The 60,948-nt window shown below is 58.5% G+C and overlaps 1 protein-coding gene and 1 pseudogene across 1 annotated transcript; one reads left to right on the top strand and one right to left on the bottom strand.

The window, feature by feature from the left end:
• Positions 1 to 1,577: 1,577 nt before the first annotated feature.
• On the bottom strand, positions 1,578 to 27,993 carry LOC136127983 (SCO-spondin-like; annotated as a pseudogene).
• Positions 27,994 to 33,224: 5,231 nt separating this feature from the next.
• ZNF467 (zinc finger protein 467) lies at positions 33,225 to 38,750 on the top strand. Its single transcript, XM_065884371.1, has 4 exons — positions 33,225 to 33,258; positions 33,732 to 33,848; positions 34,659 to 34,772; positions 37,246 to 38,750. Exons 1-4 carry the CDS (start codon positions 33,225 to 33,227, stop codon positions 38,748 to 38,750), a joined length of 1,770 nt encoding a protein of 589 aa, XP_065740443.1.
• The last annotated feature ends 22,198 nt before the right edge of the window (positions 38,751 to 60,948 follow it).

Below are 60,948 nucleotides of genomic sequence, written 5' to 3'. Positions count from 1 at the left end.
CCTAGATACTCAAGATGCATAGCTAAGGAGTAATTTCAATGAGCCCAGACTCTTGCATCTTCCCATATATAGAAAAGCACTAAAATCATTAACTTGAGATCTCTGTATTTTGTGAGTAGCAGTAATCTTTTGATGCTCGACTGCATTTTTTTCCTCCGGCGCAAACTCCTATATGTCCCGGCTCCTCCACTACCTCTTCAGAACAGTTCCGCAAAGCTGTCTGAGAGGCTGTCTCTCGGGCCGTACTCCTCAGTAAGGTCGCCAAATAAAACATAACTTGCAGTTTTTAGGTGGTGTGTTTTTCTTCAGTTGACAGACCTTCTCTAAAACAACTCCTGATTCCTTACAGACAAATATTTTCTGACTCACATCAGAGTCAATCACGATTCTCTCCAGGCAACTTTTAACAACCTGGTGGCTCTTCGTCTTTATAAGCCCCTGACTCTTTCTCTCCTTCAGAGTTACCCAAATCTGTGTCTCCTGAATTGTAGTTTTTAAAACTCCAAATAAACTTATTTGCAGCTTCCTGCATTATTTACTTTGGTTGACCGATGAATCTCAAAATCACCATACTAATCCAAAAAGCCAGACATTTATAGGAAAATGTCCAGAAAAGGCAAGTCTACTGAGGTATGAAGCAGCTTAGTGATTGCCTGGGGCTGGGGGTGGGAAGGACTGATTGTAAATGGGCTTGAAATGATGGAAATGTTCTAAACCTGGAACGTGGTGATGTTTGTGCAACTTGTGTTTTCTATAAAAGTCACTGAAGTGTAAACTCAGAATGGATGAATTTCATTGGATATAACCGCAAGAATACTTTTTAAAAGGAGGAGGAGAAGCAGACCTCAGCATGAGATGAGTGTATCTTCCATGGAAATGGCCACCGCAGCTGCAGCTGGTATCAGATGGGGCGAGAGATGCAACCTGGGGCCCTAGAGATGTCTTATATCAGAGATCTTCAGATTTTACATCCAACCTGCTACAGATGAGGAACTGAGGCTCAGATATGGGAAGCGACTTGCCCAAGTTCACTAGCATGAGGGGTTCACAGAGGTTCCCCAGGTGACAGTCCTTGTGCTGGTCCAGGCCAGGGCTCAGAACCACCCCCCGCCCTTCCCCTCTGGGCCCAGGGATGCAGACTCCGCACACGGGCTTGCTGCCAATGCCACTTTATTTGGGATATGCTAGTACCAGTGCATGGATGGAGGGTAGGGTGGGCATGGGAGGAGGGCTCAATGCTGTTGACCACGTGAGAGGCAGTGGTCCTCTTCCAGTGGAGCCGTCAGCGCTTTGAGAAATCACCTCCTAGAGGACAAATGAGCGGGAGATGCGCTATCAAAAGAGGCAGAGTGTGGGGCCTCCCTGGTGGCGCAGTGGTTGAGAGTCCGCCTGCTGATGCAGGGGACACGGGTTCGTGCCCCGGTCCGGGAAGATCCCACACATCGCGGAGCGGCTGGGCCCGTGAGCCATGGCCGCTGAGCCTGCGCGTCCGGAGCCTGTGCTCCGCAACGGGAGAGGCCACAACAGTGAGAGGCCCGCGTGCCACAAAAAAGAAAAAAAAAAAAAAAAAAGAAGGGCTAGGGGGCGTGGAGGGCTGTGGTGTCACACCGGGTGGGGACGCCCGTGGTGCCACCACTCGCAGTGGTCTGCAGGCACGCAGGGGCCCCCGGGGCCTGCCCCGCACTGCAGCTGCCCTGAGTCTCCGTGGCGTTGGGCTCCCGGCACGTCTGCTCACAGGGCCCCAGCTCCCCGGGGGCCACCTGCTGCCACATTTCTCCGCGGGGGGGGGGGGGGCACTCTGCCAGGGAAGACCACGGAGCCCACCACTCGGGTAAGCCCTGGGTGCAGCCTCGATTCTCCCCCCTCCCACACTGGGCACCCTTGGGTCCCTGCTCCTGTCCCCAGCGCTGCCCACTTGGCTCCAGCAGCCTCCAGACTTCTGGGTTTCCGAATATACCTCTCTGCTCTATCCACCCTCCCAAATACTAGTGGGGCCCAGCTTGGTAAGTGGAGGTAGCACCGCCTAGGACATGCAGGCCCCTCTCCCCTTATCAGGGCCAGCCTGGCCTTGGCTTTGGAGGGACCAGCAGGGATGTGGGCAGCCCACATCTCACCCCGACAGCCAGCGACGGGGCAGCTGAAGGCTCCGCCTTGGCCGACACTGGGAAGAGACTGCTCTTGTTCAGATGCCTGCCACGCCTTCCTCCCCGCCCCCGTTCTCAGCAGCCCCGCCCTCCATCCCCACCCACGCCCCCAGCCCTCACCAGCGGGTGCAGTTCTGGGTGAGCAGAGTCCCTGGGGGCAGCTCCCGGCCCTGCTCTTCAGGGGTCAAGCTGAGGCCCCAGGGCAGAGCTGGGCGCACACACGTGCCGTAGCGTAGCAGCTGTCGGGGCGGGGCAGGCTCCGGTTACACTTGGACCATCCCCCCTTCCCCCCACCTGCCTGCTCCCTCACGGGAGAGTCAGGGCATGGTGCCCACACCCACCTGCCCTCCAGGGCAGTCACAGCCAAGCTGGCAGGGCTCCTGCATGCAGAGGGTGCCAGGCTGCAGGTGCGAGCACAGGCGCGGGCACGAGGTCGCACGGGGGCTGAGCACCTGGCCAGGTGGGCGCTCTGGGGGGAGCGCAGAGAGTGAGGTGGTGTCCCAGGGAGGGGGCTGCCTCGGGACCCTCCGCCGGCCGTGGCGATCAGCCGGGACGGGTCCTGGGCTCGGCAGCACGGCAGGGAACAGCAGGCACCCAGCGCCCTGGGTGCTCACCGGGGCAGGGCTGCAGGTTACGTTCCTGCCGCTGCTCCGTGTCCTGGGCCTGGCACGGTGCCCCCGCAGGACCTTCCTTGCAGCTGCTCCAGGCTGACCAAGGCCCGAGGGCTGGACGCTCATGGGGGCGGCACACCAGGGACCCGTTAACACAGGTGCTGTGGCAGCGGTGTGCAGAAAGGGCTCAAACCCTTGAGAGCCACGGTGAACAGAGCCTCTGCTCCCCAGCAAGGCCCATAACCCTGACCTGGCCCGAGCCTCCCACCCAGAGCTCCCCGTGTCCCTGCCTGGCCGCCGGCCGGCAGCCACACCAGCTTTTGCAGTCCAGCCACCCCCCTCGGCCGGAGCCAGCACCCATGAAGCACTGGGGCTGGGGAGGCCACAGCGGCAAGAAGACATGGGCACATGGCGCCCATCCTGTACCAGCTGGCCAGGGGGACAGCGGCAGCCTGGGAGAGCAGTCGGGGAGGACAAGCAGGGTTGGGGCTGGGGCGGGCGCACGTGACGGATCCCTCTGTTAGCCAGCTGGAGTCCAAAGCCTCAGGCAGCCCTGGAGCACCCTTCCTCCCGCCCCTCCCCCCACGTGACCTGTTCTCCACCTGCCCTGGGTGTGGGCACCACCCTGGGAAACTATTTTTTTTTTTTTTTTTTTTGCGGTACGCGGGCCTCTCACTGTTGTGGCCTCTCCCGTTGCGGAGCACAGGCTCTGGACGCGCAGGCTCAGTGGCCATGGCGGCATGTGGGATCTTCCCAGACCAGGGCACGAACCCGTGTCCCCTGCATCGGCAGGCAGACTCTCAACCACTGTGCCACCAGGGAAGACGCCCTGGGAAACTTTAAGGCTTCCTGAGAGCATCCTTAGGATGCAGCCTGTCTTGACTAAGGCTCACTCGGGCAGGACCCCCAGCTGGTTGCTGAAAGTGACTCAGAGATCCACTCAGCTGCCCTATAACTCATGGCCCAGCCGTCTGCCCGCCACCTGTGTGGCACCGTCCCTGCAGACACTGCACGCGGACCCAGAGGTCGGCACAGCTTCTCGGGCAGTGGTCGGCACGGTCCAGGGTGGGCACGGGGTCCCGGGCCTCGCAGCTCTCTCCTGCGGACCAGAAGGTAGGAGTCTGTGTCGGGACTTCGTGAGTCCCGAGCCTTCCCTGGGCACCTCCAGGGCCAGAGGCAGCATCCCCGTCAGGTGCCATACCCCTGGCCCCTTCTCCGATGCTGGAGCCGGCTACCTGGGCAAGGCCCCATGTTGCAGCTCTCAGTCTGAGCCCATGGCCCCTGGCAGCCTCCTCCAGCGCAGCTGGAACCCCCCACTGCAGGGTATCTGGCAGCGGCTCCAGGCCCCCCAAGGACTCCACTGGCATAAATCTGGGGAGAAGAAGCGGAAGTCGGTCCCAAGGCCTGCCTCCTGCCTCCAGCTGAGCCCCCTTCCTCACCTTCTAGCTGCTGGCCCTCCAGCCTCAAATCCAGCAGGCCCTGGGGACTAGCTGGAGGGCGAGCAGGCCAGCTAACTGCTGGGACGCTGACGTGAACAACGCGGCCCAGCCCTACCTGGCCAGGCCCCACTCCACCGCTTTCCAGGCCCCTCCCCCTGTGGCCTCCGCCCCTCCCATCACCTTGGCAGGCTCCAGGGTCTGGGCAGAGACGCTGCTGGCTGAGTGGCACAGTGCAGAGGTCTGGATCCCCGGCCCATGGCCTCCCCGTCTCGGGGTCCAAACAGGGGCGGCAGCGGTGCTGCTCTGAAGCCAGCGTGGGGACTGAGGTGGAGGAGAGGCCAGCTGGGTCCCCGGGCCAGTGCTCCTCTAGGGCAGTCCTGGAGGCAGGGCCCACAGGGTGACCACTCGGACCAGCGGCTCAGAGGCAGAAGACCTAGGAAGGGCGGCACGTGAGCATCCTTCCCGGGACCCTCCCCCAGACCCAGAGACCACAGTAGGTAGGGAGGGAGGGGCTCAGGTTGTGACCAGGAAGGTCTGGAAACAGGAGAGGCTGAGGGAGGTGTAGGGGGCCAGGGCAGGGTGACCAACCATCCTGGTTTGTCCGGGACCATACTTGTCCTAGAAACTAAAGTTCCAAGTCCCGGAAACCCACCCCTCCACCCTGGGCAAACGGGGCCAGTTGGTCCCCCTGGTCCCGAGTTACCTTGACAGCCCCGGCTGGTGCGCTGCAGCTCCCCACGCTGGTACTCACTGTGGGAGGGGGCAGTCAGGGTGGGCTCAGGAGGCAGGACCCAGCCCAGCGCCGTGGGCAGGGGGCTCACGTAGGGGTAACCTGGGCTCTGGGCTCAGTTGGAGCAAGAGGAAGCTGGGACCGGGCCCGTGGGGCTTAGCTTGGCCTTCTCCGCGCGGCTGCCCTGGGGAACCCCTCCCCCTCCCCGTTCCACTCTCTGGTCCCAGCGCTCTGGTGCCACCTTCCCTGCCCCCAACACTCACCACTCTTCGCAGCCCAGCTGCAGGTGGTCCCCGGGGGCCAGGGTCACCCCAGCTCCTTCTCCTGAGATGTGCCGGTAGTTACACAGCTCTGGCGGAACGCAGCCTCCAGCCTGCTGCAGCAGCCTCTGTGCAGAAGGGGACACAAGGACAGGGCTGTGTGGCAACCATTTCATCATCCTGGTGCCGGCGCCGTGCAGGGCCCACAGCAGCTGCACGTGTGCGCTTCTGAACCAAGGCATGGGTGAGCGGCCACGAGGCCGAACGTGAGAGCTGTCAAGGCCCCGAGTACCGCAGGTTTGCAGGAGAGGGGTTCATCTTGGACGTCACGGAGGGAAGGAGGCGTGGGGGTGGACAGGGTCCCCTCCTCCTGGGGCGTCTCCCCTAGCTGCATGCGTCACCTCGTCACCTCGGGGCAGTAGCAGCCAGGCTGGCAGGGTGGCAGGTGTGTGGCACAGAGGCCAGCGCGGAGGGGGCCGCAGGCCTGGAACTCAGAAGGAGGTGCGCAGCTGTCCTCCGCGGGGAGAGGCAGGCAGGCTGGTGGGGGGCAGCCCGGAGACACCCTCCGCTCCCCAAGCCCAGAGAGCACAGCGCATAGTCCCATCACATCCCCTTGAGGTGACCCAGGAAGAGTGCGAGATTGTCCCCCTGCTGCATGTAAGGACAGACCAGTGTCGCCCCATCCAGCACCCACTCAGCCCCTGTGGGTGCCTCCAGGGACGGGTGAGGACGGTTTGGACCGTGGAGAGCCAGGGAGCTGCATGGGGTTCGGGGCCTGGCACTGGCAGGTGCTCCAGGGATTGGCAGATGGGAGGCAGAGGGGCAGAGACAGAGGGCAGCTAGGGCAGGAGGTGGGCAAGACCCACTGTGCCTGGGGGCAGCTACAAGCGGACATAAAGCCACAACGGGGCCTGCGGCTGCCAAGTGGGAGAACTGTGACGGCTTGGGGGCGGGGGGCCGGGGAGGAGCCTCTGTGAGGAGGGGGCTGCTGAGGGCAAGGCCAGGGGTAACTGCGCTGCCGAGGGCGGGCTCAGTGCAGGCGCGGGCAACCGGTCTGAGGTCCTGGGGACGCTAAGCATCGCTCTAAGAGGAGCCGGGCGGCCGAGTGGGGAGCCCGGGAGGTCCCTGTCAGCGTTCAGCTCCCTGGCTTCTTGTTCCTGGGGCCTCACAGAGCAGCTGCTGACGAGGCAAGGCCGGAAGTGGCCGTCCAGTCGTGTGCGGGGGGGCCCTCCGGGCGCTGGGCCCTGGTGTCGGTAGCGCTGCTGGACCAGCACCTGGCATGAGCACCGCGTCCAGATGCTCCACACACACTCCTCTAGAGACCAAACTGGGGAGAAGGGGTCAGCCTGGGGCCACTCTGGGCTCCCCAGCCTCTCCCCTACCTGCTCGCCCCTCTTATCCCAGCCCCAGCCAACACCCCAAGCAGGAAAAGGGCGAAAGAAAGCCAAGGGTTCCGGGAGGTCCCAGCTGGCTGGCTTCCCTGTCACCCAGCAGCAAGGGTCACATCTCAAAGGGCTGTAAAGGATTGATGGTGGAAAGGGGAAAAAAACTAAAAAAAAAATTGGGATGCGATAGATACAGTACAGGTATATTTGGGGGAGATAATCTGGGATTTGGGAAAACACATGATCCCTGAATCTTCCCCAGGCAGGAAACAGGCTTCACTTCCCGTGCGCGCTAACCCAGGCAGGGCCCTGTGGAGCAGGCCTGGGTGACCAGGTGGAGGAAGGTCCCACTGCAGGTGGGGTCGGCCTCGGCCAGCGGGCAGGGGCAGGGCCCCCAAGGGCCCCAGGAGCAGCATCCAGCGGCCCCAGGCAAAGCTGCTGCCCACAGCGTCTGGGTGTTGAATGTGAGCGATGCAAGGCTATGGGCCTGATCGGAGGTGGCCAGGCACCTTCCCGTACAGAGCACTTAGCCAGGACACGGCAGGGTCAACAGAGGCCCTTCTAGGATGGGACGGGGGAGCGGGGAGCGAGGGAGGAGGAAAGGGCCTCAGCCAGGAACCAGGACACCTGAGTCTGAGTCTAACTCTGCCAGTAACTGTCTCCTGACTTGGTGTGTCCCTTCCCCTCCCTGGGGTTCAGTGTCACCAGCTCTAAGTCAGGAGGCTTAGAGGCTGCCAGAGGCCACAGGGTCTGCAGAGGTGAAAGCTGACAGGGAAGGGGAGAGGCGTGGGCTCCAGGCAGGGTGAGTTGTAACCGGGACACAGGCCAAACGGTGCAGGAAGGTGCCTTCGGGACAGTGACAGCCCTCCTCACAGCCAGCAGAGAAGCAGCCCACCTGCCGAGTGATGTGGGCGCAGGAGAAGGGGCAGCCCCCGCCGGGCTGGCACTCCCGGTACAGACGCCCGGCCGGGCAGCCTGCCTCTGAGGCAGCACCTGCGTCAGTGCCCAGCTCCAGCCCCGCTGCCCTCACTGCCTCCTGTGCCCACCCCGAGGCCTGCCTCTACTCACCCCGGCGCCCACCCCCAGACAGGCCAACAACACCCTCCCGAGCCTGCCCCTCGGGGCCTGTGCCACGCCTGCTCCTGCGTTCCCCCCACACCTCGGCACAGCCCCAGCCAGCCTCCTTCCTCCTTCACTTGCCCATCACTGGCCTGGGTAAGGGGCAGCCTGTGGGGATGGCACGGGAGAGGTCAAAAGGCACCTGTGAGTCAGGGTCCAAGGCCAGAGTGGGAATCAGCTCAGTCGGAGTGTCCAGGGCAGAGCCTGGGCTGGGACTCACCTCTGCAGGCCTGGGCGCAGCAGATGCGGCTCAGGCGGGCGGTCTGGGGCAGGGCGGCCGGGCGCAGCGCCGGGAGCACAGCTGCTCCCCTCCTCTACGCGAAACACTGCCGTCCTCCCAGGGGCCCCAGGAGCAGGGTGCATACCTGGGCAAGGCAGGTCTGTGCAGGTGAGCCTGCCCTCGGAGCAGGTGCTGGGCGGGGCACGCAGGCACAGGAGGGAGAGGGCAGCTCAGTCCCGCCGGGTCCTCCGCACACACCCCTCCCAATCGGCCCTGCCTTCCATCCGCCTGGCCCCATTTCCCTCTGAGGTCTCAGTCACCCTCCCCGTCCTCTAGCGCCTCCAGCCCCTGCTCCCTGACCCACTCAGGGCCCTCTCAGGTGTCCTGCGGACTCTGTCCTGTGGGGAAATGATCACAGGGCGCTGCTGCTGACAGGGGCCAGACAGTGGGAGGAAACACCACACCGCCGCCCCCTTCCCCCTCACAGCACACGCCCAGCCCTCCAAAGTCTCCCAGAACTGCGGAGCTGGCTGCCTCGGTTTCCCCACCTGTCAGACAAGGGGTTAGGGGGCCTGCCACATCTCCTCAGGGCTTGTGGGAGCCTAGCATGCATCCGCTGAGACCGGGAGAGCTCAGGTGTCCTCACCCCTGCACCTGTCCCTGCATCCTGCATCCTGCCCGCACACGCGCCTCACCGGCAGTTGCAGCCATCGGGCCTCACCAGCTGAGTGCCGGGACGGCGGGACGGTGCCGCCCCCGGGTCAGCAGGCCCGGCTGCAGTGGCTGGGCTGTACGCAGACAGCGCGTCGGCACTCAGCACCTGGCCCGGCGGGTAGTAACCCCTGGCTGGCAGTGCCAAACCCAGTGCTGGGGGACAGCAAGGGAGGGCCCCGGTCAGCGGAAAGCAGGGTCGAGGGGACCAGGAAGGGGCGCCCGGGAGGGAAGATGAAGTGGAGGGGGAGGGGGGCAGAGGGGAGAAGGTGCGAGACTCCAGTTCAGAACTGCTACGTTCTACACTCAGTTTATGCCACGCTTCCACCGGAGTTTCTCCTCCAGGGGAGGAGGGGGAGGGAGAGGAGAGCCTGAGAGGAGCTTCCCTGGGCGGAGTGGCCTCCAAACGTGAACCCCATGGAGGGATGAGTGGGGACCGAGGCATCTCCCAGACCTCCTAGAACGTAGGGAGCAGGCGACTAGAAAGCTGGGGGGGGGAGGGGGGCGTTTGGGAAGGCGCTGGGGCTCCCTGGGGGAGGCCGGGACCAGGCACCGCCTCCTCGTCCTGCCCTCGTGTGGGAGCCTCCCGGCCTCCCTGGACAGGTCCGAGCAGGGCCTCCAAGCGCGTCCCTTCTCCCCAGCCCTTCTCTCAGCATTTTTGATTCGGGTCGGCTTCCTCACCACCGCGCAGGCGCCGCTGGACAGAGACCCCAGCGGCCTGCCTGTGTCCCTCTCCATGGTCCTGGGCGGGCGCTCAGAGGATAGACCCACACCCCCGCAGACGCAGGCGCACACGCGCGCGCACGGAGGCAAGGCCTGTGCGCCGATACGCCCCTGGGGTTTACGATGATATAACGGGATGATTGCCCCTGCCTATGTGTTTATGCTGCTTCTGTCACAAAACGTTTAAACTGAGAAACGTTTGCGGTAAGGAAGGCAAGGGCTGCTGGGTGAGGCTCGCTCCCACTTCTCTCTGGAGCAAGTGGGACCCTGATGGGCGCTGACCCCGCCCCTTCTCACCACTGCGGGGCAATCCCAGGTCAGAGGGGCCACACCCTGCCGTCCCGCAAAGTGACCCTCAGGAACCCAGACTCACCACGAGGTCGTCACAGGAGCAAGGACAGGGAGGGCCACAGGGGCTGTACTCGGCCCCTTGGATGGCGGTGCAGTTGGTCACTGGGGGGAGGGGACAGGATAGGCAGAGAGCTGGGTGGGTCGCCCACCCCGGCCCACCCAGGCCCCTCTCCCCGTCATGCTCCCTACAGCTTTCCCACCTCTGCCCCCTGACCCAGCCCCGTCGCCAGCAGGTTCCTGGGCATGGCAGAGCCTGGCAGGCGGCCCCCTGGGCCCGAGGCCCCTCGCAGTAATCCCCCAGGCCCTGGGGTGGGGTCCGGCTCTGGAGGCCGCCCACACAGGAGTGGCAGGGGCTTGGCTGGTGCAAGGCGGCGGGCATCCACAGGGCGCAGAGGCCACATCCGGGCTCCACAGGACTCACCGGTCACACCCCAGCAGGAGGCAAGGCTCCTCCTCTGCCTCAGGGCCTGGGCAAGGAGGTGGGGCTGAAGCCAGTGGGGGCAGCAGTGCCAAGCTGGATGGAGCGGTGCCGGTGGCGTCGGGCAGGGCCACAGGAGGCCAAGCACTCGCTCCATGGGGTCCAGGGTGACCACAGGAGCCTGTGCTCCTCAACAAGAGAGGCCACGATAGTGAGAGGTCCGCGCACCGCGATTAAGAGTGGCCCCCGCTTGCCACAACTGGAGAAAGACCTCGCACAGAAACGAAGACCCAACACAGCCAAAAATAAATAAATAAAAATTAAAAAAAAAAAAAGAATTTCCAGACCAATCAACATTTTACAAACAGGAAAACAGAGGCCCATACTGAACGCCACTCGCCCGGGGTCATGTGCTGGTCACGGGGCTGGCAGAGCAAAGCCACGCGCCCTGAGTTCAGTGCTCTGCAGCAGCAGCCAGGGTGGGAGGGCTGGTCAGTCCCTCTCGGGGCAGGAAGCAGGGCCCTGTGCACTGTCCAGCCACTGCTTGCCCAGGGGACACAGAGATTGACAGCTCAGCCTAGGCACATTCATTTCTCCCCCGGGGTCCCACCTGGGAGAGGCATCAGCTCGGGGCGCGGCTGGGAAGATCGTGGGGCTGCAGAGGAGCTCAGGGAGCAGGGTCCCTGGGGTGACAGGGAGGGGTTGACAAGGCCGTGGGTGGTGTGGGGATAAGTGAGGGCAGGGCGTGGAGGAAGAGGTGGGTGCCTCATCTGTTCAGAAGGAGTAGACACTAGCTTGAGTCTCCTGGATCTTTCTCTTGAGTATTTCCTCCCTTTTAGTTTTCTCCAATAAAAATGTTTTAAAGCCCACTTGTCAAATTTGTGGACATTCCAGAAAAAAAAAATCTAAGAGAGAAAAGGCAAAAGAGAAAGGGGCAGGGGGAGAGGAAGAATGAAGGAGGGAACTGGGGGGAGGACCAGGGGACAGAAAATAAAATGAAAGAAGAAAATTAACTGAAAGGAAAGAAAAAAGAACGGAAAATTGAAAAAAAACAGAGGGAACGGGGTTAGCGCGCCCTCTACTGGCAGATCCTGGTATCAGTTTTGAGTGTTGGATGCTTCGAGGTTTCTGAGCAGAAAGCAAGTGCACCCCAGGAAGTGAATTACACTCAGGAAAGACAAAGAGGCAACTGGAAGGAGAACGTAGAACGCCCCCACTCCAGGCTCTAGTTCCATCATAAATCACCTCTCCCAGCTGAGCCTCAGTCTCCCCATCAGTCAAATGAGCACGATGCCTGGGGGGAGGGACAGGGGTCAGAGTGAACACTACCCCGGCCCACCAACCTCCAACGCCACCGCTACCTCCATCCACCGTCTGCCACCTCCTCCCCCAGCCCTTGCCCCCTCCCCACGCACCAGTGAGGTTCCAGGGCCATAGCAGGTCCAGCTGCAAGTAGGGGGGCTGGGCGTGCCACTGAGTATAAGCTTCCTCTACGGGGCTCCAGCCCTGCTGCCCAGGTGCCTCCGTGGGAGGCCTTAGGATGGCAGCCCAGGTGGGGCACTCCAGCTGCTGGGGCAAAGCATGCAGGCTCCCCTCGGGGAGTTGGGCCAGGCCCAGGGGAGAATAGCAGGGATCTGGGTGCATGAGAGAGGGGCTGGAGTTGGGGGAGGGCAGAGGCTGGCAGGAGCCTGCTAGGGGCATAGTTAGGAAGGCACGAGGGGAGTTGGGGGATTTGAAGGGCCCACACAGTTGACCTTGCGGTGTCAACAGGGACAGAAGGCTGGTTCAGGAAAGGCAGCGATGGAGAGGCAACTTAGGCCGGGATAACGTCTAGATGCTTAGGCAAACCATCCTCCCCATGGAGGCAAGAGGTATAGCCCAGGAATCCTGTTTGCCCTCCCAGGTTGGACAACCCTTGGGCAACATCCCCCCTCTGCCCTACGATAGCCCGTGGCTCTTACCTCTGGGGGGAGGCAGAATGTAGGTGATCAGAGGGGCCCCGATCTGGGGGCTTGGGGCTGGAGGGGCCATGTGGCGGACCGTGGGTTGTCTCCTGTGTGGGGAGACTCAGGCTCACACCAGCCCCTGGCCCAGCTCCCTGACCTCTCTCCACTTCCTGGGGCACTTTCTCGCCCACGACTTCCCAGGAGCTTTGGGAACAGCTCCCCAGCTGGAAAAGCCCATCCTCTTTCTCTTGTTGTGAGTTGGGGGTTTTCACTTCCACTGAATACTTAAGAGAACGTAGAATAAAACCACCAGTCCAAAGCCACTTCAGGGGCCAGGACCGAGCGGCTGCAGTTCCTAATCCAGGGCTGCTGTTGCTAATTGGGTACCCTTGTGGGCACGAGAAAAGGGCATCTCTGGATGGAAGCGGTCCTCCAGGCTAGAGCCTAGCCCCCACTCGCCACGTAACTTGTGCAGTGAACCACCTGTACAACTGTGCGTGCGGGCTCTCTCCTAACCTCAGCAGCCTATGGGTGCACTTTTAAGATATGGAATCTGGACCCAAAGGCACATCAGTTTCTGAGCCTTTGTATCTTCCTGTTTTATTTATAATTCAGTTTCCAAGTAAAGATGCTCTTGAAAAGCCCAACTTGGTCATGGCTGCTCTTAGTGGGAACAGGGAAGGAACCAGATCTAGCCCAGCAGAACCAGAGAAAAGAAAGCGTCCTCAAGGGTGACCTCACAGGGGACGCAAAACCCCAAAAAGGTCAGAGGAGGCGGGCAGAGATTGAGGCCTGGCCTTAGGAGAGCAGAGACAAGCGAGCGCTCTTCCCCCCAGCCCCACCCGAGGGCCCCTTCCTTCCCCAGCATCCAGGACCCAGGCTCCCATCACCCTGAGGCTGGGGTAGCCGGTGCCCCCAACTCTGCGCTGCCACCTGTGGCTCCCTCTGAGTCCTCACCACCCTCCTCCCCTTGGGGCCCCTCTGCTACCCCGCAGACCCACTCACCAGGCAGGACACAGTGGCAACATGACTCTCCCACTCCCTCCACCAGAACCCAGTCCTGGGGGCACAAGAGTCAGGCCAGACGTGCTGAACTGGCCACCTGCCTGGCCTGACCCGCGACCCTGGCCTCTACACACCTCGCCCCGCCCCCGCTGCCCTGGCCCCAGGGCCCCTGTTCCCCCCTCACCTGGGGGCAGCTGCCCAGCGGGCAGTAGTGGGAGCTGCGTGACGTGCTGCCGTGCAGACACTGGCAGCCCTGCAGGGGCCCTCTCGCCAGCGATCCCCGACTCGGCGGACCCTCGCCGGGCCTCTGCTGGACCGGGGGAGGGAGGACCGCCCCTCACCTGCTGAGTGGCTCAGCTAGGCAACCGCCCCATTCTGTTTTGCCCGGAGCGAGGGGTTTCCCAGGACTCAGGACTTTCAGTGATAGAACCTGGAAAGTCCTGGGCCAACGGGGACACTTGGTCACCCCGTCACCCCGACCCCACCCCGAACCCGAGAAACTGCAGCTGGCCCAAGCGAGGGGTATGGAAGCAAGCTGTGCCAGTGGAGCGGTCCCAGAGGGACCTACAAGCCTCACCCCAGGTACCTCCAGAGGCACAAGGTGCAAACCAGAGGGCCCATACCCGTCCTTGGACTTGTGGGCCCCTGCACCCCGTTTTTGGACCTCCAGGGCATAAAACTGATGCAGGAGAAGGCCAGGGGTCCCCAAAGATGCGCTGGGAGTCCTGGTGTTTAGACTAATAGGGCACAGAGTGTGGGGGTCCTTGTCTGGGGTCCGTGGTGCCCGTGGAAGCACCCTGAGCACAGGCGGCTTCCCAAGTGGGAGCTGGAGGTGAGGTCAAGGTCCCCGCAGGTCCCTGGCGGGTGCAGTAGCTGTGGGCCAGCGAGGCGGACATTGTTGGCGCTCTGGAAGGACCACTGAATGCTGCGGCTCCCACAGGGGCCCAGGCACTCGGTCCAGGGAGACCAGGATGACCAGCCACAGTTCACTGAGGGAGGGCCAAGAGTCAGGGCCGCAGCAGGGCTGGGTGCTCCGCTGGCTGGTCTGGGAGGAGACCAGAGACCCCTCAGGAAGGGCCGGGGGGGCCTCACCGGCACAGTCTGGGTTGGGCCGGCAGCGCCGGGGCCGTCCATCTCGGCAGATGCAGAGCCGGCAGTCGGCCTCGATGCGCTGCCCACGCCAGTAGTGAGTGCCGTCCACCAGGCAGGGGCACTGCCACGGCCACACACACCGCCCCTCGTCACCCAGCACCTGCCCTGTGGGGCGCCAGCAGCCTAGGGAAGGCCCAGGGTGAGGCTTCTCTGTGGAGAGCTCGGTTCCGGCAGACATGCCCGCTGTACCCCAGGCCCAGAGCTCCCTTACCTGGGCTGCTGCAGGGCGGTCAGGGGGGCACTCGGCCTGACCAGAGATGTCATCACAGATCAAAGGGCAAGGGGCACAGGGATGGAACACCAGCTCCCCGGAGCAGGTGACATTGGGGCAGCCATCCTGAGGGCAGGGTCCTGAGATGAAGCCGAACCAGAGGTCATCGAGGGTGGGTCCCCTTCAGGGATGAGCCGCCCACCAGCAGCCCCTCCACACTTCACCCACCTTGCCCTCCTCCTGTCCACTCACTGGTCTGGCGGGTGCTGGGAGGGTCCCCATGCAGCACGGCACAGGTGTGGCCCCCGTTCCGGGGTGGGCGGCACTGCCGCTGCCGGGCCATGGTGCCCCTGCATGGCTCAGAGCACGGGGACCAGGGAGACCAGGAGGTCCATTCACTGTCCACTGTGAGGAGAAAGGGCCGACCGGTGGGGAGGTGGGCCGTGAGGTTGGGCCGGGGACCAGCGCCTCCTCCCGCCGACTCTCTGTAGGCCCCGCCCACCCCACTGGCCTCCTGGTGCCCAGGACCCCGCACCTGGGCAGGCGGCCGTGACGCAGGCCTGAGTCTGGTGCTCGGGGCCCGGGCAGTGCCGCCGCACCGGGAGACTGGGCGGGGAGCAGCGGCGGCTGCAGCCCTGCACCCCGGGGCCGCACGTCTGGCTGCACGGCGCCCATGGGCTCCAAGGGCCCCAAGCCTCACAGCACTGCTCTTTCCAGGAGGGCCCTGCCTCCCCCGCCAATTCACCGTCAGGCTGCCCAGCGCACACCTGGGGAGGGAACGGGGTCAGGGCGACTTCCGCCTTGGGGGCACAGTGGCTCTACCTTCCGCACCACCCGTTCCCCACCCTCACCAGCTGGAAACCGAGGCAGAGGCCATCCGGGTAGGAGTATTCTGGGCCGGGAAGCCTTGTCCTGTTGGGGCCTCCTGGGACTGGCAGCCCCTCTGAAGGGAAGACGAAAGAAAACAGGTAGGTGGGAGTGAGAGTCACCTCCCAGGCCTCCGCCAGCTGTGGCCTCCATCAGGGGAACAGCGTGCCTACCACAGCCCAGCTCATCCTCGCCCTGTGGACAGTCGGGGAGCCCATCGCAGAGCCGCTCAGGGTTCAGGCACAGCTGGGGAGCCAAACCGCAGGGGAAGAGGCTGCCGCAGGGGGGCAGGAGGCTGCAGAGGAGGGCGGGGCAGCCGGAGGCACGGGCGGGGGGTATGAGGCAAAACCCTCAGGGGACACAGCCTGGCTCAGACACCTTTGTGAGGGGTCCAGTGGGGGCAGGCCACAGGGGAGGAGATGGGGCCTGTGGACAGCGCCCAGACGCCACCAGGTGGCCAGGCCGTGAAGGTCTGACTTGCGGGGACACAGAGGGGACCCCGAGGCCTGGTAGGGAGAAGCTGGGGGGAGCCCCCCCCAAACTGCCCCCCCACCCCCTGCGGCAGAGACACTCACTGCCCACCCTCTAATGCATCCAGCCCAAATGTGGGCAAAGACAAAAGCCCTTTCTTCTCTCCCCCGGGGCTGGGCGGGCAGGCAAGAGTGTTCAAAGAGAGTTTCCGGGAAAAGATTCAAGGAGGACAAAACTCGCTCAGATTCGGCGGCCCCCAGACCTGAGTCGCTCTCTAGCGAGCGCCACCCCGAACCGCAGGCGCCGGGGTCCCCGTCCGAGCCGTGGGGACAGTGTGCGGCGCCGTCGCACAGCTGCGCGGGGGCCACACAGAGCGGGCCGCGGGCGCAGGGCGGGAGGTGCGGCGCGCAGGGCCGGTGGCGGCCGTCTTCGCCGTCCTCGCCGTCGCAGCGCCAGCCCCGCGGGGCGCACTCGCCGCTGCCGCTGCCGCTCGCGAAGAGGCCGCAGGGCGGCGCTGCGGGGGCTTACGCGCTCCACCCCGGCGGGGCGCCCGGGGATGCCTGCAGGCCGCCGGGCCCTTCCACCGCCTCCGGCTCCGCTCCCCCTCCAGGCCCTTCCGGCCCCCTACCTGAGCCCGGCCCTCCCCAAGTCCAGCCGCTCCCGCTTTTTGCTGCCCTACGGATTTTCCAAAAGCTCTCCCGCCGCATCCAAGAATTCCCGTTAGACGCCAGTCGGTTTAGAGGGGGGCCTTGAACTTCTGGGAATAAAGTCTGGACTCTTTCAGTCCCCCGCAAACGCTCTTCACTTCCTTCATTCCGGTGTCTCCAGGAGGCTGAGTCTGGGCCCTGCTCCTTCCCACCCCCAGCATCTGCCCCAAGGCCTCCCTCTGAGGTGCTGTCCCCTCCCTTCCAGGCCTCCAGACCCCATTTTCTCACCCCCTTCCCTCCAGGAGACTCACCGGGGCTGACGCTGAATTGGGGAGTAGGTGCAGTCTCCCTGGAGACAGCAGAGGGGCCAGGCAAGGTACCAGCCGGGGGAGTGGGCAGAGAGGGGAGCGGGCAGTGCCCTGGCCCCTCGTTGGCTCCATCTGGGCAGTCCCAGATTCCATCACACAGGTGGATGGTCCCCACGCAGGCACCATCGATGCAGGACACCTCCCCAGGGGTGCGGTTCACTTGCCCTGTAGCCAGAGAAAGGCGCTGGTCCCAGGGCACAGCCCCTTTTCCTCACTGTTTGGGGTGCCCTCACTCACACACCCACAGGTGCCCATTTCTCAGCTGGAAGCTGGATTGGTGAGGGAGGGGAGGCAGACAGGTGGGGACCCACAAGATGGGTCTCTCGGAAGGGGACGCTTGGTGGACTGGAGTCCGGGGTAGGGACCGCTAACCCCAACAGGACTCCTCGTCAGCAGCGTCCGGACAGTCAGGGGGCCCATCGCAGAGCAGGGCAGGGGGCCAGGCAGTGCCCGTTAGCGCAGGCCAGCGAGTCCTGGGGGCACGGGCAGCCCTGCTCATCCGTCCCGTCTCCACAGTCGTCCTGCCCATCACAGATCAGGGCCAGGGGCAGGCAGTGGCCGGAGCTGCAAGACATCTGCCCCTCCCCACGGCCTGGGGTGGCACAGCCTGGTGTGGGGAGGGCAGGCAGGCTGAGGATGCCGACAAAGGGTCCCAGAGAAGCCCCCATACCCAGAAACCAGAACAGCCCTGCCCACAAGTCGCAGTTGCTGGTAACAGGAGCGGCAGCTTAGGAAGCCGCCCTGGGACGCATGCTTCCGTTACACTTTCAAGGACTAACCCGCCACTCGGCCACTGCCACCCGGGACGCTCACCCTCCTCGTCTGAGCCATCGCCACAGTCATCCTGGTGGTCACAAAGCCACCCGTGGGGCACACAGTGCCCGCCCTCCTGGCATGGGGCCTCTCCCTCCGCACAGCCAGGCACCGGCTCCTCCCCGCGGCTACCGTCATCCCCAGAAAGCCACTGACTTTGCTGGCAGGTGCTGAGGATAGTGTCCTGGGCTCAGCCAGCCCGGGGCACAGGGCTCCCCCCAGGCCCACCACTCACCAGTTGCCACAGTCTTTCTGCAGTACGGTGCCCGGGGAGGGGGAAGAAGCTGCCTCACCACTTGCAGGGGCAGGAAGCCGGCTCGAGGCGGACTCCTCCTGAGATCACAGAGGGCAGGGCTCTGGCAAAAGGGGCGCGGCAGGCCTCTGGGCCATCCCTGTCACCATGGCCTTGTGGGCCCCTCCCCTCTGCCCGCTCTGACCCTCCACACAGTGCGGCAGAGCCCCCTCAGGACAGAAGCAGCCCTCCACACGGGCAACGGCCTGGCAGTGCCACCCAGGCTCAGGACCGTGGTCATGGCAGGTTGGGGGGGGGACGCACGGGGCCACAGGCCTCATACCCCTGGCCCCCTTCACACTGCAGAGCTGGGTGGAGAGGAGAGAGGCTTGGGTCCCTGAGGTGCAAGGGCACCAGGATGCAAGAGCAGCAGGCGAGCCAGCCTGAGGCGACACTCAGGGAGGGCACGGGGGCGCGTGGCGTAGACTCTTGCCGAGCCCCTCCCGAGGCTCTTTGCAACGTGCACGCTCCACAGAGCCGCAATTTCACCGTGTTTGGTTCATCTAGGGAAGTGTCTGGCGCACGGTAAGTACCCCACACGTATTCGCCCTTGAATGGATGAATGGCTGGCTCTCAGCCTAGAAGTATTCTAGAAGGAGCTGAACGTGTGGTGGGATCGGGCAGCCGGGACCCAGGGTGGGGCACACTCACGGCAGAGCTCCTGGCTGCGCCAGCGCACGTGGATCCCGTGCCGTGCTGGGAACGCTCGTCTGTGTAGGCGGCGATGGCCGAGCAGAGACACTCACAGTCGCCCCCTGAATCACATCTGAGGGAGGGAGCGCTCGGGCCCAGCCCTTCCCCAGGCCTGCTCCTCTCGCCTGCGGGTGTCATGCACACACCACTCGAAGTGCTGCTCTGGGGGCTCCTCCGCATGGCACCGGGCAAAGAGCGGCTGCCGCATCACCCCGCAGCGGGCGCGGGCCCAGCCGGCCTGGGGGGTGTTCACCTGCGGGCACACCACGGTGGACCTCCTCCACAGCACCCAGCCTCTCGAACCCCCCACCTCGGGTTTCCGCAGCTGCCCCTCCTCCCTTCCCCCTTTCCTGCCCATCCTCACGGCGCAGGGGTGCCGCAGCTCCCCTGGCTCGGGGCAGAGAGGATTGAGGCACCAGGAGTGGGCAGCCAGTTCAGCCGTGGGCTCCAGGCAGGACTCCCTGGCGTCTCCGAAGGTCATTACTGGCGTCTCCATCAAAGTCTCCACACAGCCCCGCCACCCGGCCGCGGAACTCGGGGGACAGCTGCACCAGGACCCGGGTACCCGGACGGAGAGGGCAGCAGGGGGGAGGATTGTGGAGACAGGATCCCGGAGGCCTTCTTTAGGGCAGGGGGCTGGGAGAAGACCTAGGCACCTACTATGTGGGCCTGCTTGACCTTCCCAGGTAAGTACCACCATCCACCAGGGAGCGCTGGCTCCCTCTTTCGGGGGTGATGATTGGTGGGGATAGAAGAGACCTACGTTTGGGGGGCTAAGGGCAAGAAGTGAGAGCCTACTTTCCGAACTAAACCCAGGTTGGGGGGGGTGGGTAGGGAAATTCTCCAAAGGGCAGGATTCCAGACTCCAGGACGGCCTGTGACACCCACCTGCCCCAGAGGCCTCAGTGCAGGCGACTTTTTCCCACAATGGGGGTTATTTTGATCTCCTTTGATTTCTCAGTAACGGTTATTTCTAAATCGCCAACTGCTTGGGTTTGGGTGGTGGGATGTTAGGAACTTTATTTTTATTTCTTCTCTCTAAAACTTGGTATTTTTAAACTGTTTCTTTGGTGAGGAGGTATTGCTTTCATAATGAAGAAAAATATAATTATGAAAACATAATTTGGAGACTCTGACCACACACGAGAAGGAGTGAGAGCTTGTGGGGAGCTTCAGGGTGGGGGTCAGATGGCTGGGGGCGGGGGCTCGCCTCCATCCCAGAGCAGGGTGAGGCCCAGGCAGGTGGTGAGCTGCAGGAAGAGGCCAGCACGGCGCAGGCTCAGCCCGGAGCCCGTGTAGACCTTGGGGGGGCATTACACTCACCCCATTCACTGTCACTGCCTGGCCTGTGGAGGGAGAGAGACATTCCGACTCAGCCTTGGAATAAAGGGGCTCCAAGATCCCCACGAGGCCCTCCTAGCCTCCCCTCCAACCTTTCCTTTGCTTCTCTAGCTGTGTGACCTGGGGCTAGTCACTAGACCTCTCTGGGCTTTAATTTCATGGAGCCTTCCAGAATTATGATTCCCAGCCAAGAGAAAAGGCGCCAGCCCCACTGCACTGATGGCTAGCAGTGGGGAGACACGGGGAACCCCAGACCTCAGCTACCCATGCAGAGCTGTGATGCCACCTGGGGTGCCCCTCCCTGTCAACGTCACCCTTCAATGTCGCAGCCACCTCTCAGCATGTGCACAACGGTGCTCTGCAGCCGCACGGTCAGCGCCTTGGTGCAGGTGATGCCGCAGGCCCCGCAGGGCAGGTCCTAGGCAGAGACCGTGAAACGGCCGCTGGCCTCTCGCACCAGCAGATACTCGCAGGCCCCGGGGAAGGTGAGGGCCAGCCCATCAAATGTCACATAGTGGGGGGCACCTGATGCCTGGCACCATCCGTCGCACCACTGGCCCATGCAGCGCCACTGCCGACCCCGGCACACCCTGTGGGCAAAGGGGAGAGGGGAGACAGATTCACGAAGACAGGGACCTGGAACTGTATCCAGGGGAGGCAGCCGGTCCAGATTCCAAGCAACTCCAGACAGACCCTCAGTTTGGAGAGATGCTGAGGACTCCCATTGTCCAGGCCAGTCTGGATATCCCACCCACCATCACCCCAGCCCCTAGCCAGGGGTCACTAGGTCACAGGGTTACAGGTCACGGGCTGGGCATACCAAATGTTATAGTCCTCCTGGATTGCAGCGTTGGGCAGGTACCACTGCCCACTGTGACAGCAGGGACAGAGCTCGGGAGGTGTGCAGCCCTCACCCTGAGCAGAGGCCGGGGACAAAGGGCTCCTTGGAGGACTGCCTGATCCCCCACCACCACCAGTTACACACAGGCAGGGGTCAGGGCAGGGCTCTGGTTAGGGTAGCCCCCTCCAGGACTTACCAGCAGCACGGCTCCTGGGGGAGAGACACAGCCTCCCCATGCTGCCTGGGGGGCAGGAGCCATTGACACTGGGGCTGTCACAGGTGAGGAGGGAGGCACCAGGGACGCAGACGAGCCCACGGGGGCAGAATTCCCGCGGTGGGGCGCAGCGTTGAGCAGTGCAATTCCACAGGCCCCTCTCCTGGCAGATGCTGTCAGACGTGGGGAGGCAGGTAAGGGCCTGGCCCAAACCCAGACTCACTTCCAGGCCCCTGACCTGCCCTGGGAAAGGCTCAGGATCCCAGGGGTCTGGAGCCCCTAACGTTGAGGGAAAATCCAGCTCTGACACTGGAGAACCCGAACGTCTCACCCCCGACCCCAGTTGTCACAAGCACAGGAAGTGTTTCCAGCACCTGGCCATAACTGGGATAGACACTGTCACCCTTTCCTGCCCCAACTCCAATAGAGGCCATTCTCTGAGCTCTGGGGAGGGGCAGAGATATTGAACAACCCTACTCCCAGCACAGGCAGGAAAAGGATTTCACTGAAGTCTCACTCTCACCCACCAAAGCCCGAATCTGGCACAGCCCCTGTAGGTCTGTAACTTGCCTTTACTTCCTAACCCATTGAAGAGCCTCTGGACCCACACTCACCAGGAATTCAGAGATCTGGGTTCTTTCTAGCCCTTCATCATTAACAAGCTATGTGACTCTGCAGGCTATTTAGCCTATCCAAGCCTCAGTTTCCTCATCTGCAAAAGGGGAACAATTCTTCCTCTTCCTACTTTACTAGGTTATTGTAAGAATTAAGTAAGATTAAATAAGGTAATATACGTGAAAGTGCTTTATAGGCCCTAAAGTGCTCCACAACTGAGGGCAAGTTATCAGCATTTTGTCATTCTGACGTGCATGCCATCGGCCCGGAACCCACAGAGCTACATCCCTGGCCCCTTTTCTCTAAGCTCCACCTCTTCACCCCCAAGCTTTTTGCCTCCTCTCACAGGTGTGTGCTCTTACCAGCGGTTGCAGCCCTTCATGGTAGCACTGCCAGGGGCATAGCGATGGGCCCCAAGCTGGCAGGGGCATGAGCCGGGGGGCACACACTGGCCCTCAGGGTCCCAAAGCAGCCCCAGGGGGGCAATTACAACCGGCCACACAGCTGCCCAGCTCCCCACAGCCTTCAGTCTCCCCACAGTTCCAACCGCACACTGGGGCACACTCCTGGTACTCCTGGCCACCAGGACACAGGACAGCTGGGCACAGAGATGCATGCAGGTCGGGGCACTGCCACTGCTGCTCTGCCCACCCCTCCGGACCCGATAGTCCCTACGTCTCTGAAAGAAGGCAAACCCAGCAAACTGCCGAGGTCAGAGGTCCTTCTGGGGACCCTCCCCTGCTGCAAAGCCATTGGATCCCACTGAGCCATTCCTAGAAGGTGCTGGAAGAAAGAGCCTGGGGATGGGGCTGGCCGGCTGAGCAGACCCACGGCAGAGGGTCTGGTCTCTCCAGGAAAGCAGGGAACCCTCCTGGGCACAGTACCGAGCATAGGCAGCGAGCACGGGGCACGGGCAGTCCCCGCCGTGGGTGCAGCCACACACAGGTGCCGAGCGGCGCAGGTGGAACCGTGCCCCGTCCACCAGCCCGTGGCACTCCTTGGAGGGAGATGAGGAAGGGGGTCGGCTCCTCCCCCACGGATTCCCCTGTCTTCTCTGGTCCCCACTGCCACCTCCCAGTGCTCAGCAGTCCTGGCACGGCACCAGGGCCCTCCCGGTAGCCCAGGAGGAGGGCAGGGCAGGTACTGACCCCATTTTCCAGGTGCAAACAGGAGGAGTGCCCCCAAGCTGGCTACCTGGAAGACTGGGCCATGCAAGATGGCACAGGCTGCCTCCACGAAAATGTGACGCTGAGTGTGGGTGCTGCAGCGGGAAAGTGGGGCGCTGTCCTCCGAGGGGCACCTTCCCTCGCCTGCCACTTGGAACTTGCTAGCAAAGGCGGCAATGCTGGTCTCCATGTTGCCAGCAGGAGTCAGGAAGTCAGCCTGCTGGTTCCAGGCCCTCTGTGGCTTTGCCCAGCCACTCACCCGCCCTCTGGCACACCTGGAGGTCATGGCGGGTGTCCAGGGTGATGTAGGCTGCAGGGTCAGACGCTCCTCAGAGGATGCGGGCCCCAGGCCAGCGCAGCAGCAGGAAAGTGGAAGAGGCGCCGGGAGACGCTGAGGCCCCCAGGGCCGCTCCAGGGCAAGACCACATCCTGCCCGTCCACCAGTACTGCTCCTGCAACAGGGGGTCTGTGAGGGGGCCACCCCCAAAGGGCTGGGCTGGGCTGATGACGGTGGGGGGAGGGCACATTGCAAGATGGGGCTGTGAGAAGGGGAAGGACCTGGCGTAGGAGGGGGGAGGGCCTGTGTCATGGTGGGCTGCCTACCCTGAGCAAGGGGAACTGGAGTGACCCCTGGGAGGTCACGCATCCCACCTACAACCCCCACATGATCCTTCGCACCCACTTTGCCTTTGCCCTTGGAGTCAGTGTGCAGGAGGGGCTGGGACTGGGCCCTGGCTGTCCAGAGCTGGGAGGGGCCTGCCTGCCTTGGTCACCCCAAGAGGCCTTTCAGATCCCTCAGAACATTATGAATTATATTTTCCCCTCAGGGAAAATGGGGCAGAAGATGCCTTGGGAAATTTCCACAGGCCTTTATGTCTGCTTCAGAGATGGCAGAGTGAGGGGGAAGTTGAGGCAGTGATTTGGGCTGAGGGAGTCGCGGGAGAGTTGGGCTCAGGAACCACAGGGCAGTGTGGATGGAGGGTGCTGGACACAGCCCAAGTCCACAGGGAGAGGAGAGATGACAGGAGGCCCCTGGGGCCTGAGCCACACTCCAGAGGGCTGCTGGGAGCAGAAGGCCTGGTAGGTAGGTACCCTGAGAGCTGAGGCCACCTGAGTCCCTGAGCTGGACGTGGGTGTCCCCCAGGGAGACCTAGATGGCGTGGAGGCAGCTCCCAGCATTGCAGTCCCCGTGCTCCGGTACAGTCAGTAGCGGCCTCTTTACGAAGTCCTGGGGCTGATGGTGAGGAACATGGTGGCGGTGGGGCAGACCCTGAGAGCAGCTCCTGTTCTACTGGTCACCTACGGCACACACTGGGGCAGCTTCCACGCAGCATGTACGCTGACCGCCTGCCAGCCAGCCAGACTCTGTGAGGTAAGGGGCTTAACCCTCACCAAGGGCTGGCATATGTGACGTGTGTGTGTGTGTGCGCGTGTGTGTGCGCGTGCTTGCGTGCACCCACATGTGCAGGTGTGTGTGTGCCTTTTTGGGCAACACGTCTCCTCTCCCTCCTCCCTGTGGGTATGTATGCTCATCTCTATGTGTGCCCGTGCACACACACACGCTGAATCTATGTGCACACGTGTGAGCATGTCATGTGCGAGCTCCTGTTTGTGCCTATGTGTGTAAGAAGGTGGCCTGGGCCTGGAGCTGGGAAGTCACCTAACTTTATTGGGGGAGGGCTGGGAGGAAGGAGGACCCTCACTTCCCCTGGGGTTGTTTTACAGGAAGTAGCGTGTGACAAGCCCAGCCGTCCCGTGTGTGAGAAAGGACCGTGAGGTTGGCTTTTGTTTTGGGCCCCTGGGCTGGGGTGGCGATGACGGCGGGACTTTCACAGGAACCTAAGGAGGGGGCAAGAACCCAAAGGGCAGGCTTGTGGGTCTGCGGCTGCCATCTTCTCTCCAGAGTCGTTTCTCTCTCAGCTTTTCCCTGGACGACTGTGTGTGCTGTTTATTTAGTGGTTTGCTTACAGTCCCTTCTCCCCCATAGCACCCCTGCGAGGGCCCCCGCTCTGGCACGACACCCCGCTCCCGGACTTGGTCCTCTGCACACCTGCACCAGGCTGAAGCGGCGACCTGCGCGGCCGCGGAAGGAGAAGCTCCGCCCATCGAAGGTGAGGTAATGCCCGTCCCCGCCCACCGCGCCCTCGGCTGGGCACGGCGCCTGCGCGCAGAGCCAGCGGCCGTCCTGGCCAACGCTGTGGGCGCGAGGGACTGGAGAGCGCGCTCCGGATCGGCCCCACGGCGGAGGCGGGGGCTGGGGGGGGAGTTGAGGGGGGGTGGGGGTGGAGTGGAGGGGGGGTGGGGTGGAGTGGAGAGGGGGTGGGGGGTGGAGGGGGAGGGACCGAGCTAGAGACGCCCTCCTACCCCCCCAAACCCTGGTCCCTCCCTCCCCCAGCACCCCCTTCTCCCCGTTAGCACTAGAGGTCAACTGATGGAGGTCACCGGCTAGGTTTTAAAGCAGGGCCGTCACTTATGCCTTGAGAGGTCACAGGTCTCTTGTGAGGGAGGCCCCAGAAGGGAGGCAGGTTGAGGAGATAGCATAACGGAGGGATCAGAGGGGACCAGGGAGCCTCCAACCCGAGCGAAAAGGCCAGCAAGGCCCGTGGACCCACCGCGGGCTGCACAGCTGGCGCACGGTGTCACCGGGGTCGTAGCGCCGGCGTCGGTGGTAGCAGGGCCAGCGGGCGGCAGGCACACAGAGGGCGCGGTCCCAGAAGAGGCCGGGCGGGCACTCGCAGCCGCTCACGCACTCTTCCCTGCAGGACCCCTCGCCCCCCTCGCCCACTGCCGAGCAGCTGGGCGGGCAGGCCGAGGCGCAGTCCGAGCACAGCCGGCCCCCTAGGCACAGGCGCTCTGCGGGCACAGGAGTGGCTGTGAGGCCCAAGGAGCTTCCCTCCTCCCGCCAGATCCCGCTGCCGCTGGAGAGCCAGCAGGCCTTGGCAGCCCCCGAGAGGGGCGCTCAGGGGGTGGCGGACCCCCTCAGGAAACAGGAGCCACGTGACGGCCCTCGGTCAGTTCCCAGTTCCACAGGGTGGGGAGGCCAGAGGCTGTGCACAGAGGGACAGGCGGGAGCCCTACCGCAGAAGCCGGGCTTCCTCCAGCGCACGTGGATGCGCCGCGCCGCACGATCCTGGGCGTAGCTGGCCAAGGTGGAGCACGCGGCCTCCAGCCGCTCCTCCCGCCCACTGCCCGCTGGGGCCCCAGCACAGTAGGCAAAGAGACAGGCCTCGTGGTACTCAGCAGGGGGCACCTGCCGAACCGGGACAGCCCCTCAGCCAACCAGCCTTCTCCAGTACTCATCAGCGCCTCCCTCCTCTTGCTTCCAAAACGCCCTGGTTTATAACCAAACAGAACACTGCAAGGGACCTTAGAGATAATATATAGGAGCCTCCCAGAGGGGGCGCCCTGACCGACGGCCCAAAGCAATTTGGTGGCTGGACCAGGTGCCCCGTTTGGCAGCTCCCCAGCACTCCCCCTTCCCACCCCTCCAGTGCCTGATGCCACCTCCACCCCCACCCGTACCTGGGCATGGCATTCCCTGCATGGACCGTCCAGCAACTGATGGCACACATCCTGGCCTGCAGCCTCGTAGCACAGTGGTTAAGAATCTGCCTGCCAATGCAGGGGACACGGGTTCGAGTCCTGATCCGGGAAGATCCCACACGCCGCGGAGCAACTAAGCCCGTGCACCACAACTACTGAGCCTGTGCTCTAGGGCCCGTGAGCCACAACTACTGAACCCGTGTGCCACAGCTACTGAAGCCCGCGTGCCTAGAGCCCGTGCTCTGCAACGAGAGAAGCCACCTTAATGAGAGGCCTGCGCACCGCAACGAAAAGTAGCCCCCGCTCGCTGCAACTAAAAACAAGAAAGCCCACGTGCAGCAACAAAGACCCAACGCAGACAAAAATTAATTAATTAATTAATAAAAAATAAAAGAATTCTAACTGCCTGTCGGGGGAGCAGGTGACGGCCGGGGCTGTGCCTTTCCCGCAGGCTGGGATCTGTGGACCCACCGGGGAGTTTGTGGCTGGAGCAGCTGTGGCAGGGCTGGGAGTGGCCATCCCGCCAGCTGTGTCCCCAAGGCCAGGCTCAGCACTCCTCCAGGCTTCCCACAGAAGCGTTAGCTGAGCCTGCCCTCGGCTGGCACAGCCATGTGGCAAAGCAGTGGCCCTCAAGGCTGGCTTCGGCAAGGGCTGTGGTGGGTAGAAAGAGAGAATGGGCAGAGCCAGACGGTCAGCCTGGACTGGACTTCCCTCCCCAGGCAGACTGCCACCTCCAGGCAACCCTGGATCTGGGCTAACCTCAGGCGCTTACCCAGGGTGCAGTGGGTACCCCCACCCCCACCCCGAGCCTGGGCAGCAAGCCCTCACCGTCAGGTTCCATGGAGCAGGCCTGGTTTCCGGGGACCTGGGTCCACCAGGTAGGGGGAGGGGAGAAGATGTTAGTGTTCAGCCCCATCCCTGGGAATGGCCTGGGACATTCAGTCTGGTCACCTACTCTGAGAGGCTTTATCGTGTAATTTTCCCTTCTTGGTCTCCATTTCCAAAGCGAGAATGATCTCGGGAAGGCGGACTGAAGGGGGGTCACGGGGAGCAGGCATCGTGACTCTCCCTGCACTGCCCATGGAAGTGCCCACTCATCCCCCACCCCCACCCCCACCCTCCGCCCCTCTGGAGCCCACCCACGACCTGCTTCCCAAATGCCCGCTTCTCCAGGTCACCACTCAGTCCTCCCCTATTCTAAGGATGTCACCCCACGGCTCTCTCCTGCTCGGCAGCTAGCCCAGGCTCCACGTCACTCACTTGTAGATGGGGCAGAGCCCTGCACGGCCACTCCAAGTCAAGTCCAGCCTCCAGCCCCGGCGCTGGCAATGATGGAGGCTGGTGCAGGGCACCAGGTCCTCCTGACGGGGGGTTACTTCCTCCTCCACCAGGATGGTCTCTGTCCACTCACACCACTGCCTGCCCATAGATGGGGAGCGACAGCTTCGGCCACTGTCCGCGTCTCTCTGGGAGGCCCTATCCTGTGACCCCACTCCCCGTGGAGAGTTAGTTAGCTGAGGGGGAGGCTAAGTTACACAGGCTGAGAGAAGGGGGTGCGGGAAGGAGTCTGGCTGCCCCAGAGGGGCCTGGGCCTGCGGCAGGAGGAGAAGGATCTTAGTCCGAGGAGCCCCAGGGTGGGCTGCTTACCCGTTAGCCAGTGCCCATGCCGTCCCGCAGAGGAGGGCAGGGAGCAGCATGGCGACCCCCAGGTCACCTTTGGGGGCTGTGAGGCTTTGGGGAGCCAATGCTGTGGCAGGTGAGCAGAGGCTGGGGCTGGCCTCCCCAGCCCCACACTGCTGCTACTGCAGCCTGGGGTCAGTGTGTCCAAGGCGGCCTGAGACAGCGAGCGTGAGGCCCGTGGCACTGGGGAGGTGTTATCTCAGCCCCATGCCCAGCTGCCCAGAACCAGATTGGACCTGCCTACACATCGCGCAATCCCCTCAGAGGCCAGCTGAGGCCAGCTCTCCCTGGAAACAATCCCCTTCCTGTGTGTGTGTGAGTGAGTGTGTGTGTGTGTGTGTGTGTGTGTATGTGTGTGTGATGGGGGGTCCGTGTGTCCCAGGTCACAGCCAAACAATCCCCTTCCTGGTGTGTGTGTGTGTGTGTGTGTGATGGGGGGCCCGTGTGTCCCTGATAGTACACTCTCAAGCCCTACCACCCATTAACGTGGACAGGGGCAAGCCTCACTCTCTTTCTGGGACTCAATTTCCTTACCAGTAGAAACCTCAGGGGCCTCCTGGGGAATCAGAGGTGGGACAGGGGCTCCACGAATACTTTGAAATTGTGTGTGTGCACGTTTTTCTGATGACAGTTCCATAACTTTTATTAGATTCTTAAGGGGGGCCGTGACCCCACAATAGTGTTAAGAGTCACAGGGCCACGGCCTTCCAGCCCTCAAATCCTGAGTGTACGAGCCTCTCCCCTGTCCCTTTCCTGCTTCTCCTGCCAAGCACTCCAGAAACGAGGGTCAGTGAGCAGAAGGAATGGGGTTTCCAGGGCGATTGGACTGTTTGCGGACAGGGGGTGGCGTGCGCCCTTCCCTCTGTGTGGTCTGACTTCTTACTGAGGGTGATCATCTGTGGCTGGCGGGGGGTCCACCTGCTCTCCTAGGGTCCCTGGGATCCAGAACCAGGAAGCCCAGGTAGGGGAAGGAGAGCCAGCCTCAGGGAGGAGTGCCTGGGCTAGAAAGTGTGGGGGGCAGGGGGCAGAGGGGCCTGCGGGCAGGGCAACCGGATGGGATCATCTGAGCTGAGCATCCGGTTGGAAGAGGGCTAGGCAGCAGCTCGCTCCCCAGGGGAATCCTGGTTACATCCTGGTTACCGGTTACCAGCTCCGAGGACACCCAGGCTGGAATGTGGCCTGGGCCTCAGATCCTGTAACCCTCCGACCCCTAAACCTGATGTGCCTCCAAGCATCCCACACAGTCACCCCACCTGTGGTGGGCAGGGTTGGGGGGGGGCTGCCGGGAACCAGAGCCCTGCCAGGCATTCTTCCGGGCCGGCCCTTCGTCCTGGGGCAGGAGAAGGCGCGGTGAATCCCTCAGGGAGCTCTCGGAGGGGGTCCTCGCAAAGGTCCAGGGTCAGGCCGTGGACACCCAGCTGTTCCCAGCCTCTCACACACGCACACCTGGACACTCTCCCTCTGGCACCTAACACACACTCGCACTGCAGGTCTTACAAGCACAGACCGAGGTGCCTGTGCCCCATCCTGGCACACAGTGACGTGTTCTGCTCCCAGGGCCGTCCTGCAGCCCGATGACCAGGCCACACACTGAGTGGCTGAAGCAGCCCATACAGAAGGTAGAAGAGCCCTCCACAGCTGATTCCAAGGCACCCTGTGCTCTTCCAGGCACCACCTGTTCCTGTCCCCTCACCCTAAGCATCAACAAACGCTGATGTGCCCCTGCTACACGCTGTGCTTCTCTGTGCCCTGGTGTCCCCTCCAGGTGATGGGGTGTGGAAGCCAGGGGAGGCTGCTCTTCACACCGAGTCATCCCCACCCCTCCCGGAAAAGCCACACGCGGATTGGGGAGAAATACAAGTCACATCCTTCCCTCTAAAGAGGCCAGGAGGGAGGAAGCTGGAACCCAGAGGAGATTGGAGAAAGAGATTAGAGGGAGGCCTGGAATAACCAGCCCACATTTTAGATGGAGGAGGACGGGATACGAGGAGCTTTCAGGGGGTTGGGGTGCCCAAGTGGCAAAGCTGAAGAGAAATGTCACAACCAGGGGCAGGGATGACTGAGGGCTGAGGGCACCCCTCCACACCCGACTGGCAGGTTTCCAGCCGGGTAGGAGGATCCGCTCCCCACCACGCCCAGGGGACTCTGCCCTCTCATCAGCAGCGGCTCCCCTGGATGCCGTCCTGGGGAGTCTTCACCCCATCAAACTCCGGCCTCACCCCCCGACGCCTCCTCGCCAGCCCTGCCTTTTTCCAGGTGACCTGGTTCAAAGCCCCCATCCCAATTTCTACTTCGAAGGTCACGTTCTGAGCAGGCACTGGGGCCCAGCCTGGTCTCCTTCGGGCTCTCCTCACCGCCCCCAAGGGACCCGGCTCCCGCGGTGGGTCTAAGATCGGTGGGGGGCGGGGGGGTACGGGTCTGGGTGGATCCGAGTGGGATCAGGGTGGAGAGCCGGGGCAGGGCCGCAGTTTCCCAGACCGACCCCACCGACCGACAGTCGGGGACTCGATCCCGCCGCGGGAGCGCGGCGCAAACACATTCCGCCGTGCACTTGCGATTCAAAGACAGCAGCGCAGACGCTAGCTCCCTTCCCCTTAACAGGCCCCCTCCTTTTCCCCCCAACTCCACACCGCCCCCCGACGCCCCGCGCTCCACCTTTCCCCTGGCTCCTCCCTCCGCGCCTGCCGGCACCCTCCCTCGCAGCCCGAGTGCCCTTCCTCCTTGCCTCCTCTCCCTCCTCCACCCCTTCCCCCCGCACTCCTCTCCCCCCCACCCCTTCCCCTCCCTCCTTAGCTCCCACTTGCCATCACCTACTGCGGGCCGTCGTTCCTCCAGACCCTCACCTGCCCGCCTAACCCGCTGGGCACCCTCTCCACTCCTGGGCACCCTGTCCCCGACCTCCCCCACTGGCTGCCCCGCTGCCCCCTCCCGCCTCCTCGCTCCCTCCCCCACCCGGGCGCCGCTTCCCCGCTCCCGCTCCCTCCGCGTCTTTTCCTCTCCCCTCCCCGCGAAGTTTCGGGGCTGTCAGTCTGTCAGTCTCCGGGCAGTCCGCACCCGGACAGCAAGCGGCGGGCGCCATCGCGAGCCGAGCCCGCGGGGGCAGGAGGCCGGGGCGCCGGGGTCCGGGCGGCAGCGGGGAGACCGTGGAGGCGCCCAGGGCGGGCGCTCCGCCGCTTCCCCGCCACACCCGCACTCGCAGCCACCGCCCGTGCGGCGCAGGTGACAGCCCCGGGGGTGCGGGCGCCTGGAGCGCAGCAGGGGTGGGGTGGGGCTGGAGGGGAGCGAGGGCAGAGGAGCGGCGAGGGCCGGAGAGGGGAGGGGTGGGACCGGGGAGGAGGGCCGGCTCGGGGGTCAGGGCTTTGAGGAGAGCGGAGAGGCGGCATCCGGAGGGATGGGCGGGGGCTGGGGAGAGGGGTCCGGGTGGGAGTCAGGTGGGAAAGGGTGGGAGGCCCCGGGCAGGGAGTGGGGCGTCTCCGGAGAGGGGGCAGGGTGTGTGGGAGGGGGCCGAGGGGCACGGGCGGGAGTCGAGGCGCGGGGATCGGGCGTTCGGGAGGGGCGCGAGAAGGGCGCTGACAGGTGAGCCCGGGAGCCGGGAGGGCGTCGGGACGTGTAGTGAGCTCCAGGCGGAGGGGCTCCGGGGGACAGACGGAGGCGGGGAGGGGGGTGGGAGGGGTCTGGGCGACAGGAAACCTTGGGAGGGGTGAGAAGTCAGTGGGGAGCAGAAATGGGGAACGGAGCCCCGGAGAGGGAGGGGAGGGACGTGGAGGTGGGTTGGGAGGCAGGGGCGGGGAGGGCAGGGCCGGCGAGGCAGTCGGAGGGAGCGCTGAGCCTCACACCCGAGGCTTGCTGGGGGCCGGGCGACTAGGCGGGAGCTCGGGGGGGTGGGGGCGGACTGGAAGGGGGAGGGGAAGAGCAGTTCTGGGGAGTGGGGACCAGGAAGGAAGGGAAGCGAGAGCCCGCAGGGGAGGCAGAGGGGGAAGGGAGACGGGGCCTCGGAGGGGAAGGAGAGCTGCAGGAGGGAAGGAGGGAGGGAGGAGGGAGGAGGGAGGGAGAGGGTGGTGTGGGGAGAGAAGGAGGAGGGCTGGGGAGCGGGGCGGGGGGGGGTGGAAGGGAACTGAGGTGAAGAGAGGAAAGGAAACCAGAGTGGGGGAGGAGAGGGAGAGGGGAGGGGAGAGCCGGGAGGAGGAGGGCGGTGTTGGGGAGGAAGGAAAAGAGGAGGGGGAAAGGAAGGGAGAGGGTTTGCGGCCGGGGAGGGGGAAGGAGCCGGGGGAGAACCGGCAGGGGAGGGAAAGGCGTCCCTGGGCCTGGGGAGGAGGGGAGCTCTGCCGCGGAGGCTGCCCCAGCTGAGGGTCAGGGGGGCGGTGGCTGCGGAGGGCAGACCCGAGGGGGCCGAGAGGGGTTGGCAGGCAGGCTGTGGGCAGGGGGAGGAGCCGGAGGGGCGGGGCAGGGGGCGGGGCTGGAGAGCCAGCCAGCTTCTGTGGGGAGAGAGGGCGGAAGGCGGAGGGAGCGGGAGAGGGGAGGGTGGAGGGAAGGCTGCCAGAGACTGGGGGGGAGGGGAGTCTGCTGGGGGAGGGGCAGGGGACCCGCTGGAGGAGGAGCCGCGAAGGCGGCGCGAGGGCCGGGTGTCCAAGCCTGGGAAAGCCCCGCGGGGGAGGGGCGATGGTTTGGGGGAGGTGAAGCTAGAGTTATTCCTGCCTCCGGTGAGGACCCTCCTCCGAGGGCCTCCGCACCAGTTGCCCAGTAGTGATACTCACCTCCGCCCCTAGGCTGGCTCCTATTTCACCGGCTCCTGCAATGACAGCTGGAGGGCCTAGGAGACGAAGTTCCCCGCTCTCCCCTCTGGTCTCCCACCCTCCACCCTCTCCCCAGAGAATCGGTTGATTCCTGACACCCCCAGGCAAGGGCCCTGGCGGGTGGGGAGCGCTGAAGGGCCGGTGCTGGCTCTGAGAGACCTGCAGGTGAGGGTGTCAGGCTGATTTCCAGAGCTGACCTGAGCTTAGCTTTCAGAAACGGCTTCATGGCCTTCGCCTTGGTCCACCTTCAAAGGCCTCTGCTTTCTGAAATCCACGTTCCCTCATTTCCCTCACCTGTACCTGAGGACATCACCTTTGGAGCTCCTGGAGATAGCTGACGGGGAGAGGTTGGGCAGAGCCAGAACCCAGGTGGAAGCTGAGAAAAATCTGAACAAGGTTGTATTTCTCCTTAGGGTCTGTGGCCGGATCCCCAGGAGGAGTTATCCTGGGTTGCCATGAGAGAGACCTTCGAGGCCCTCAGGTCCCTGGGTGAGCCAGCAGAACTGAAGGAACTGGGATGGGGGACAGGGGAATAGGGGGATTCGAGAGCATACTACGCCTGCTGCTTCCCTAATCCAGACAGCAGAGCATCCTCAGGAGGTTGCCACCCCGATACCCCGGAGACCCGAGGAGCCTTTCTTTAGGGCAGCATCCTTTTGGATTTCATCAGGAAGAATGCCTGGTCCATGTTGGAGGTTGTGCTAGTACTCACAGAACACCAGGATATTTAAATCTATTCTCTCTTCCTTCTGTCGCCTGTCCTTGACGCAGTGCAAGGGGGCTGAGGTCGATACCTGGCCGAGCCACTGCAGGGCCTGCCTGTCCCTTGTCCTAGTTAGAGACCCTTCCTTCCTGAGCACATGGGGAAAACCCATTGGGTGGGCTGGGAAGGGGAAGACCCCCCCCCATCTTTGATCACCTCTTCTGTACTTTACTTGGACCCATCCTTTTGCCTGTAACAGGACTCTCTGTGGGACAGCCGGAGATGGCCCCCCAAAGTGAGCCTGGGGAAGAGTCCCATAATGCCCAGGAACAGATGTCCCCTCCCCGGGAAGAGAGAGCGCTGGGCAAATGCTCAGGTAAGTAAGTGGGGACCAGGGAAGGTGGCTCAGGGCGGAGTCTTCCTTCCTTTGTTCATCAGGTGTTTACTGAGCACCTACTACGTGCTCCATGCTATTCTAGATATTCAGGATACCTCAGTGACCAAGGAGACAAAGATCCCTACCTTCCAGGAGCTTAATCCTAGTGAGGGCAGAGGGTCAACAGACTACAAATGTAGAAATAAGTGTACTTATAACCCGTGTTAGAAGAGGCTATGTGCTTTGGGGGCGTAAAGCAGGGTGAGGGAGCCTGAGACCACTGCAGGTGGGGCAGGCTGGAGGATTAAATAGTGGGGTGAAAGTAGGCCTCATTGGGAAAGTAAGATTGGAAAGAGGTGAGGGAGGCAGCTAAGCAGATACGGGGAGAAGATGCCTAAGGCAGGCGGGGACCTGGCTTTCTGACACCCCAATCTCCTCTAATGATTTGCCTTGGAACTGGAGTCCATCTGGTGGCTGGGAGGTTCCCCATCTCCCCTCCTAGAAGCCTCATGTAAGCCTCAGGGCAGGGACCCTTCCTTGCTTCCACTATCTTACACACACATATTCCAGAAACTCCTCACAGCTGTGGCTCTTGCAACCTGCACGGCCTTAGCAGCTGCCCTGCTTGAAGGAGCCTGAGGCTGCCCTGGGGCAGCTGGGAATTCAGCCCCTGCAGGTATGATGTGGGATGCAATCCTGCCGGTGGGGCTGGGACCGGGGTGTCAAAAGCCCCTGCTTCCTAGCGCCAGTGGGGAGCTCTGTCCATCTCTGATGTCTGCGGCATCCTTGAGGTAGCCTGTTCTCTGCCAGGGCGTGAGGCCCCCAGACCAGAGGAAGGTGCCCCCACTGAACAAGCTGAAGCTCCCTGCAGAGGAGGCCGGGCATGTGCACCACGGAAGGCTGAGCCCATGGGCTCCTGCCCAGGTGAGTCTTCCCAGCTCTCCATCCCACCAGGGGGCCAGGCGGAGGGAGCAGGGGCCTGCCAGCTCCCGAGCTGCTATCTGAGGAGGCAGCCCCCCCAGGCTCTACCAACCCAAGATGAATCAGGCCCTGGCACCTTTCTGCTGTAGAGCTTCAGCACGCAGAGGGAATTCTACATCCACAGACAATAGGAATCAGAGAGGCTGGCCACCAAAGAGAAACACACTCTCACCTCAACATCCTCCAGAAGCCTTAACTTCCCAGCCTGTCTCCCCCAAAGTTCATTCCTGTTGACAACTTGAAATATGATTCCCAGGAAGACATATGGCGTTGACCAACCTTTTCATTGTCTCTCCCCAGACATGCTCCTTCCCCCAAATCTCCACTGATCTCGATGCTACGCACATGCTCCGAATCTGTTGTATTTGACGCATCTCCCCCATACGCGAGGCGATCAAACAGTTCGTTCTCTCTCCACAGTCCTACCCGTCACTTCCTTCCACTACCACCAGCTTTATCACCTTCTGCTTGAGTGATGTCACTTATTCCACAAGGGCTTATTTCGTGCCCACTAGGTCCAGGCTGTGTTAGGTAGAGCGGGAAGAGAGGGGCTCTAGAGTGACACAGTCCGGGTTTGAATCCTTGCTCCACAATTTTTGCCTGAGTGATCTTGGATAGGCTAGAGGAGCCTCAGCTTGTTCACGAGAAATAAGACTCACTTCTGCACAGGGGTTTTCGTGAAGGTTTGTGAGAGAGTGTATACAGGGCTCCATCTGCAGTTGGCACTCAGTACATGGTGGCAATCCTCCTTTTTATTAGACGCATAAAGAAACAGAACACAAGATGTCTGCCCTCCAGAAACTGAAATATGATACCAATATGAGCCAGAATAAAGAATGAAAAGAACAAATTACAATAAAGGCATGTCACAAGGAAGTGTAAAAGTGTCAACATTTAAGTGTTTTTATGAGATCCTCGTGCGTTGGATTGGTCAAAGATTTTGTTGACTTGTGCTCCATATTGAGAGAGGTGTAGACTCCAGCTTGGATGGGGGTGAGGGTGGAGGATGGGAAAACATTCTAGGCTAAGAGACTTCGAACTAGGGAAGTTGACATGTGACTGGGGTTACAGAAGACCAGCTTGCCTGAAGTGAGGGGTTTATGCCTGGGAGTATTAAGAGAGTTGGACTAGGTTGGCGTGAGCCTCGGATGCAGCTAGAACTTGCTTTATCCTCTAAATAATAGGGAGCTATTGACGGTTCTTCAGTAGAAGAGTGGCACAGTGAAAATGAAAGCGATATCACAGTACGATGAGTAGCTGTTTGGAGCTGATGGAGTAAATCTAATTGTGAGACTGCATGTGGACTGTAACCAAGGCTCAGGCTATTATAGACATTTAGAGCCAGACAGGACCTCCGATCAGCCGGTACAAAGGTTCTCAAACAAGAATCACTTGGGGAGCTTGAAAGAAAGAGAACAGATTCACGGGCCCGGCTCCCATAGATGCGTTTTGTGAAAGTTGCCCGGGAGATGATGACATGGCACCAGATTTAGGAACCATGAGCTGGTCCCACCTTTACGCCTAAGCGAGCTAACACACTTAGTTCAAAGAGATTAAGTGACTCAACCACGGTCACACTGCTGCTTAGTGGCAGAGGAGAACCCAAGGGGACACTCCCGGTCTGGGTCCTGAGCTCCTTCCTCTTGGCTGGGCCATTGCAGTGCCCAAGAGCGGGCAAAGCTCCAGGGGAACCCGTCTCCAACCTGCTCCCTAAGAGGGACCTCCCTGCTTCTCCAGCGGTGGCACCATCCATTGGTCCTCCAAGTCCTGTAAACTCACTCCTCTTCTTGAACTGGGATTTCCCACCTGGCCCTAGAAGCAGCAGCGAAGGGCATATGAGCAGGGGGAGACTTTGAGAAACCACAGGAAGGAATGCAGGGGTACTCAGTGGCCACTGGGGAGGAGTTAGCAAGGGGGGCGTCAAAGGTGAAGGTCAAGGTTCCGAGTCCAGCCCGATGGGAGAAGGAGGCTGTAGACCTACTGTTGACATCAGCGGGGTAGATCTGGGAAGGTGGGGTGTTTGGCGGTAAGCCTGCTGAGCTGTAACCAGTTTGCAGGACACGCAGGGGAGTTGCTCAACTGGGGATGAGAGGTTGAGGTTCCAGAACAGAAAGATCTGGGGGGGCCACGTGGACATATGAGCCAGGACAGGAACCTGAGGACTGAACCTTGAGGGAGAGTAAGGGGAGGCTAGTCCAAAGGCAGGGAGGCAGGCAAACCGGGGCGAAAGCGTCCCCGCAGCAGAGCGCGGGAGGCAGACTTTCAGTGATCTTTGGGTTTGGTCATTCCCAGGAATTTCCAGTGGAAAGAGCAGAGGCTAGACTTCAGGGCTCCAGGAAGTAGTGGTCGTACTGGCAGATAAACGGCGCATAAATAAATGGGGGCTTAACAGACTCGCCTTGTTTTGATCTTTCAGGGGAGGAGTGGATGATTCGGCAGGTGAAGGTGGAGGCGGAAGATCACGAGGCAGGAGAGGAGGTGGAATGGCCCCAGCATCTGTCATTACTCCCCAGCCCCCTTCCCGCACCTGACCTGGGGCCTCTGGCCGCCGCCTATAAGCTGGAGCCGGGGGCCCCAGGGGCACTGGGCGGGCTCGCGCTGGCGGGGTGGGTTCCGACCTCGGAGAAGCCCTATGGCTGCGGGGAGTGTGAGCGCCGCTTCCGCGACCAGCTGACCCTGCGGCTGCACCAGAGGCTGCACCGCGGCGAGGGCCCTTGCGCCTGCCCGGACTGCGGCCGCAGCTTCACGCAGCGCGCACACATGCTGCTGCACCAGCGCAGCCACCGCGGCGAGCGGCCCTTCCCGTGCTCCGAGTGCGGCAAGCGCTTCAGCAAGAAGGCCCACCTGACCCGCCACCTGCGCACGCACACGGGCGAGCGGCCCTTCCCGTGCGCAGAGTGCGGCAAGCGCTTCAGCCAGAAGATACACCTGGGCTCGCACCAGAAGACGCACACGGGCGAGCGGCCCTTCCCCTGCCCCGAGTGCGAGAAGCGCTTTCGCAAGAAGACGCACCTGATCCGCCACCAGCGCATCCACACGGGCGAGAGGCCCTACCAGTGCGCGCAGTGCGCGCGCAGCTTCACGCACAAGCAACACCTGGTGCGGCACCAGAGGGTCCACGAGGCGGCCGGCCGCGCCCCATCCTCCCCCGACGCGTCCGCCTCGCCCACGTCCCCTGCCCCGTCCCCAACTCCGTCCCCTCCCGGGCCCAAGCCTTTCTCCTGCTCCGACTGCGGCCTGAGCTTCGGCTGGAAGAAGAACCTTGCCATGCACCAGCGTCTGCACCGTGACGAGGGGCGCCCTTTCGGGTGCGACGAGTGCACACTGGGCGCCACCGTGGACCCCGCCGCTGCCACCGAGCCCTCGGCCTGCGCGCCCCGAAGTACACCGGCGCCCCCAGGCGCTCCCGCGAGCCAGCGGTCCTTCCTCTGCCCGGACTGCGGGCGCGGCTTCGCCCACGGGCAGCACCTGGCGCGGCACCGGCGGGTGCACACGGGCGAACGGCCCTTCGCCTGCGCGCAGTGCGGCCGCCGCTTCGGCTCGCGGCCCAACCTGGTGGCCCACTCCAGGGCCCACAGCGGCGCCAGGCCCTTCGCCTGCGCGCAGTGCGGCCGCCGCTTCAGCCGCAAGTCGCACCTGGGCCGCCACCAGGCGGTGCACACAGGCAGTCGGCCCCACGCCTGTGCCGTGTGTGCCCGCAGCTTCAGCTCCAAAACCAACCTGGTCCGCCACCAGGCCGTCCACACGGGTTCCCGCCCCTTCTCCTGCCCTCAGTGCGCCAAGAGCTTCAGTCGCAAGACCCACCTGGCGCGACACCAGCGCATCCACGGCGGCGCCGCCCACCCGACCTCCGAATCTGACCTCTTGGCTCCCGTCTGGCCCACTCCCACCGAGGTGGTGGCATCCCCGCTCTTTTTCTGAGCCTCGTTCTAGGCCGGAACGAGGCCTTTGCCTTCTTTTGTTCCCTGGTTCCAGAGACCCGTGCCCGACGACGACATCTCCTGGGCGGAGGAGCACGACGGCCTGGACAGCCTCTGGCCATTTTCCTTCCCTCTCTGTCCTGCTGGGGAGAAGTCTGGAAAGGATAACCGGCTTTGACAGTCCGGGACAAAAACAGTGCTGAGAGTGAATCCTTGCCGGGAACAGTTCAGGCCTGAGTTCCTGGAAATCTCCCACCCAGAGACCCCATCGGAAAGCAGACACTTCCCGGACCACTCCTGACCAAAGACTGAGTCAGGAACCTCTACGAGGGAGGGAAAGAATGGTGATCTGTGTACTGAAAGTTTCATTAAAATTACAATCTGAAGGTTCTGGGGCTGTGAAATGAGTTGGTGGGATGGAACCCCAGACTTTTCTCATCCAGTCACCCACCTTAATCCACACACAGACACCCCTTCGCTTCCTATCCTGCGTGAGTTAAATTTAGCCAACTGCCGGTCATGGCCTTTATCAAATCAAAATGTGATCCAGCTAATTGCTAAATCACCATCTTGCTCCCTGCCTTTAGCTCAAATTGACAAGGAAGAAACATCAGTATACATTTCTCATGCCAAGTGTCAAAGGCTAGAACTGTAGGGAATGCAAAGAGAGGGGACAGGGTGCCCCTGGCCATTCCTATGGGGACGGCATGCCGCAAAAAAAAAAAAAAAAAAAAAAAAGTTGCTGGTGTTGATGAGGGCTGAGGCTTTTTTTCCAATTCTAATGGCACTATCACCAAAAATAACCCTAGCAAGTATTTTTTTTTTTGGTACGCGGACCTCTCACTGTTGTGGCCTCTCCCGTTGCGGAGCACAGGCTCTGGACGCGCAGGCTCAGCGGCCATGGCGCACGGGCCCAGCCACTCCGCGGCACACGGAATCCTCCCTGACCGGGGCACGAACCTGTGTCCCCTGCACCGGCAGGCGGACTCTCAACCACTGCGCCACCAGGGAAGCCCCCCTAGCAAGTATTTATTGGGTACCTACTATGTGCCAAGCCCTGCGCTAGGCACTGGGAAACAATAGTAAGCAAGACAGACAGGACCCTGCCCTCACAGAGCTTGCAGGAAACGTGAGGAGTGCGGGGTGAGGGCCAGCACAGAGGGCTTTGGGAGTGGCGTCCCAAATTCAGGAAAAGTCAAAGGAGGTTCCCGGGATGAGGACACCTGTAAAGTGAGCCCTGAAGGATGGGAGCAAAGAGCAAGTGGGTAGTCCCTCCTCCTGGTCCTTTTCCTGGGTTCCCACCTCCGTCCTATCCCAGTCTTATAAGTCCAACTGGTCTGAATATGCAAGACCTGGGAAATCTTAGGTGGGGCCCAGCCCCACAGCCATTCTGGTGATGACCATTGTGCTGGAGGAGGCGGAAAAGACGAAGAGCCAGGCGGCCCTTCTGAGTGAGAGCACAGTAGTGAACAGAGCACAGTGCCTCTTGCCTGCTTCGGGCGTCCCCACGGCTTAGCTGGCTCCTTCAAGCACCCACACCAATGAACCGGCACCCAAAGCACACACGTGCTCCATTCCGAAGTTGTTGCCTTTCCACTTTGAGAAGGAGGGGAAATGGTCAGCGAAGGAGCCAGCCTGGTGTGTTTTAAATACAGGTTTCCCCAGCTATCCTAAAGTAGGGCGTCCCTATGAAACCTTCCATTAGCTGAAACATCGTAAAGTGGAGAAGCAATCACTTTTGGACACATCTTGCTAATGGATGCACAGAACAGATAGAGAAGAAGCACAGATGCTCACAGACACAGTTCAAAGCTGTGGTGGCTTGATGCTGGCATGCGGAGCATGGTCCCCAGGAAGGAGTTTCGCAGGGTCTCTCTCGCTGCTTGGGGTACGCTGCCTCTATAAGGGCAAGACAAACGCTGGCTGCTATTTTCACTTTTCATAAAAGCAAAACTCCTCTTCAGATTCCTTGCAGTTAGCGGAAGCAGGTACTAACGTAGGTCTTTCATAAAAGTGAAGTGGTGTAATTCGAACTTTCAAAAAGCAGGAGATCCCTGTAAACCCCACAGCCGGCACGCTTCGTATCAGAAAATACTCAGATGCTCTAAATGTTCCTATTTTTCTTCTAGGTAACACTATGCTTGGGAAACTAAGTTAGTGATAAAGAGGCTGTTTGGCATCGATGGAATCAGAGCAAAATCAAGTCGGTAGACTTAGAGCCTTAATCCAGGCTTTAGTGAAGTCTGCCTATCACATAATTAGGAAGACAAAGAACTTTCCGAGTGGCCTCCTCCTGTATCTCCTTCCTCTCCATCTGCAGGGTTGGACGAGAACATGCCAGTTAGAGTGACCTGCCGGACATCCCTGCGAATCTTGAGTCGGAAAGATTCCAGATGTTCCCCCGGCTCGGCCGGCTAGCTCAGAAGGCAGGGAGACAGGCGTTGCAATCCTCCACCCAGAAGGACTGGTGAGCTTTGGAGTCCAACCAGCCTTGCGTAAACGTTGTAGGGAATTGAACAGAAGATCTTGACGTTGTGGCATCTACAGTCCAGATATAAGACAAGCAGCTGGGTGCCCTGGGACGCTCCGGAGAAGAAAAAGGCAAGATCCCTGACTCACAAACCTAAACCTTAGAAGGGAGACAGGCTTGAGTTTCATAAAACACCTGGACCATCGTATGTGGTGGTCTGGGCCCACCAGACCACCACAGGTGAATATTAGAACACCACCAGGTGTTCTATTCTGTTCTTCAGGATACAGGTATTGGAGGAGTTCAGAGAAGGGGGAGGGCCTGGGCTGGAACAGTCAGGGATGGCTTTGCCAGGAGGAGGGTCCTGGTGAGTCTGGAAGGTGGCTACAACTGGAAGAGACCGAGAGGAGGTGGGAGGAACCAGGAGGAACTGGGAACCCTTAAGTGCTATACCTTATGTTGAGGCTCCGGGCTGCAGGGGATCAGGTATTTGCACAGTTTGAGATGAGAACAGGTCACCCAGCTCAGGGCCAGTGCAGAGAGAACTCACATCTCCAGGACACCCTGTTCCAGGTCCTCTGCCAGTGAGGCATCGAACATTCAGGACTCCCTTCTCCCATAGCCCTTCACCGAGCTGGTCCCAGCACTACACCTCCCTGTGTCAGCCACCCCAAAAGAAACTATCGAGGGACGAGGGACAGGGTAGGCAGTATGAAAAGGGGTTGTTGTGATTACCGCTAGTCGTAATGGTACCTAATATTTATCTAATACTTGCTATGTGCCGGGGCCTGACCTGAGTTCTTGACATATATATTAACAGAGCCAAAACTCACAATAACTACCATTATTATCCCCATTTTATAGATGCGGAAACTGAGCACAGAGCAATTAGGCCATTTGAACAAGGTCATTCCTTCCTTCCTTCATTCATTCAACAAACATGTGTACAGTACCTGCTTGTGTGTCTGACACTGTTCGATGCTGGGAATAGTAATAGTAGTTATAAACTAAGATGTGTCCAATGCTCTGCACTAAGTACACTACAAATTAAGGGCTTTGCAAGTGTTGCTCTGTTTTTCTTTCCGCCACCCTATGAGTGGGCATCATTGTCCTTGGTCAAGTTTTTCTGATGAGGTAAAAGAAGCTCAGAGAGTCTAAGTTACTTGCACAAGTCACACAGCATATGTGATGAAAGCAACCCAGTGCTCTGATCCTAGAGCCTGTACTTTAAAAAAGCACATTTTACGTTCCCACCAACAGTGCAGAAGGGTTCCATTTTTCCTCGCCAACCCTGGTTGTTTTCTGTTCTTTTGATAGTAGCCATTCTAACAGGTGTGCGGTGATCTCTCTTTGTGTTTTTTTGTTTTTTGTTTTTTGGTTTTTTTTGCAGTACGCGGGCCTCTCACCGCTATGGCCTCTCCCGTTGCGGAACACAGGCTCCGGACGCGCAGGCTCAGCGGCCATGGCTCACGGGGCCCAGCCGCTCGCGGCATGTGGGATCTTCCCAGACCAGGGCACGAACCCGTGTTCCCTGCATCGGCAGGCGGACTCTCAACCACTGCACCACCAGGGAAGCCCTCTCTGTGGTCTTGACTTGCGTTTCCCTAGAGCCTGTATAGTTAAACACCAAGCTCGGTGTCTTTGCAGAGGGGACCCTCAACGTTCCTGGTCCTCAGGGGCTCAGTGGATGGATCTAGTGATCAGTGTGGAAGGGAAGCATGCGAAGGGCCATGGGATGAGGGGTGAACAGCAATGAAGTGCACGTGGAGGGTCGGGAGGGGTCTCTGGAAGGTGGGGTGACTTGCTGAGATCTCACCTCCTCGGACTGGGCTCTCGGCCAGCCGGGTACTGTGGTCACATTCACTCACCGTATTAAGGAGTGTCTGTATCCTGGGAGAGGGAAAGGGGTTCCTGCCCCTGGGCCCAAGGCAACAAACCACACTTCCAGGGGTCAGACCCCTGAGAAAAAGCGGGAAGCAACTGAAAGCAAGCTCGTGTAGTGGTTGCAGAATGTTCCCTTTCCAGAAGTGATGGTGAATTATGGAGTCACCCTGAGGCGGGGATATGGGAGTCGGTAGGGAAGGGTGGCTGTCGGCTGTAACCGGCTTGTAACTGGGACAAGAGCCTGTATCACAGGCTTCAGTGACACCGCCCAGCGCAGCCTGTCTCTGGGCCCCAGTATCTGAGAATCGCCTGGCTGTTGCCTGCCTGTCTTCGCTGCCCCGCAGGCCTCCCCCCTGCACACACGGGGGCGGCGGGGTAGGGGCTGAACAGCCCGGGTCTGTGCTACGGCACTCCTTCACCAAAGGCGCTGTTTGTTTCCCAGGGGCCCTGGAACAAAGCACCACACAGGGAGGATGGAAAGCAGCAGACATTTATCCTCTCAGTTCTGGAGGCCAGAAGTCCAAAACCCTCCGAAGGCTCTGGGGTGGGTCTGTTCCAGGCCTCCCTCCCGGCTTCTGGTGTTGCTGGCGACGCTTGCGATTCTTGACTTGTAGCCTCGTCCGTCCAACCACTGCCTCCTGTGCTCACGCGGCCTTTCCTGTGTGTGTGTGTCTGTCTCTTCTCTTCTTTTTCTTTTTTTTTAGATGTTGGGGGTAGGAGTTTATTATTTATTTATTTATTTATTTTTGCTGTGTTGGGTCTTCGTTTCTGTGCGAGGGCTTTCTCTAGTTGTGGCAAGCGGGGGCCACTCTTCATCGCGGTGCGCGGGCCTCTCACTCCCGCGGTCTCTCTCGTTGCAGAGCATAGGCTCCGGACGCGCAGGCTCAGCGGCCATGGCTCACGGGCCCAGTTGCTCTGCGGCATGTGGGATCCTCCCAGACCGGGGCTCGAACCTGTGTCCCCTGCATTAACAGGCAGATTCTCAACCACTGTGCCACCAGGGAAGCCCCTCTTCTCTTCTTAGAAGGACCCAGTCATAGTGGACTAGGGCCACCCCAGTGACCTCATCTTAACTTGACTGCATCTGTAGGGAACCAATTTCCAGATAAGGTCACAGTCCCAGGTCCCAGGGTGAGGACTTCAGCCTGTCTCTTTAGGGGACACATTTCAACCCATCGCAGGGAACTTCACAGAGATACTGTGTCAACCCTGGAGGAGGACACACTGAAATGCAGGCTCCCGGTGCTGGGAGGGGACGGCTGGCTCCACCCTGGAGGGAAGGGGGCTCGAGCGGCACAGCTCTGATCAGACTCGACTTGTGTTCCCCAGAGCTCTTGCCTCCCACGTGACAGGCTGGGAAACTAGCTCTGGAGAAACAACAGAGTGTTCAAAAAAGCTCAGCGACAGTAACAGAAATGTCTCTTCGTGTTCCTTTCTTCTACAGTAATGTTTTAAATTGATATTTTCTTACTTCTAAAACAGTCAAGTGGCTTTGACATGACTGTAAACAAAGAAAAAGCACAGTTGACTTTTAGGAGACTGTAGGAGCAGCTGAGAACTGAGCTATCTTCATTCAAACGTGACTGTTTTGTTTAGTGTCTCTGAAAACTGTGTGCGTGTGTGCGTGTGTGTGTGTATGCGTGTGTGTGTGTGCACGCATGCACGTGCCTATTCTAGGGTTTATTTGTGGGGAGACCTAAGATGGAGGAACGGCATGGGGCTGAGTGTGCCTTGAGGGGTAAGTGGGTTTGAAGGGCAGGGGGTACAGTTCAGAGAAACGGGCTGCGCTGGGGTGGGGGTGGGGCTTCTGCACAGCATCTGGAGGGAGAGAGGATGGGCAGACTGAAGCGGGATGAATTGGTCTGCAATAGTGAACATTTTTTCTGCCCCAGGAGACTCGAAAACCCTCCTCGGAGTTGTGGTGGGACCTGGCATAGGGTGGTCACAGCGCGGCAGATGCCCTTCGGGAGGAAAGTAATTCCGAGGACCTGGTGGAGAGCTTCACCCCACCTTAGGGTGGGAGAAACAAACTACTCTACCTTACTGGTATTTTGTTAACCAGAGACAAGTCTGTATTTCACAATCAAGGGGTGACTACTCTGTTGCAGATGGGTGACATCCTATCCTTTCCTGGGAGCAGTAATTTGGGGAAAGGCTGCAGAGCCCTGTGCTGTGGCCTCAGGTGGTGGAGAAGCTGGGGGTCCTCACGACAGGGCATTGCCGGAAACACTTCCCCAACTACCTGACAGAGAACAGAGCTCCGGGCTAGGAGGAGGTCAGCCTCATGGCAGGGACGCTCTTGGTCAATACCAGGACCTGGATTTACACCATAGACTTATGTAATATCATGACATAAGGTCATTAGGGGCATTTCAAGCGGATTCTGCTTTAGGCTCTCCAGATGCCAGACCTGGGCTCCCCTATAGCCCGGCCAGGTAGCTCCTTTCCCTCACTGAGTTTCTCCGCTCAAGGTTTCCCTGGAGGGCTTTCAGGGCCCCTGAGACTCGGCCCTGTGGCCCAGCTTCCCCCCAGAAGGGCTGTGTTTTGGTGGATGAGGCAAACTCTCTCCGAGTAGCTGGTCCTCGGATTGTCTCCTCCGGGACGCGAGCCCGCGCATCCATGTCGCGATTGTGCTCCCCACACTGACTGGTCCTCGCCGCGCGGCTGCCCAAGCCCAGGCTTGCCGACCACCTGGGCTACTATTACCTCCTCCCATCGTCTGGCCTCCAGCTCCTCCCACTTTCCAATGTATTCTTCAACTGGTAGGGGAGTCTTGCTTTTAGCTTGTTATGCCCCAGCCTAAAACTTTCATTCATTTCCGACAGTTTAAAAGCACCTTCTTCACTAGGCATATCCGAATTCACAGTAGCTGGTGCATCGTCTTAGGTCAGCTGTGGATGCGTCTGTCTTCCTCTGTGGGTTGCGAGCTTCCCTGGCCTCCAGCCTGGCTCCCGTCCCCCAGCCAGCACTCAATAAATATTTGGGGTTTTAATTCAAAGCCCTCTGCAGTTGGCCCCAACAAACCTTTTTTAACTTATTTCCCAAACCTCGTGGGGAAAAACCCTCCCCAGCCTCAACTGATCTTGTGTTCTTTCGCCCTCATCTTGCCGAGTCTTTCCCCACCTCCCCTGTTTGCCTCCCTTGGTTTCCCCATCATGAAGTGCCCACCCAGCTCAACTTCCCTTTTATTTATTTATCTTTTAAAAAGTTATTTATTTACTTATTTATTTGTACAGCAGAAATGAACACAACATTGTAAATCAACTATACTTCAATTTTATTTTATTTTATTTTTTATTTTTGTTGGAGTACAGTTGATTTACAATGTTGTGTTACCTTCTGCTATATAGCAAAGTGAATCAGTTTTACACATATGTATATACAATTTTTTAGATTCTTTTCTCATGTAGGTTCCACTTCCCTTTTAAATCCTACCTCTTCTTCAAGCCCAGATGGAGGGCCCCTCCTCGGGTGGGGCGGTGGTCTTGGCCTCAGGGATCTCCTCCTTTAGGTTCTCAAGGCCGCATCTGATGCTATCTGCAGCATTTTGTTTCCAAATACCTAAAACTTACTCAGCGCTTAAGTTAATTCAACAAAGTGCCCTTGGGTTATCCTCATTTCACAGGTAAGGAAACTGAGGTTTAGAACAGTTGAGCTCTCAGGAATGTGAGGGCCTCGTCTCCCCAGGCAGACTGGGGGCAGCTCCAGGTCGGGCATCTTGTTTACCGTGTGGACTCCTAGGACCCAGTTCCCTGGGTGCTAGTTGAACTGTGTAGCTGGAAAAGGAGCCCACCCATCTCTCCTCTCCTGAGAGCCTTGGTGCCTAGAATCCACCTTTTCAGAGGCATAGCTTCGGGCTAAGTCACAGTAATGGCCGAAGCATAAATCCTGGAGAGAGAATAAAATTCAGCGATCCATCCCTCCCCACCCCCCACCCCCATCCCCCCCACCCCCACCCCCCTGCCAGAATGCTTACGGCTGAATTGACTGCTCAGGTGCAACTCTCAGAGTTAGATGTCAGGTATATCTCACGTACTTTACGTCTCCCCCGTTTCAACAGCCAGATGTAACATATGGCCTCAATAAAGGTGTTTCCTCCAGATATACCTATACCTACGTTACCAGATGAGAAGACAAACACACAGACCCAGAAGAGGCAAGAGCCTCAGTTGGGGAAGCGGACGCGAAGGGAAAGCAAGAACATTGGTGTTGGAGGGGCCTGGGAATTTCCTAGACCAGCGGTCCCTAAACTTCTGTGGACTACCAAGCAGGTTGGTAAGACGTTTGAAACGCTCCCCAGAAAAACGTGCAGAGAAACGACAGTTTGCGTATAATTTCAGAGGGCACGTGACCACTCCACCCCGACCCCAAGCCCACCCGTGGCCTTCAGAGTCTCTGAAGCTCTGAAATTTTAACCCCTCATCCTGCATGTGAAAGAACAGAGGCCTGGAAAGGGAGAGAGGCCCCCAGCCCGGGGCTGAGGGTGGGAGAGAAGGGAAGACAGAATCCTCGGTGTGGCCAGGGCAGGCCCTGCTAGCAGGTGTCCGGCTCTCCATGTGATCCTCCGCCTAGGCTGCCCCGGCCACAGGAGGAGCCTAAAGGCAATTTGGAAACTGCGATGGGGCTGGAGGAAACACCCGGGCTCTGCAACCCCCTTCCTGTTCAGCAGGCTTGGGAGGGTCGGGTAGTGAAACCCACAGCTAAGTGAGCTGAAGGGCTCGGACCAGATCAGGGATCATAATTAGCCAAAGGACCAACACACCTTCACCTCTGGGCCCAGACCGAAGCCCCCCAGCCTGGCTGGGCCTGGGGGCTGGAGTACACCCCCGGGAGGGCCTAGCTGGGCGGGAACCAGGAAGCCCAGTGCCTCCCTGCCCATGGGGTACCCCCTCCCCATGAACAGTCTGACCGGGCCTTTTCATTTCGCAGCTGCAGCTGCCGGCACACCCCTGTCTCATCTGGCTTTGCTGTGCTTTGTTTCAGGAAGGAAACAAAGCAGCCATCCTCACCCCTCACCCCCACTTCTATTCTCAGTCAAGGTCACAGGCTCTTCCCCTCCTCCTGGGGCCAGTGCTAGCCACCACCCGTCAGGGTTTAGAGAACAATCTTCCGAGCTTTCAACAGCTCTGTGAAAGTGGTTGTTTGGGGAACCATTGCTGAGCGGGACAGGGGAGAGGCCCCCAAACTCGAATTGACTAGCTGGAGTCAAGTAGGTTCTTGAGAATTCCTGGGGAAGATGGAGGACCTGTCCAGCGTCACCGCGGGGACTGCCTTCTGCAAATGTAAATGGTTCATTAAATGAGCTGCGCTGCCTGGGTGGCAAGCAAGAAGCAACTTTATTTTCTCTTCCTTCGCCCCGTTCAAACCCATTCCGTCAGACCCGCCTCTCCACTGGACCAGGTTTCGCTCCTGCGCGACCTTCACCCGGATACTGAGTGACTGAAAACAACCACCACTCACGTGCTCACAGTTCTGCGGGTTAGCAACTTGGGCTGGGCCCTGAGAAGAGGTTTTTGGCCCGCCCCACCTGGGGTCCTTCATGCCACTGTCGTCTTGTGGCTTTGGGGCTCAACAGGGCCTGGACGGTCCCAGCTGGCCCCGTTCACAAGTCTGGTGGTTGGTGCCGGCTGTCGGCCGGGCCCCTCCTCTCCTACTCCAGCTTTCCTGATGCTTTATTCACGTGGCCTGTGAAAGCGGCCTCTCCTCAGCCTCTGCATCTCCAAGTTCCCACTGTCACCGTCAGTCAAATGACCGACCGACTTTCTCAGTTCCAAATTCCCAGAGGAGAACACTGGACGGTCTAAGCTCAAGGTAAGTTTAGCCAGGCTTGGTCAGCCGTGACCAGGAGGCTGAGGTCACCTGGTTGTAGTACGAGTGCCATGTTCTGCCCTGTTTACGGGAGAGATGGAAATTCCCAGGGAGAGGGGTGGCCGTGAGCCCCCAGGCTGGACAGACAAGCCCAAGAGGCGTCTGCCGCGGGGGCACTGCGACCAGATCCAGCCCCGTGCCAACTCTTATACTGACAGTTCCTCCAGGACCATCAGGCTGGTTAACTCTGAAATCGTTGGCGGTTACTTAGAAAGCTGCTTCGGCAGAGTGGTGGGTCGGGAAGTAGATTGAGAGGGTACGAAGGTAAGGTGGAGGGGGGAGTGGAGGCCAGATAGATGTACAGGCTGCTCGGAATAGGCGTCTGGGTCTTCTTCATCCAGCACAGCTGTCCTTCCGGGAAAAGCTTCCCCCTTATTCTTCCTGCTTCACCGACGCGGCCGGGTGAGGCTGCCACGCGCTCGCAAGGTCCTGCCCTCCCTACTGGCCAGTTGTCCAGGTGAGAACCCAACACCGGCTGGGCCAGCTGGGGCCCTTTGCAGGGCACTGAGCTTTGCATCAGAGACTGTGTGAGTCAGACCCTCCCGGGGAGCAAAGGCCGTACTTGTCAAAGTCGGAATCTTTTGTAGGCCGTATTTCTTATCACGCGGACGAGGCGAATGGAGCTGACCACAGAGAAAAGCAGGGATGAGAGCTGGAGAGAGTCTTGGCATCAGACGAACCACAGATTCTTGACATTCCCGAGGCCAAATTGCATTCCTGGCTTTCTGAGGGAGCCACGGAGATGCGCCGCTTGGGTTTCCCTTCCAAACCAACTCCATTCCGCTGTGGGTGAGTGTGGCACGGTCGGCCTGCAGAGCCCACCTCAGCTCGTGAGCCGAGACCAAGCCCTCCCCAAGAAGTCCCTAGCCAACCTGGAGTGTGGCTGGGAACTCAGGCCTGGCTATCCCTGCCCACTGTGGATCTCTGCTCTGCAGCGCCCTGTGGGTCAGCCGAGACTCTATGCCTCACGGTTTGAAGTCCCACCTGCACGACTCTGCTTCCTCCCAACTTTCCTTTCTGAGGTGTCAGATCCACATTGTGCCTAAGACTGTTTTCTCCCTTTTTTAATCTTTCACAGGTGTTACCTCCCAATATATCTCTTACCCCCTACCTCTACCTGCCTCCAGAAGGACCCATCTGACACCCTGTCCCGGGAATTCAATGAGCCGATACATTTCCCTTTACATCTTGGTTAGTTGAGTTGGGCTTCCGACCTTGCAATCAAAAGATTCCCGACATTCTACCCTTGGCTTACACAAACAGTATTAAAAACATGAAGTAGGTCCTCCAGCCCCTTGCCCAGAGCTCCTTCCCTTCCCGGAATCCCTTATTCTTCTCCCACCACCAGAGGACCCAGCTGACCTGGTTTCCCATTGAAAGAATGGCTCTCCTGGCCCCTGGCTTTTCCCCACAGGCTGAAGGAGGCTGGAGCCCAGCGCTCGCTGCATCAGCGGCGGGAGCCGGAACTGTGGTCCAGAGAGTCCCCTCTCGTGGTGTTCAGCTGAAGAGAAAAGCACAGATCCATGGAAACATCCACTCCTTCTCTTCTTAACCACTGATTCTCAGAAGATGGAGACTTGCCCTTCCCCATTCCTCCAGGTGAATCAGCAGCGGAAGGGCCTAAGACCCCTGCTCAAAGGGAGCCCAGTTCAGTGCAGGCCTCCAAGGGGCTGTCAGAGTCTGACACTTGCAAGTTTCCAGCTGGGGTCAAGGTTATTAATAACCCACCTTGCCCAACCAACATCCAGGTGGTAACCATCCCCGGTGATGCCACTATGCCGGGCATCATTGAATTCCTGGCCGCTAGAGGAAAAGAAGGTGGGAGCAGTGGCCCTCCAAGGTCATCTCCATCAGCCTGTTTTCCAGAACCATCCTCCAGACCAAACCAGCCACGATGCCACAGGGGCAGAAGTGATCACTGAGGCCCCGGGGCCAACGCCTGCAGCTAGGGATGCAACTCTTCCTGGACCACCTGGAGCCATTTCCAGGCAAACGTGGGAGACCCATGCTGGTGAGGCAGCCTTCCCTCTAGACTTGGAAAGATGAGTTCTGATGGACTGGGCTCCAGCAGCGTCGAGCAAGAAATGGAAGAGAAGGAACACGTCCCCTGGAGTGGGGCCCGTGAAGGAAGAGGAAGCCCCTGGCAGGACTGTGACAAGAGGACTCTGCGCTCTTACATGGTTGTGACTCTATGTACCTCCAGTACGACTGGGAAGAGAGGACCCTGGCAGGAGCTTGTCTGGCACCAGCGTGGCCCTTTCACTCACACGGCTGGGCAGGTGGCTCAGTGTTCTAAGCGTCCATTTCCGCTCGGCACCATGAGGGTGAAGTGACACTTCACTGGACGAAATGAACTCGTGTATAATAATGACAGGATGGAGCACAGGGCCCGGCGAATTCTGGGTCTAAAATTAGCTAACGTTACTGAAAAACACATTGGATCTTATTGTATAAAACTCACCCAGGGCAGGACTATTTTCTGCTCTTTCCAGCCTCAGTCCTTACAGAGCATCATGGTTGTGAGCGGCACATAGTAAGTGCTCAGCGAGTGGTAACCAGCGTTGTTCTTTTTTCCCCCACCGGGAGACGGGAGCTTTTAGTGATGCTGATGGGGGTAGGAAGGGCCCCCAGGAGCCCGGAGGAGGTGGGAGGGCTGAGTCAGTCAGCAGATGCCCAAGGCCTGGGCAAGTGGGAGTGGCTTAGGGCACATTCATCTTCTTAGGATTCTGTGGCTCCTTCTTTGGGGAAGGGAGAGAGCATCTTGAGAGGGAGCAATTCGCAGACCAGCAAGGGGGAGGTTAGGGATGGCTGAGAGCTCCTAACCTGAGAGAGGGCACCGCAATAGGCGGCAACCTTCTGTGTGGAAAGCTGGATCAACTGGTCAGTAGGGGAAGGGGAGCGGGGCACTGGGCTGGTGATGGAAAAGAGCTGGGGCGAGTGACAAATGCTGCGGACGAAGGTCAGGCCAGCGCCAAAGACACATTCCTAGAGAATACAGGGTCTAAATTAGAATGTGGGCTCAGCTCGGAATCATTATATTTCAACAGCAACACAGAAAGACAAGGCCACCAAGTAAATCGCGTTATGGCTGAATCCTTTTATGGACTCTTGGAGACTTTGATAAAATGTCATTGGGATTATGGGTTTTTTCCCCAGACTTGTGTAACGTTGTTTCAGACCTTAAAATCCCTTCAAGTGGGTGTCAGAATTCCGTCTGAAAGTGTGCCTCAAACGTACAAAAGCCGAGAGCCCTGGTATAGCAGGTGAGACGTTCTGGCTGGAAACCCGACAGAGGTTGGTTTTTATTCTGAATCCACCACTTTTACTAGCTGTGTGACTGCAGGCAAGGCTTTCACTCTCTCTGAGCCTCAGGTCCCTCCTCAGCAGGGGGTGATTGGAGGATTAAATTAGGTAAAGTTTGTTGTGGTGCCAGGCACATTTACTAGCACTTAATAATGTGAGCTATTGTGGGGTATTTTTATTTTCTTCTTTACACCTTTTTCTTTTTCTTTTTTTTTTTTTTTTTTGCGGTACGCGGGCCTCTCACTGCTGTGGCCTCTCCCGTTGCGGAGCACAGGCTCCGGACGCGCAGGCCCAGTGGCCATGGCTCACGGACCCAGCTGCTCCACGGCATGCGGGATCCTCCCGGACCGGGGCACGAACCCGCGTCCCCTGCATCGGCAGGCGGACTCTCAACCACTGCGCCACCAGGGAAGCCCTGTTTAGTTTTTTTGTAGGTGAACGTCAGCATCAGGTCGTTTTTGTTTGCCTTAAACGCTAGCTCACAGGCATCACCTTCGCGATTGCTCAGCAGAGCGGAGGGAAAGCCTCCTGCATGAGTGTTCCAGAACATTCTCTTCCATGTACCAGTATGGGTCTATAAACAGAAGTCACAGCAAAAGTGGCAAGGTCCCACGTGAGGAACTGTGGTAATGAGAGAGTAAAGAGAATGGGATGGATTTTAGGAGTAAAGTTGCCTGTTAGAAATGTGTGTAGGTTTGGGGAAAGTAGCTCACGTGAGGGGCACTGACTGTAGGTCACACCGTCCAAGGTCCAAGTTCATGTACCGTCTAAGTACTCTGACACTGTGATGTCCCTCTTGGTGTAGGCACCTCTCCACCTCTCTCTCTCTCCCCCGCTCAGCCCTCTCGCATAGCGCTGATAGCATGAAGTCTCATCCCCACAACAGCTGCTTTTCATCAAGCGCATGTCATGTAATCAGTCTGCAGTCGGGCTCACCTGTCCACCTCGGAGACCAGGGCCTCCTGTGTGAGGATGAGCGAGCAACCGGGCCCGAGGAGATGAGGGTCCAACCTCGCAGACCCGGGGCCGGACACCGGTTCAGTGGCGGTGCCAGAGTGTCCCGGGAGTGGGCGCAGGACAGCCGCCCACATTGCCCTGAGGGGCAGTCAGGTCTGAGAGCATTAGCTTCAGGATCTCTAAGATACCAGAGAACATTAAGAGTCTAAATCCCACCTTTCACTGCAGGGAGAGTTCTTTCATTTTGTCTAAAATTTCCCTTTTCCAGTCTCAAGGGGAGGCCCTCTGAGTGGTCACACCTAACAAGCCCCGGGCACCTCGCCTGTGCTGGGCACCACGTGGGCGCTGAGGGACAAGCTCACCAAGTGTCAGCCGTGGGTAAACAGTAGGTCACCTGACTTGCACGCAGGGGAGCGCGGGGGTGGCGGCTGAGGCTCCCTTCCTGCCGCTGCGCTGGCTGTGGACACAGAGGCTGCCGCTCGCCCGGCTCACCCCACACAGCCGAGGATGCTGACGGGGCCCGGTGGGGTCAGCAGCATGAGGGCCAGTAGCCAAGCCATCACCAACTCTGCAGTGGTCCATGGCCACCTCACCCCTGGGGCTGCTGGAGGCCCCTCTTCCCAGGCTGTCCCCTCTCGCCCTTCCTGGGGGCAGGGACTTGGACAAAGGCTATGGAATCCTCACCGGCCCCTCTGCTTGGATTTCCATCCCTTTCCCAAGGGTCAGGGAGGAGACTCGATGTCCCACGTCCCCTCAGCCATGAGCGAGGTGCGCTGTGCAGGCTGGAAATCGTAGTTCCTGGCAGACGCCTCTCCTTCCCTCATGTTTTCCCCGGACCTGGGGACCCTGAACTGCCTGACGCAGTGAAGCAGTGAGAGGCGCTCAGCATCCCCTAGTGTTGATGAGAGCCTTGAACCTGAATCCAGTCATAAGAAACAATGAGTCCAAATCAGACAATGGGGTCTTGTACAGGACAACTGCTCTGACATATTAAGAACTGTCAGTGTCCTTAAAAAACTAAAAATACAGTTACCATAGGATCCAGCAATCCCGCTCCTGGGCATATATCTGGAGAAAACTCTAATTCGAAAAGATACATGCACCCCCTATGTTCATAGCAGCACTATTTACAATAGCCAAGACATGATAGCAACCTAAATGTCCATCAACAGATGAATGGATAAAGAAGATGGGGTATATATACACAATGGAATATTACTCAGCCATTAAAAAGAATGAAATGATACCATTTGCAGCAAGATGGATGGAGCTAGAGATTATCATTACTAAGTGAAGTCAGAGAGAGACAAATATCATATGATATCACTTATTTGTGGTATCTAAAAAAAAATTATACAAATGAACTTATTTGCAGAACGGAAACAGACTCACAGAGATAGAAATCTTACCAAAGGGGAAGTGGTGGGAGAAGGATAAATTAGGAGTTTGGGATCAGCAGATACACACTACTATCTATAAAACAGGTAAACAACAAGGACCTACTGCATAGCACAGGAAACTATATTCAATATTTTGTGGCAACCTATAATGGAAAAGAATCTGAAAAAAGAATATATATATATATAATGTATATATATATATATATATATATATACACACACAAAACGGAATCACTTTGCTGTACATCTGAAATTAACACAACATTGTAAATCAAGTACATTCATTAAAAAAAATAAAAAAAGAATTGTCAGTGTCATGGAAGAAAAAAGGGTAGGGGCGGTTCTAGATGAAAGGAGACGAGAGATGTGTCAGCCAAATGCAATGCATAAGATTTAGTTGAATCTTGGACAAAAATAAATTGTAAGTCATTATTGGGACAATTGGGGAAATTTGAATGTAGACTGCATTATGCAATGAGGTTATTATGTCAAAGTTAAATTTCTTGGGGGGTGTAGTAGTATGATTATGTAGGAGATTGCTCTTAGGATATATATGATGAAATATTTCAGAGAGGAATGCCATGATGTCTGCAGTATACTTACAAATGGTTCAGCAAAAAAGAAAAAATGTCTATACATATGGCGAGAGAGAGAGGTAAAGCAACTGTGGCTAAATATTAACAACTGGTGAATTCTAGGGGACGCGTGCTTGGCTGTTTGTAGTACTATTCTCTCACATTTTCTGTAGGTTTCAAATTAAACGGAAACATATCAATTCCACTGCATGATATATATTTGTAAAATTGATACAGATATGTATTGTTAATGCTAAACGTCTTTCAGAAACCATTTGACTTTCCCTGTCCAGAGCCTTAAAATACATATTCAGTGATCCTATTTTAGGGGATTTCAAAACAGGAAAACAGCCGTGGGCACTGCAAGCCAAACACCGAACAGTGAAAATATGTCCAAATAAACGATGGTGCCTCAGTTGCATGAAATATTGTCCAGCGATTAGAACTATGATGTGAAACAATCCACATAGTCACATGGAAACACTTAGGATCGACTCACTTCTGGCTGCAGGAAACATGGTGGAGGTACCAACTTTGGGCTTTGCTAATAGAATGGACTTTGCCCAATAAAATGTGAAAATTGAGAAAGGGTATTTCTGGCAGGGGGAACAGCAAGGAAGAGTGTGAATGTTTGGGCTCAGGTACGTGTAAGGAGTCGGGCTGAAGTATATGTTCTGTGAGAGAAGTCAGTGCGTGATGAGATTGTTCGGCTAAGTCGAGGCCAGCCCGTGGAAGGCTCTGGACGCCGGGGTAAGCTGAGGGACCTGATTCTGCCGCCCGTGGGGAGTCTCTGAAGGACACTGATCCCACTCCCCACCCCCAGCAAGGTGGCAGCAGCACCAAGGTCTGCTTTAGGGAGAGAAACCTGGCGACAGTAAGACATGGGCTCACCCCACATCCAGGACGCCCACACAGGATGACCTCATGTGCTTCACAGTGGAAGCTTTGAGGGTCCTTCAAATTGTTTAGGAATGGAAGGGGCCTATTCATGGCTTCTCAGCCTTCCTTTCAGCCCTCGGACCACACTGGTTGCAGCTTTGATCTGTAATTGCTTGTCCTCCCCTGCAGGTGGCGCCGAGGCCCTGGAACTGAAGCCCAGCAGTTGTCTCCTAAACTGGAATTCAGAAATGCAGCCACTCTACCTCGGTGTGACAGAGAAAGTGGCCTCCATGCAATCTGATGGATGGTGAGAGGCGTCCCAGGCTAAGAAGAGCCTCCTTTTCTGCTCACAACCACCTGAAAGTCAATATATAGGTGACACAGGGCCGGGCCTCACTCCAGACCAATGGAATCTGTTCAAGTGGGCCCCGACCTGACCCCAACGTGTGCCCAGGTCTGCTGCTCTAGGGTCTTGTCCTTCGTCACCTTAAAGACCACCTCACCACCAAGCCAGAAGCATTTACGACATTGGGAGTGGAGAGGAGGGAGTGTCTGAGCCAAGTGGACACAGATGCTCCAGGACCAGGATAGAATGTTTCTAACTTCTTTCCTGTAATAATGTGTGACCAGCCTCTTAACGGGGCGGGGTGGGGGTGGGGGGGAGCAGAAACACAGCGCTGAACCCCAGGTGTCAATGGTATTAGCTCACAGTTTCAATTAGAATCCAAGTGTTCTATAAACTCTCGGAAAATTTCAATGAATTCATTCCAATACCCTCACTCTCTGGTGTCTCAAATCCAAATAAAAGCGTTGTTCAGATATTCAATACATGTTTATTGAACCCCTACTATGTCCCTGACCCAGTGTTGGTGCAGAAATACAACATGTCCCCGCCCTCGTTCATAGAGCTTAGATTTGGGGGTGGGGAGCATTCAACAAATAACGCACAAATAAATGTTTCAGGTTAGTAGTTTTAAAGATAATCTTTTTTTCTTCCTCCCTGAATTGCCTCAGACTTGAAGGTGCAGCTTTCACTGTGCTCTTGCTCTGCATGTTTTAGGATCTCACTTTGCTCTGAAGCCAGATTACCCAAGCTCCCAGCACAGCTCAGTCCCCTAGTGGCTGTGTGACCTCAAGCAAGTTTTCTCATTTGTAAAATAAGAATGAAATAATGGGGGCTTCCCTGGCGGCGCAGTGGTTAAGAATCCACCTGCCAGTGCAGGGGACACAGGTTCGAGCCCTGGTCCGGGAAGATCCCACATGCCGCAGAACAGCTGAGCCCATGCGCCACAACTACTGAACCCGCGCTCTAGAGCCCGCGAGCCACAACTGCTGAGCCCGCGCGCCTAGAGCCCGTGCTCCGCAACAAGAGAAGCCACTGCAGTGAGGAGTCTGCGCACCGCAACAAAGAGTAGCCCCCGCTCGCCGCAACTAGAGAAAGCCCGTGCGCAGCAACGAAGACCCAACGCAGCCAAAAATAAATAAATAAATTTATTTTTTTAAAAAAGGAGATAATGATAGTATTTACAGCTACCTAAACTGTTGTGAGGAATGAGGAAGGAAGGAACTCATAAAAAGTACTCAATGGTTTTCTTCATATAAATCTTTGTTGGATTTGTTCCTAGATACTTGAATTTTTGTTACTATAAAAATGTTTCATTTTCTTTTTTAAAAAAATATGTATTTATTTGGTTACACCGGGTCTTAGTTGCAGCACGTGGGCTCCTTAGTTGCGGCATGTAGGATCTAGTTCACTGACCAGGGATCGAACCTGGGCCCCCTGCATTGGGAGCGCAGAGTCTTATCCACCGTGCCACCAGGGAAGTCTCCCCCAATTTTTTTTCTAACTGCCGTTGTTGGTATATGCAAATACTACTTACTCTGATACATTGGCCTCTAGCCATTTATAAACTCTCCCATTAATAGGCTATCTATAGATGTTTTCAACTGTCTATATATATAGTCATATCACCTGTGAGTAATGACTCCTGTGTTCCTTTTCTGATCATCAAACCTGCAACTTCCTTGCTCACTGTTCTGCCTAGGACATCCACTGCAGTGCTGAATTACAGTGTGAAAGGCAGCCTCCTTTACTTGTTCAATAGGTCATCATTAAGTATTAGGTTTACCGTAAGCCTTTTTTTTTTTTTGGTAGATAATCTTTATCAAATTAAGCGATGTCCTTTCTCATCCCAGTTTACTTAGAGCATTTATGGATGTTGGCTCTTCTCAGATGATCTTTATGCAGCTACTGAGATGACCTTTCTCCTTTATTATGATGGCGTGTTACCACTAGTGATTTCCAAATGTTAAAACCATCTGAATCTCTGCAATAAAGCCAACTCAGTCATGACTTTTCTTCTTTTTATAAACTGCTGCATTGTTTGGTAATACTTTAAGATTTTTGCTTCTTTGAACACTTTTGGAGATTAGCCTGTGACTTTCTTCTCTTGTACTGTTCTCAAGTGTTGGTTTCAGGGTTATGCTAGTCTCACAAGTGAGTCAGAGTATTCTATATTTTTCTGTTCTTTGGAATACTTTGTGTATTAGTGAAATTACCTTCTCCTTAAATGAGGTAGAATTTATCAGAGAAGACTTCCAGGTCTGTACTTTTGTGGGAAGATGTTTGACCACCGATGCAATTTTTCCAATGTCATGGACTAGTCAGGTTTTCTATTTCTTCTTGAGTCTGTTTCGTTAAGTTGTATTCTTGTGGGAGTTGTCTGAGTTTTCAAATTTTTGGCTAAGTTTGAAGTATCTTTTTATCTTCATACGGTCTGTAGCAGAATCTGTAGGGGTGTCACCGCCTTCTTTTTTCAGTGATGAATCACACCACGAACTGGTCAAGTTTGTTAGGTTTGTGAAAACCACAATTTTTGGCTTTCTTGATTGTATCTATTATGCGTATGCTATTTCAGTAATTTCTACTCTTATGTTTACACGCCTTAATGTTTCGGGGGCTTTTGCTGTCCTACTTGTACCTCCTTGTAAATTCTCAGCCTTTCTTTTTTTTGCACGCTCACCCATTTCTAAGTACGGATTCAGCTTTATCCTACAAGTTTTGATATGCCGTACTTTCTTATAGTGCAGTTCAAAATATTCCTTATGATTTCTTCATTGACACACAGGTTATTTAGGAGCACAGTTCTTATTTTACTTATATATATATATGTATATGAATTTCTCATTTCTTGTTATTTGCTTCTAGCTTAAAAGCTAAAGTATGGTCAGAAAGCATATTCAGTGTAATTTGAATACTTTCAAATTTGTTTACACTTAGGGCTTAGTATAGGGTCAGTTTTTGTAAATGTTCTGTGTATGCTTGAAAAGAATGAATATTCTGTAGTTCTGTGGTGCAGTGTTCCGGATTCATCAATCGAGCCAATTTTGTTAATTGGCTCGTTCAAATCTTCCATATCCTTCCTGATTTGTCCTATCAATTTCTTTAAAAAACTATGCTAAAACTTCCCAAATACAGCTGTAAATTTGGATGTCTTCCCTTTTATTTCTTTAAATGTTGAGGCTGGTTGAGGGGAAAATGGAATGACTGATAACAAACAAAACCCACAACACTGTCAGTACAAAAGGTGGCAGGAAAGACGGGAACCCCCCACCACCAAGTGAGACAAACGTAAGCACAAAATAAGATGCTATATTCGAATCTCAATGTATCAGCGATCGTTTTGCACATAAATGGATTAAGGGCTCTGAGTAAAGGACCAAATTTGTCAGGCTGGATTAAAGGACAAAATCTAACCGTAGGCTGTTTACAGAGGCCACATCTAAAACACAAGGACACAAGGTCTAGGGCAAGCCTGGTCTGCCCATGCGCCGAGCTCCTTCAGCAGAGAGCGGTGACGTTGTGGGGCATCTCAGGCAGGGACTGTGGCCCCTGCACCCCTTCACCTCCACGGCGGCCCCCCTTCTGCTGGACTGTGTGGGGCCCGCTCCGATGCCGACAGGCTGAGGCGGGACCTTCCCACCTTCCTGCCTCACAGCGGCCTCGGGCTGGCGGGGTAGGTGGGCCACCGGGGACCCTGACCAGAGGGAGCTCCGTGGGAGCAAAGGTTCTCTGCCCCCATCTCCAGGCCCCGGGAATTCCTGAGTTCCAAAGGCCCCTCGGTTTCTCCCACCAGAGTGACCCCATTTCCTCACGAAGTAGTTGGAGATGGACACGGGACCAAACTACACTGCACAGAGATTGCTCACCAAATCAGAGATTCTAGAAGGCTTTTCAGTTAATAAAGGGTTTTGTCCACTTGGCAGGCAGTGGACCTGGGGGACAAATGTGGCTGCAGACCAAGGAGTGTCTCACCCTTCATTTTATTACTCGTTTTCTACATTCTTGAGAAAGGACTTGCACTTTCCTACAGGGTCCACGTGGACCCGGAGCCCCCGGCCTGGGCCGCAGCCGCCGCGGTGCGCGCTCCCCGCCAGCGCCAGCAGGAGGCCTGCGCAGCCCGGAGCAACCCCTCCTCCTGGCCTCTGGGCCCGCGTGCTCCCTCGCGCATTGATGTGCAGGCTGATTTGTAAAGCCCACAAAACCGAGCCTTCAAACGTCACGCAGAGGAGGACGGCGCGCCCCGCCCCGTCCCCCCAATGAGAAGGGCGCGCGGAGGGGAGGCCGTCCAGGGTGATGGGCAGGCGGATGGGCGGAGGCCTCCTCCGCGAGGCCGGGGCCCCTCGCCCGCAGCACCGACCCCTCTCCCCGCCAGGCCGTCAGACCCTTACTACTGGCTCTGAAACGGTCCCAGAGTCGCTCCTGCACAGCCTGGGAACGAGCTGTACTCATTTTCCTGAGTGGAAAGCCTAGAACTTTTCTGTTCCTTATGCTCCATCGAGTATGGCTAACCGGAGGCCTCC

The sequence above is a fragment of the Phocoena phocoena genome, chromosome 9 (genome assembly GCF_963924675.1).
Source record: "Phocoena phocoena chromosome 9, mPhoPho1.1, whole genome shotgun sequence".
In the NCBI taxonomy this organism is placed as follows: Eukaryota; Metazoa; Chordata; class Mammalia; order Artiodactyla; family Phocoenidae; genus Phocoena; species Phocoena phocoena.
The sequence above is the reverse complement of the archived record's forward strand: the minus strand, read 5'-3'. Positions and strand labels throughout refer to the sequence as shown.

Coding starts and splice junctions, on each gene's coding strand:
- ZNF467 (XM_065884371.1), top strand. CDS start 33,225: ATGAGAGAGACCTTCGAGGCCCTCAGGTCCCTGG. Junction 33,849..34,658: donor AGCGCTGGGCAAATGCTCAG/GTAAGTAAGTGG, acceptor GTTCTCTGCCAG/GGCGTGAGGCCCCCAGACCA. Junction 34,773..37,245: donor GCCCATGGGCTCCTGCCCAG/GTGAGTCTTCCC, acceptor TTGATCTTTCAG/GGGAGGAGTGGATGATTCGG.